This window comes from Euphorbia lathyris, chromosome 3 (assembly GCF_963576675.1).
Source record: "Euphorbia lathyris chromosome 3, ddEupLath1.1, whole genome shotgun sequence".
NCBI classification, from domain to species: domain Eukaryota; kingdom Viridiplantae; phylum Streptophyta; class Magnoliopsida; order Malpighiales; family Euphorbiaceae; genus Euphorbia; species Euphorbia lathyris.
This window is the reverse complement of record NC_088912.1, coordinates 16,447,218-16,519,306: the sequence shown is the minus strand read 5'-3', so window position 1 is coordinate 16,519,306 and position 72,089 is coordinate 16,447,218. Positions and strand designations below refer to the sequence as shown.

Sequence of the window (72,089 nt, the reverse complement as noted above, 5' to 3'; positions counted from 1 at the left end):
TCTAAAAAAAATCGGATAAAAAGAGCAAAAAAACATATATAAGGAAAAAAACTTAAAAGATATTAAATGAACTTACAAAATTTTCATACTCCTTACAATGAACTACCTAATTCATCAATAATCGTAAAAGATAGACATTGTCATTCTTGGAAGAATCTTCGTATTTAGACCCGGGCCAATCCAGAAACCTCTCGAATGGACCATACTCCTTTGTAATTAATGACTTCCAACCTCTATAGTTGCCCATAGCATTTAGTATTTTAGTCAGTGATTCTTCTGTTATATAATCAAAATTTCCTATCATATTTCGCTTGATGCTCAAGAACTGCAAAATGGTGTAGTATTGCACTGTTTCTGTCACTAGACAAACAAACAAAACAATTAAAGAAAATCAAGCATAAAAGAAAACAAAACAACAAAATTCAATAATTTTCAAAATTAAGTAACTGTTTCAACCAATGATTCATTTCATATGGAATAATTTCTTCATGTACAAAAAAACCACGGATCATGATGCTAAGGTCTTCGAAATCACGATAAGCTCTCTCCGATGTCAATATGACGTTTTCAACTTTTTCCCACCGCACTCAAAAAAGTTGAACCACACCATTCTTAATTGCAACGTTAGTAATTCCTATATATCTGGTAAAATAATTATTACTATGAATAAAACCAAGACAATTACACAATGCTAGAAAATAGAACCGGAACAATTCGGGCATATAAGGTGTTCTTATTTCTTCCACATCAGGCCCCAATAAATGACGAATAACGATATCGTTCATAACAAGTCAGAGATCAAATGTTTGTTGTAATATTTCTAAGTGTTCAGTGAAAAATACAGTATACGTTTGGTAAAAAAATTCTAGATCCTTAACAAAAAAGTAGCACCTAAGCATGTTCGGATGGGAAGTCGTCCATAGAAACTTGAAGTTGTCCGGTGTATCATCTTGTTGAAAAGATAAATCATCGATAAAGAAAGAAGCATCATAATTCTCAATGTCTCCTTTATAAAAACCTCTGAAATCACGGGTCACGACATCAGAAGTGAAGTCGAATACTTTGATCCTCTGCATTAAAAAAAAATACATCAATGTTCTAATAAAAGGAGTTCTAACAATAAAAAATGAGAATACTGCTTCTATGTTCTGTTTTACTCTTTCCATAAATTCTACTTCACTGTAAAAAAGAAAGTTAGCAAGAAGTCTGTTCTGAATTTAAAAATGAAGCAAAATAGAAATCAACATGTTCAGAAAAATTTTAATAAAATCCAAAAAGTAATGAAAAAACATAAAAATTTCCAAAAAATACCAACAAGATGAAAATAAGAAAGAAAATAATAATAATAATAATAATAAAATATGAATTATAAAAAAAAATCGGATAAAGAAAGCAAAAAAACATATATAAGGAAAAAAACTTAAAAGATATTAAATGAACTTACAAAATTTTCATACTCCTTACAATGAACTACCTCATTCATCAATAATCGTAAAAGATAGACATTGTCATTCTTGGAAGAATCTTCGTATTTAGACCCGGGCCAATCCAGAAACCTCTCGAATGGACCATACTCCTTTGTAATTAATGACTTCCAACCTCTATAGTTGCCCATAGCATTTAGTATTTTAGTCAGTGATTCTTCTGTTATATAATCAAAATTTCATATCATATTTCGCTTGATGCTCAAGAACTGCAAAATGGTGTAGTATTGCACTGTTTCTGTCACTAGACAAACAAACAAAACAATTAAAGAAAATCAAGCATAAAAGAAAACAAAACAACAAAATTCAATAATTTTCAAAATTAAGTAACTGTTTCAACCAATGATTCATTTCATATGGAATAATTTCTTCATGTACAAAAAAACCACGGATCATGATGCTAAGGTCTTCGAAATCACGATAAGCTCTCTCCGATGTCAATATGACGTTTTCAACTTTTTCCCACCGCACTCAAAAAAGTTGAACCACACCATTCTTAATTGCAACGTTAGTAATTCCTATATATCTGGTAAAATAATTATTACTATGAATAAAACCAAGACAATTACACAATGCTAGAAAATAGAACCGGAACAATTCGGGCATATAAGGTGTTCTTATTTCTTCCACATCAGGCCCCAATAAATGACGAATAACGATATCGTTCATAACAAGTCAGAGATCAAATGTTTGTTGTAATATTTCTAAGTGTTCAGTGAAAAATACAGTATACGTTTGGTAAAAAAATTCTAGATCCTTAACAAAAAAGTAGCACCTAAGCATGTTCGGATGGGAAGTCGTCCATAGAAACTTGAAGTTGTCCGGTGTATCATCTTGTTGAAAAGATAAATCATCGATAAAGAAAGAAGCATCATAATTCTCAATGTCTCCTTTATAAAAACCTCTGAAATCACGGGTCACGACATCAGAAGTGAAGTCGAATACTTTGATCCTCTGCATTAAAAAAAAATACATCAATGTTCTAATAAAAGGAGTTCTAACAATAAAAAATGAGAATACTGCTTCTATGTTCTGTTTTACTCTTTCCATAAATTCTACTTCACTGTAAAAAAGAAAGTTAGCAAGAAGTCTGTTCTGAATTTAAAAATGAAGCAAAATAGAAATCAACATGTTCAGAAAAATTTTAATAAAATCCAAAAAGTAATGAAAAAACATAAAAATTTCCAAAAAATACCAACAAGATGAAAATAAGAAAGAAAATAATAATAATAATAATAATAAAATATGAATTATAAAAAAAAATCGGATAAAGAAAGCAAAAAAACATATATAAGGAAAAAAACTTAAAAGATATTAAATGAACTTACAAAATTTTCATACTCCTTACAATGAACTACCTCATTCATCAATAATCGTAAAAGATAGACATTGTCATTCTTGGAAGAATCTTCGTATTTAGACCCGGGCCAATCCAGAAACCTCTCGAATGGACCATACTCCTTTGTAATTAATGACTTCCAACCTCTATAGTTGCCCATAGCATTTAGTATTTTAGTCAGTGATTCTTCTGTTATATAATCAAAATTTCATATCATATTTCGCTTGATGCTCAAGAACTGCAAAATGGTGTAGTATTGCACTGTTTCTGTCACTAGACAAACAAACAAAACAATTAAAGAAAATCAAGCATAAAAGAAAACAAAACAACAAAATTCAATAATTTTCAAAATTAAGTAACTGTTTCAACCAATGATTCATTTCATATGGAATAATTTCTTCATGTACAAAAAAACCACGGATCATGATGCTAAGGTCTTCGAAATCACGATAAGCTCTCTCCGATGTCAATATGACGTTTTCAACTTTTTCCCACCGCACTCAAAAAAGTTGAACCACACCATTCTTAATTGCAACGTTAGTAATTCCTATATATCTGGTAAAATAATTATTACTATGAATAAAACCAAGACAATTACACAATGCTAGAAAATAGAACCGGAACAATTCGGGCATATAAGGTGTTCTTATTTCTTCCACATCAGGCCCCAATAAATGACGAATAACGATATCGTTCATAACAAGTCAGAGATCAAATGTTTGTTGTAATATTTCTAAGTGTTCAGTGAAAAATACAGTATACGTTTGGTAAAAAAATTCTAGATCCTTAACAAAAAAGTAGCACCTAAGCATGTTCGGATGGGAAGTCGTCCATAGAAACTTGAAGTTGTCCGGTGTATCATCTTGTTGAAAAGATAAATCATCGATAAAGAAAGAAGCATCATAATTCTCAATGTCTCCTTTATAAAAACCTCTGAAATCACGGGTCACGACATCAGAAGTGAAGTCGAATACTTTGATCCTCTGCATTAAAAAAAAATACATCAATGTTCTAATAAAAGGAGTTCTAACAATAAAAAATGAGAATACTGCTTCTATGTTCTGTTTTCCTCTTTCCATAAATTCTACTTCACTGTAAAAAAGAAAGTTAGCAAGAAGTCTGTTCTGAATTTAAAAATGAAGCAAAATAGAAATCAACATGTTCAGAAAAATTTTAATAAAATCCAAAAAGTAATGAAAAAACATAAAAATTTCCAAAAAATACCAACAAGATGAAAATAAGAAAGAAAATAATAATAATAATAATAATAATAATAAAATATGAATTATAAAAAAAAATCGGATAAAGAAAGCAAAAAAACATATATAAGGAAAAAAACTTAAAAAATATTAAATAAACTTATAAAATTTTCATACTTCTTACAATGAACTACCAAATTCCTCAAGAATCGTAAAAGATTGACATTGTCATTCTTGGAAGAATCTTCGTATTTAGACACGGGTCAATATGACGTTTTCAACTTTTTCCCACCGCACACCAAAAGGTTGAACCACACCATTCTTAATTGCAACGTTAGTAATGTCTATATGTCTCGTAAAATAATTATTACTATGAATAAAACCAAGATAATTACACAAAAATAGAAAATAGGACCGGAACCATTCGGGCATATAAGGAGTTCGTCTTTCTTCCACATCAGGCCCCAATAAATGAGGAATAATAATATCGTTCATAACAAGTCAGATATCAAATGTTTGTTGTAATATTTCTAAGTGTACTGTGAACAATACAGTATACCTTTGGAAAAAAAAATTCTAAATCCTCAATAAGAAAGTAGCACCTAAGCATGTTCGGATGGGAAGTCGCCCATAGAAACTTGAAGTTGTCCGGTGTATCATCTTGTTGAAAAGATAAATCATCGACAAAGAAATAAGTATCATAATTCCCAATGTCTCCTTTATAAAAACCTCCGAAATCACGGGTCACGACATCAGAAGTGAAGTCGAATACTTTGATCCTCTGCATTAAAAAGAAATACATCAATGTTCTAATAAAATGAGTTCTAACAATAAAAAATGAGAATACCGCTTCTATGTTATGTTGTCCTCTTTCCATAAATTCTACTTCACTGTAAAAAAGCAAGTTAGCAAAAAGTCTGTTCTGAATTTAAAAAGGAAGCAAAATAGAAATCAACATGTTCAGAAAAATTTTAATAAAATCCAAAAAGTAATGAAAAAACATAAAAATTTCAAGAAAATACCAACAAAATAAAAATAAGAAAGAAAATAATAATAATAATAAAATATGAATTCTAAAAAAAAAATCGGATAAAAAGAGCAAAAAAACATATATAAGGAAAAAAGATTAAAAGATATTAAATTAACTTACAAAATTCTCATACTGCTTACAATGAACTATCAAATTCCTCAAGAATCATAAAAGATTGAAATTGTCATTCTTGAAAGAATCTTCGTATTTAGACCCAGACCAATTCAGAAACCTTTCGAATGGACCATACTCCTTTGTAATTAATGACTCCCAACCTCTATAGTTGCCCCATAGCATTTAGTATTTTAGCCAGTAATTCTTCTGTTATATAATCAAAATTTCCTATCATATTTTCGATAACTGCTATCCTCGCTTGATGCTCAAGAACTTTAAAATGGTGTATTATTGCACTGTTTCTGTCACTAGACAAACAAACAAAACAATTAAAGAAAATCAGGAATAAAACAAAACAAAAAATTTCAATACCTTTCAAAATTAAGCAACTATTTCAACTAATGATCCATTTCATATTGAATAATTTCTTCATTTAGAAAAAACCCACAGATCATAATGCTAAGGTCTTCGAAATCACGATGAGCTCTCTCCGATGTCAATATGACGTTTTCAACTTTTTCCCACAGCACTCCAAAAGGTTGAACCACACAATTCTTAATTGCAACGTTAGTAATGCCTATATGTCTGGTAAAATAATTATTAATATGAATAAAACCCAGACAATTACACAATGCTAGAAAATAGGACCGGAACAATTCGGGCATATAAGGTGTTCTTATTTCTTCCACATCAGGGCCAAATAAATGAGGAATAACGATATCGTTCATAACAAGTCAGAGATCAAATGTTTGTTGTAATATTTCTAATTGTTTAGTGAACAATACAGTATACCTTTGGTAAAAAAAATTCTAGATCCTAAACAAGAAAGTAGCACATAAGCATGTTCGGATAGGAAGTCGCCCATAGAAACTTGAAGTTGTCCAGTGTATCATCTCGTTGAAAAGATACATCGTCGACAAAGAAAGAAGCATCATAATTCTCAATGTCTCCTTTATGAAAACCTCCGAAATCACGGGTCACGGCATCAGAAGTGAAGTCGAATACTTTGATCCTCTGCATTAAAAAGAAATACATTAATGTTCTAATAAAAGGAGTTCTAACAATAAAAAATGAGAATATAGCTTCTATGTTCTGTTGTCCTTTTTCCATAAATTCTACTTTATTGTTAAAAAAGGAAGTTAGCAAGAAGTCTGTTCTAAATTTAAAAAGGAAGCAAAATAGAAATCAGCATGTTAAGAAAAATTTTAATAAAATCCAAAAAGTAATGAAAAAACATAAAAATTTGAAGAAAATACCAATAAAATAAAAATAAGAAAGAAAATAATAATAATAATAAAATATGAATTCTAAAAAAAATCGGATAAAGAGAGCAAAAAAAGATATATAAGGAAAAAAAACTTAAAAGATATTAAATGAACTTACAAAATTTTCATACTCCTTACAATGAACTACCAAATTCCTCAAGAATCATAAAAGATTGACATTGCCATTCTTGGAAGAATCTTCGTATTTAGACCGGGCCAATTCAGAAACCTTTCGAATAGACTATACTCCTTTGTAATTAATGACTTCCAACCTCTATAGTTGCCCCATAGCATTTAGTATTTTAGTCAGTGATTCTTCTGTTATATAATCAAAATTTCTTATCATATTTTCGATAACTGTTATCCTCGCTTGATGCTCAAGAACTGCAAAATGGTGTAGTATTGTACTGTTTCTGTCATCAGACAAACAAACAAAACAATTAAAGAAAATCAACCATAAAAGAAAACAAAACAACAAATTTGAATACCTTTCAAAATTAAGCAACTGTTTCAACCAATGATCCATTTCATATTGAATAATTTCTTCATTTAGAAAAAAACCACGGATCATGATGCTAAGGTCTTCGAAGTCACGATGAGCTCTCTCCGATATCAATATGACGTTTTCAACTTTTTCCCACCGTACTCCAAAAGGTTGAACCACACAATTCTTAATTGCAACATTAGTAATGTCTATATGTCTTGTAAAATAATTATTACTATGAATAAAACCAAAACAATTACACAATGCTAGAAAATAGGACCGGAACAATTCGGCATATAAGGTGTTCTTATTTCTTCCACATTAGGCCCCAATAATTGAGGAATAACGATATCGTTCATAACAAGTCAGGGATCAAATGTTTGTTGTAATATTTCTAAGTTTTCAGTGAACAATACAGTATACCATTGGTAAAAAAAATTCTAGACTCCTCAACAAGAAAGTAGCACCTAAGCATGTTCGGATGGGAAGTCGCCCATAGAAACTTGAAGTTGTCCGGTGTATCATCTTGTTGAAAAGATAAATTGTCGACAAAGAAAGAAGCATCATAATTCTCAATGTCTCCTTTATAAAAACCTCTGAAATCACGGGTTACGACATCAGAGGTGAAGTCGAATACTTTGATCCTCTGCATTAAAAAGAAATACATCAATGTTCTAATAAAAGGAGTTCTAACAATAAAAAATGAGAATACCGCTTCTATGTTCTGTTGTCCTCTTTCTATAAATTCTATTTCACTGTAAAAAAGCAAGTTAGCAAGAAGTCTGTTCTGAATTTAAAAAGGAAGCAAAATAGAAATCAATATGTTTAGAAAATTTTTAATAAAATCCAAAAAGTAATGAAAAAACATAAAAATTTTAAGAAAATACCAACAAAATGAAAATAAGAAAGAAAATAATAATAATAATAATAAAATATGAATTCTAAAAAAAATCGGATAAAGAGAGCAAAAAAACATATATAAGGAAAAAAACTTAAAAGATATTAAATAAATTTACAAAATTTTCATACTCCTTACAATTAACTACCAAATTGCTCAAGAATCGTAAAAGATTGACATTGTCATTCTTGGAAGAATCTTCGTATTTAGACCCGTCCAATTCAGAAACCTTTTGAATGGACCATACTCATTTGTAATTAATGACTTCCAACCTCTATAGTTGCCCCATAGCATTTAGTATTTTAGTCAGTGATTCTTCTGTTATATAATCAAAATTTCCTATCATATTTTCGATAACTGCTATACTCGCTTGATGCTCAAGAACTGCAAAATGGTGTAGTATTACACTGTTTCTGTCACTACAAAAACAAATAAAACAATTAAAGAAAATCAGGAATAAAAGAAAACAAAACAACAAATTTCAATACCTTTCAAAATTAAGAAACCGTTTCAACCAATGATCCATTTCATATTGAATAATTTCTTCATTTAGAAAACAATTAAAGAAAACAATTGTCATTCTTGGAACAATTAAACAAAACAATTGTCATTCTTGAAAGAATCTTCGTATTTAGACCCGTCCAATTCAGAAACCTTTTGAATGGACCATACTCATTTGTAATTAATGACTTCCAACCTCTATAGTTGCCCCATAGCATTTAGTATTTTAGTCAGTGATTCTTCTGTTATATAATCAAAATTTCCTATCATATTTTCGATAACTGCTATCCTCGCTTGATGCTCAAGAACTGCAAAATTGTGTAGTATTGCACTGTTTCTGTCACTAGACAAACAAACAAAACAATTAAAGAAAATCAGGAATAAAAGAAAACAAAACAACAAATTTCAATACCTTTCAAAATTAAGAAACCGTTTCAACCAATGATCCATTTCATATTGAATAATTTCTTCATTTAGAAAAAAAACACAGACCATGATGTTAAGGTCTTCCAAATCACGATGAGCTCTCTCCGATGTCAATATAATGTTTTCAACTTTTTCCCACCGCACTCCAAAAGGTTGAACCACACAATTCTATATTGCAACGTTAGTAATGTCTATATGTCTGGTAAAATAATTATTACCATGAATAAAACCGAGACAATTACACAATACTAGAAAATAGGACCGGAACAATTCGGGCATATAAGATGTTCTTATTTCTTCCATATCAGGGCCCAATAAATGAGGAATAACGATATCGTTCATAACAAGTCAGAGATCAAATGTTTGTTGTAATATTGCTAAGTGTTCAGTGAACAATACAGTATACCTTTGGTAAAAAAAATTCTAGATCCTCAACAAGAAAGTAGCACATAAGCATGTTCGGATAGGAAGTCGCCAATAGAAACTTGAAGTTGTCCGGTGTATCATCTTGTTGAAAAGATACATCGTCGACAAAGAAAGAAGTATCATAATTCTCAATGTCTCCTTTATGAAAACCTCCGAAATCACGGGTCATGGCATCAGAAGTGAAGTCGAATACTTTGATCCTCTGCATTAAAAAGAAATACATCAATGTTCTAATAAAAGGAGTTCTAACAATAAAAAATGAGAATATAGCTTCTATGCTCTGTTGTCCTCTTTCCATAAATTCTACTTCACTGTAAAAAAGCAAATTAGCAAGAAGTTTGTTCTGAATTTAAAAAGGAAGCAAAATAGAAATCAACATGTTAAGAAAATTTTTAATAAAATCTAAAAAGTAATGAAAAAATATAAAAATTTCAAGAAAATACCAACAAAATGAAAATAAGAAAGAAAATAATAATAATAATAAAATATGAATTCTAAAAAAAATCGGATAAAGAGAGCAAAAAAACATATATAAGGAAAAAAACTTAAAAGATATTAAATGAACTTACAAATTTTCATACTCCTTACAATGAACTACAAAATTCCTCAAGAATCATAAAAGATTGACATTGTCATTCTTGGAAGAATCTTCGTATTTAGACCCGGGCCAATTCAGAAACCTTTCGAATAGACCATACTCCTTTGTAATTAATGACTTCCAACCTCTATAGTTGCCCCATAGCATTTAGTATTTTAGTCAGTGATTCTTCTGTTATATAATCAAAATTTCCTATCATATTTTCGATAACTGCTATCCTCGCTTGATGCTCAAGAAATGCAAAATTGTGTAGTATTGCACTGTTTCTGTCACTAGACAAACAAACAAAACAATTAAAAAAAATCAGGAATAAAAGAAAACAAAACAACAAATTTCAATACCTTTCAAAATTAAGAAACCGTTTCAACCAATGATCCATTTCATATTAAATAATTTCTTCATTTAGAAAAAAACCACGGATCATGATGCTAAGGTCTTCGAAATCACGATGAGCTCTCTCCGATATCAATATGACGTTTTCAACTTTTTCCCACCGTACTCCAAAAGGTTGAACCACACAATTCTTAATTGCAACGTTAGTAATGTCTATATGTCTAGTAAAATAATTATTACTATGAATAAAACCAAGACAATTACACAATGCTAGAAAATAGGACCGGAACAATTCGGCATATAAGGTGTTCTTATTTCTTCCACATCAGGCCCCAATAATTGAGGAATAACGATCGTTCATAACAAGTCAGGGATCAAATGTTTGTTGTAATATTTCTAAGTTTTCAGTGAACAATACAGTATACAATTGGTAAAAAAAATTCTAGACTCCTCAACAAGAAAGTAGCACCTAAGCATGTTCGGATGGGAAGTCGCCCATAGAAACTTGAAGTTGTCCGGTGTATCATCTTGTTGAAAAGATAAATTGTCGACAAAGAAATAAGCATCATAATTCTCAATGTCTCCTTTATAAAAACCTCTGAAATCACGGGTTACGACATCAGAGGTGAAGTCGAATACTTTGATCCTCTGCATTAAAAAGAAATACATCAATATTCTAATAAAAGGAGTTCTAACAATAAAAAATGAGAATACCGCTTCTATGTTCTGTTGTCCTCTTTCCATAAATTCTATTTCACTGTAAAAAAGCAAGTTAGCAAGAAGTCTGTTCTGAATTTAAAAAGGAAGCAAAATAGAAATCAACATGTTTAGAAAAATTTTAATAAAATCCAAAAAGTAATGAAAAAACATAAAAATTTCAAGAAAATACCAACAAAATGAAAATAAGAAAGAAAATAATAACAATAATAATAAAATATGAATTCTAAAAAAAAATCGGATAAAGAGAGCAAAAAAACATATATAAGGAAAAAAACTTAAAAGATATTAAATAAATTTACAAAATTTCATACTCCTTACAATGAACTGCCAAATTCCTCAAGAATCGTAAAAGATTGACATTGTTATTCTTGGAAGAATCTTCGTATTTAGACCCGGGCCAATTAAGAAACCTTTTGAATGGACCATACTCCTTTGTAATTAATGACTTCCAACCTCTATAGTTGCCCCATAGCATTTAGTATTTTAGTCAGTGATTCTTCTGTTATATAATCAAAATTTCCTATCATATTTTCGATAACTGCTATCCTCGCTTGATGCTCAAGAAATGCAAAATTGTGTAGTATTGCACTGTTTCTGTCACTAGACAAACAAACAAAACAATTAAAAAAAATCAGGAATAAAAGAAAACAAAACAACAAATTTCAATACCTTTCAAAATTAAGAAACCGTTTCAACCAATGATCCATTTCATATTAAATAATTTCTTCATTTAGAAAAAAACCACAAACCATGATGTTAAGGTCTTCGAAATCACGATGAGCTCTCTCCGATGTCAATATGATGTTTTCAACTTTTTCCCACCGCACTCCAAAAGGTTGAACCACACAATTCTTAATTGCAACGTTAGTAATGTCTATATGTCTGGTAAAATAATTATTACCATGAATAAAACCGAGACAATTACACAATGCTAGAAAATAGGACCGGAACAATTCGGGCATATAAGGTGTTCTTATTTCTTCCACATCAGGGCCCAATAAATGAGGAATAATGATATCGTTCATAACGAGTCAGAGATCAAATGATCCATTTCATATTGAATAATTTCTTCATTTAGAAAAAAACCACAGACCATGTTAAGGTCTTCGAAATCACGATGAGCTCTCTCCGATGTCAATATGATGTTTTCAACTTTTTCCCACCGCACTCCAAAAGGTTGAACCACACAATTCTTAATTGCAACGTTAGTAATGTCTATATGTCTGGTAAAATAATTATTGCCATGAATAAAACCAAGACAATTACACAATGCTAGAAAATAGGACCGGAACAATTCGGGCATATAAGGTGTTCTTATTTCTTCCACATCAGGGCCCAATAAATGAGGAATAATGATATCGTTCATAACGAGTCAGAGATCAAATGTTTGTTGTAATATTTCTAAGTGTTCAGTGAACAATACAATATACCTTTGGTAAAAAAAATTCTAGATCCTCAACAAGAAAGTAGCACATAAGCATGTTCGGATAGGAAGTCGCCCATAGAAACTTGAAGTTGTCCGGTGTATCATCTTGTTGAAAAGATACATCGTCGACAAAGAAAGAAGCATCATAATTCTCAATGTCTCTTTTATGAAAACCTCCGAAATCACGGGTCACGGCATCAGAAGTGAAGTCGAATACTTTGATCATCTGTATTAAAAAAAATACATCAATGTTCTCATAAAATGAGTTGTAATAATAAAAAAATTAGAATACTGCTTCTATCTTCTGTTGTCCTCTTTCCATAAATTCTACTTCACTATAAAAAAAACAAGTTAGCATGAAGTCTGTTCTGAATTTAAAAAGGAAGCAAAATAGAAATCAATATGTTTAGAAAAATTTCAATAAAATCCAAAAAGTAATGAAAAAACATAAAAATTTCAAGAAAATACCAACAAAATGAAAATAAGAAAGAAAAAATAACAATAATAATAAAATATGAATTCTAAAAAAAATCGGATAAAGAGAGCAAAAAAACATATATAAGGAAAAAAACTTAAGAGATATTAAATAAACTTACAAAATTTTAATAGTCATTACAATGAACTACCAAATTCCTCAAGAATCGTAAAAGATTGACATTGTAATTCTTGGAAGAATCTTCGTATTTAGACCCGGGTCAATTTAGAAACCTCTCGAATGGAAATATTCTTTTGTAATTAATAACTTCCAACCTCTATAGTTGTCCATATCATTTAGTATTTTAGTCAGTGATTCTTCTGTTATATAATCAAATTTTCCTATGATATTTTCGATAACCTCTATCCTCGCTTGGTGCTCAAGAACTGCAAAATGGTGTAGTATTGCACTGTTTTTGTCACTACACAAACAAACAAAACAATTAAAGAAAATCAAGTATAAAAGAAAACAAAACAACAAATTTCAATATGTTCTGTTGTCCTCCTTCCATAAATTCTACTTCACTGTAACAAAAACAAGTTAGGAAGAAGTTTGTTCTGAATTTAAAAAGAAAGCAAAATATAAATCAACATATTCAGATTAATTTCAATAAATCCAAAAAGTAATGACAAAAAACAAAAATTTCAAGAAAATCCCACAAAATGAAAACAAGAAAGAAAATAATAATAATAGAAGAGGAATTCTAGAAAAACTCACAGAGAGGGGTATAGATGTTGAGAAGCAGTAAAGTAGAGAACTGTGAAAAAAACATTATGAGTGTACTTTCCTAATAGATCATCATAGCATCTATCTCTTTATCATTGAAGACCGTGTGGAACTACGAAACAAACAAAAAAAATCGAATAAAGAGAACAAAAAAAAACATATATGAGGAAAAAAACTTAAAACATATTGAATCAACTTACAAAATTTTCATGCTCCTTATAACGAACTACCAAATTCCTCAAGAATCTTAAAAGATTGGTAATGCCATTCTTGGAAGAATCTTCATATTTAGTGCCGGGTCAATTCAGACACCTCTCGAATGGACCATACTCCTTTGTAATTAATGTCTTCCAACCACTATTGTTGCTCATAGCATTTAGTATTTTAGTAATGATTCTTTTGTTATGTTATCAAAATTTCGCCTCGTATTTTCGATAAAGGCTATCTTCGCTTGGTGCCCAAGAACTGCAAAATGGTGTAGTATTACACTGTTTCTGTCACTACACAAACAAATAAAACAATTAAAGTAAATAAAGCATGAAAGAAAACTAAACAACAAATTTCAATACCTTTCAAAATTAAGCAACTGTTTCAACCAATGATCCATTTCATATGGAATAATTTCTTCATTTACAAAAAGACCACGGATCATGATGTTAAGGTCTTCGAAATCACGACCAGCTCTCTCCGATGTCAATATGACGTTTTCAACTTTTTCCCACTGCACTCCAAAAAGTTGAACCACACCATTCTTAATTGCAACGTTAGTAATGTCTATATGTCTGGCAAAATAATTATTACTATGAATAAAACCAAGACAGTTACACAATGCTAGAAAATAGGACCGGAACAATTCGGGCACATAAGGTGTTCTTATTTCTTCCACTTCAGGCCCCAATAAATGAGGAATAACGACATCGTTCATAACAAGTCGAAGATCAGATGTTTGTTGTAATATTTCTTTTTTTTTTTGAAGGATTTGTTGTAATATTTCTAAGTGTTCAGTGAACAATACAGTGTACCTTTGGTAAAAAAAAATCTAGACTCCTCAATAAAAAAAGTAGCACCTAAGCATGTTCGGATGGGAAGTCTCCCATAGAAACTTGAATTTGTCTGGTGTATCATCTTGTTGAAAAGATACATCATCGACAAAGAAAGAAGCTTCATAATTCTCAATGTCTCCTTTATGAAAACCTCGGAAATCACGGGTCACGTCATCATAAGTGAAGTCAAATACTTTGATCCTCTGTATTAAAAAGAAATACATCAATGTTATTATGCTTATTTTCAACTCAGAAAAGGAGTTCTAACAATTAAAAAAATGAGAATATCGCTTCTATGTTCTGTTGTCCTCCTTCCATAAATTCTACTTCACTGTAAAAAAGCAAGTTAGCAAAAAGTCTGTTATGAATTTAAAAAGAAAGCAAAATAGAAATCAACATGTTCAGAACAATTTCAATATAATCCAAAAAGTAATGAAAAAAAAACAAAAATTTCAAGAAAATCCCAACATTATGAGTGCACTTTCCCTAACTTGTCTTAAGTTTAGCTTTACACAAACGCGATATTAAATGAAATAAATTCGAATAAAACTCAAAGTTATTTTTACTGCAACTTGATGATTATTGATTCAATTCAAAACAATTCGAAAGTACACAATAAATTTATTAGTTTGACAAATCGTCTCATTTCATTACACTACTTTCCCATGCAAACCAAACCATTCCTAATTCTACAATCAGCATATCCTAATCCACACAATGTAATGAAAAAAAAGCAAAGTTTTTCTAAATCGGTAAATGACACAATTTCGCATTGATTTTAAGAATGAAAAAGAAAACCTAGTTCAAATCAATTGTACTTGAGTGCATGTGTACAACTCCTTTAGCATAATGGGTTTATATAGACAATTAAACATATCAAATTCAATCAATTAGAAACACAATATAAGGAATTCTAAAAGAGTTTGAAGTTCAAAAAAAGCAATGATACACAATTTAGCATCCAACACTCAAATTATAGCACAATCAACATCTCACAATATTGCAAACTTCAATGTAAATCAGAATAACAAAAATTGCATTTGAATTTCAAGGCCCAATCTAAGATACTACATTATCTAATATAGTTTTCAGTTTTAATCCTAATTCCTTTCTCCTAACAAAATAAGGGGAGATGAACTTAGAGAGTAATAGAAGTTGAAATTGAAGAAGGAATGGGGAAAGAGCACACTTGTGAAAAGGAAGGGGAACGAGCCGGTGAGAATATTGGAGTAGAAGATGAGGAAAGTGGAAGTGCTGAGGTATGGCGGATGGGAACTGGTAAAAAAGAAAAAACACATTATGAGTGCACTTTGCCAATGCTATCAGATACATTTGTCTCAGCAAGGTAAAAACATTAACTTATATCCATAAATTGCAAGGTTAAGTGTGCATTCCATATTAGATGGTTCTATATCCATATCCGAGAGTAACCAATTTATAGCCTTCATTCATGCCTCAAAGGTTCAAATTCCTTTCTTCTCATATCACTTTTCCCTAATTTGTCTTAAGTTTAACTTACGCAAACCCGACATTAGATGAAATAAATTCGTATAAAACTCAGTTATTTTTACTACAATTTGATGATTATTGATTGGCTTCAAAACAATTCAAAAGTACGCAATAAATGTATTAGTTCCCCAACTTCTGATCCTGTGAATTTAAGACCTTACATATATTCACATCATCAAAAAGATGAGATTGAGAGACAGGTGGAAGAGATGCTGACTAGTGAAGTGATTAGACCTAGTAACAGTCCTTATTGATTTCAGGGAGTCAAATAAGGGCACAATGAAGGATAAGTTCCCCACACCAGTGATACAAGAGCTTATTGATGAACTACAAGGAGCAACACTGTTCTCCAAAATTGACCTCAGAGCTGGTTACCACTAGATTTGGATGAATCCAGAAGACATACATAAGACTGCATTCAGAACCCATTCTGACCACTATGAATTTGTGGTTGTGCCCTTTGGGTTTACCAATACAAACCAACTACATTTCAAGCTCTCATGAACTCAGTTTCAAACCTTACCTAAGAAAATTTGTCCTAGTTTTATTCGATGATATATTGATTTATAGCCCAGCCTTAGAAGCTCATGTGGATCACTTGCAATTGTTTTTCATCTACTCACCCAACACCAATTGTTTGCTAAAGCATCTAAGTGTGAATTTGGGGTGGACAACATTTCATACTTAGGTCACATCATCTGCAAAGAAGGTGTTGCTAAAAATCCTGAGAAGATTTCTGCAATGCTCCAACGGCCACAACCTACTACTCTTAAGGGATTAAGAGGATTCCTATGGTTGACTGGTTACTACAGGAGATTTGTCAAGGGCTATGACACTATGAGTAAGCCATTGATTGAGTTGTTGAAAAAAAGACCAATTTCATAGGAATCAAGATATAGCAGAGGCATTTGACCACCTCAAGCTCCTCATGACTCAGGCTCCAGTCTTGGCTCTCCCTGATTTCAACATTCCTTTCACTATTGAGAGTGATGCTAGTGGCACAGGAATGGGGGCAGTATTAATGCAGAATCAAAGGCCTATTTGCTACTTATCACATGTTGTCCGCTTAGAATAAGAATTTTTGGCCATCTTACAAGTTGTCACTACTTGGAGGCCATATTTGGAGAGAGCTCCATTTATCATCAAAACTGATCAGAGTATTAAGAATTTGTTAGAGCAAAGACTTCATACCTCCCTTCAACACAAAGGCATATCTAAGTTGTTTGGGTTGGATTATTCAATTCAGTATGTGACAATCGTGTATCTGATGCCTTATCTAGGCAATTTGAAGACTCTGGGGTGAAATCTCAGTACACTGCTATATCAGTGTCTGGCCTTACCTCATGCAATGCAACAATGAAATTATACAAATTATCTTTCCTCATCTCTCTTCTATTCTGATTCTTCTACCTTACGTCCTAAATTATTCCTTTCAACTACTCATCAGATTACAAACCTGACACTAATTCTATAATCAACATATCCTAATCCACACTCTGTAATGAAAAAAAGGTTTTTTAAATCGGTAAATGACACAATTTTACATTGATTTTAAGAATGAAAACGAAAACCTAGTTCAAATCAATTGTACTTGAGTGCATGTGTACAACTCTTTTAGCATAATGAGTTTATATGAAACAATAAAATAGACGATTAAACATATCAAATCCAATCAATTAGAAACACAATATAAGGAATGCTAAAAGAGTTTGAAGACCAGAAAAGCAATGATACACAATTTAGGATCCAACACTCAAATTATAGCCCAATCAACATCTCACAATCTTGCAAACTTCAATGTAAATCAGAATAACAAAAATCACATTTGAATTTCAAGGCCCGATCTAAGATACTTCATTATCTAATATAGTTTTCAATTTTAGTCCTAATTTATTTCTCTTAACAAAATAAGGGGAGATGAACTGGAAAGAGTAATAGAAGTAGAAATTGAAGAAGGTTGGGGGAAGAGCACACCTAAAAAGGAAGGGAAACGAGACATTATGAGTGCACTTTGCTAATGCTATTATATACATATGTCTCAGTAAGGTAAAAACATTAATCTATAACCATAAATTGCAAGGTTAAGTGTGGATTCCATATTAGATGGTTCTATATCCATATCTGAGACTAACCAATTTATAGCCTTCATCCATGCCTCAAAGGTTCAAATTCCTTTCTTCTCCTATCACTTTTCCCTAACTTGTCTTAAGTTTAGCTTACACAAACCTCGACATTAGATGAAATAAATCCAAATAAAACTCAAATTTATTTTTACTACAACTTGATGATTATTGATTTGCTTCAAAACAATTCAAAAGTACAGAATAAATTTATTAGTTTGACAAATCATCTCATTCCGTTACACTATTTTCTAAATGCAAACCAAATGATTCATAATTCTATAATCAACATATCCTAATCCACACTCAGTAATGAAAAAAAAAAGGTTTTTTAAACCGGTAAATAACACAATTTTACATTGATTTTAAGAATGAAAACGAAAACCTAATACAAATCAATTGTACTTGAATGGATGTGTACAACTGTTTTAGCACAATGCGTTTATATGAAATAATAAAATAGAACATATCAAATTCAATCAATTAGAAACACAATATAAGGAATACTAAAAGAGTTTGAAGACCAAAAAAAGCAACGATACACTATTTAGTCTCCAACACTCAAATTATAGCCCAATCAACATCTCACAATCTTGCAAACTTCAATGTAAATCAGAATAATGCGCCTGAACCTTCATCGGCCATACCTTTATTAAAAAAATATGTAAATCAGAATAACAAAAATGGCATTTTAATTTCAAGGCCCAATCTAAGATACTTCATTATCTAATATAGTATTCAGTTTTAATCCTAATTGATTTCTCTTAACAAATAAGGGGAGATGAACTGGAGAGAGTAATAGAAGTAGAAATTGAAGAAGGATTGGGGTTAGAGCACACCTGAAAAGGAAGGGAAACGAGCCAGTGAGAATACTGGAGTAGAAGATGAGGAAACTGAAAATGTTGAGGTAGAGGAAGGTTTAAGAGGAGTGGCGGATGGGAATTGCTGAATCGTCGTCTGTATGATAAATCAAGCATTATTAATTAATAAAAATAAGGGTAAATTCCAAAAACAACCCCTGTGGTTTCATTGATTTAAAAAAAAAACCCATGTGGTTTGTTTTTACAAAAAAAGGACTGTGTTATACGCCGTTACCTGAAAAACGGAAAATGACTTAACACCGTTAGTTTGGATGACGTGGCAAAGGGGTAAAACGGGAAAAACAATTTTTTTTATTTTTCTTTCCCTCTCTCTCCCTTCTCTCTTCTTCTTCTTCTTTTCTTCTTCTTCTTCTTCTTCCATTAATAAAGAGAATAAATTATTTTTCTTTCTCTCTCCTTCTTCCATGGTTTTTCTTCTTCTCTTCTCTTCTTCGTTTTTTTTCTTCTTCTTCTTCCTCTTCTCTTCTTCTTCTTCCTTTTTTCTTCATCTTCTTCTTCCTCCTCTCTTCTCTTCTTCTTCTTCTTCTTCTTCTTCTTCTTCCTCATCCTCCTTTCTTTTCTTCTTCCTCTCTTCTTCTTCTTCTTGTTTTTTTCTTCTATTTTTTTTTAATTTCTAAAATTCTGGAAAATTCTAGAATTCTGGAAAATTTCCAGAATTCTGGAAATTTTCCAGAATTTTAGAGAACGTCTGGATTTTCTAGACGTTCAATGTTTGGAAAATCCAGACGTGATGAACGTCTGGATTTCAGACATTTTGAAATTTCCAGATAGAATTCTGGAAATTTCAGAATTTAAAAAAAAATTAGAAGAAGAAGAAGAAGAAGAAATGAAGAAGAAGAAGAAGAAGAAGAAGAGAGGAGAGGAGAAAGAAGAAGAAGAAGAATAAAAAAAATAAAAAAATTGGTTTTTCCCATTTTACCCTTTGCCACGTCATCCAAACTAACGGTGTTAAGCCATTTTCCGTTTTTCGGGTAACGGCGTATAACACAGTCCTTTTTTTGTAAAAACAAACCACATGGTTTTTTTTTTGAAATCAATGAAACCACATGGGTTGTTTTTGGAATTTACCCTAAAAACAGCTCTTCTAACCCAGATACAGAATCAGAAGGAAAGATAATAACAAGCAAGATAGTGAATCAAAAGAACCGTAGAGTCCTATCTTTCACCACATTATAACAAAAGATAGTGAATCATAAGAACAAAACTGACCTTAAATAGGGAACTGAGAAAAACAAATCATAGCAGCCTAGAGAAATGGAAAGAGAGAGAAGAGTATCAGGACTTCTGCATAAAAAATGTAGTATATAGAAATAGAGATCAGCAGAAAGAAGAAGAAACGTACCTGGACAAGGAAAAACGGCTCAGAAGATGAAGCTTCATAGTGAGAAAAACAAATCGTAGCCTAGAGAAATGAAGAGAGAGAGAAGAGTATCAAGCCCTCTATATAAATATGCGACTAGTGATTAGCAACAAGAAGAAAAACATACCTGGACAAAGAGAAGCCGCGCAGAAGATGAAGCTTCTTAGTGAGAAAAACAAATCGTTGTCGGGAGAAATGAAGAGATAGAAGAGTATCAGGGCTTCTATATAAATATGCGACTAAATAGAAATAGAGATCAGCAGTAAGCAGAAAAACATACCTGGACAAGGAGAAGGGGTGCAGAAGATGAAGATGAAGCTTCCTAGTGAGAAAAACAAATGAGGCTGAGCTGAGCTAAGAAAATCTTAGCCTGGAGAAACGAAGAGTATTATTAGGACTTCCATATAAAAATGCTACTAAATAGAAATAGAGATTAGCAACAACAAGAAGAACATACCTGGACAAGGAGAACGGGCGCAGAAGATGAAGCTTCTTAGTGAGAAAAACAATTCGTAGAAGGGAGAAATGAAGAAGAGTATCAGGAAAAATGCTAGGGACAAACAAGGAGAAGATGAAGCTTCGTACTAGAAAATCGTAGCTTGGAGAAACAAAGAGAAAGAAAAGTATTAGGGCTTCAGTAAATAGAAATCGAGACCAGCAGGAACAAGGAGAAGAAGAAGAAGAAACATACCTGATGAAGCAGCACAAAAGATGAAACTTCCGCAGTAAGAAAAAAATGGGTACGGGGAAGAGCTGTTTAATTATCGGGAAAAGATGAGGGAAATGGCCAGGGGTAATATGATTCTTTCCTTTTTCCATCCTATTAATATTGGAGCGGTATTTATCAACTCACATATTAAAATATCTTATCCATCTTCTTATGGTTGAAGTGTTACGTGGTCCTTGACCTATTCAAAATTTCGTCATTCGTCCCTCGTGTCTAATAAATGGAGGTAGATTTAGTTCAAATTCAAAGCCGCTCTCAAATGCACATTTTGGTTGAGTTCGGGAGATCTTTCCGACGTCGTTCAGCATTATGGTAAGGCGCAAATTCAACATAAGGTTTTGAGGAAAAAAAGTAATGGATAAGTAACTATTGTTTCTAGTTTGGCATAACTCACTATTTAACCTTTGATACATTTAAAATTTTCTTATATGTTCCATGAGCTATTATTTGATCACATTTGGTTCTTAAACTGTCACAATTAGGGGGATATCGGAGTATTGATCGAAATTTGGTGAAATTTTACAAATTGAGATAGTTTAAGCGTCAAATGTTACCGAATAATAGGTCAGGGGTCAAATGGTAAAAAAAATTATATAGGTCGAAGGCTAAATAATGTTTTAAGCCTTTCTAGTTTGTGATGTTTTGTCCAAATGGTAAAAATTAGAAGATTATCTATGCAACATGTTGGTGATTTATGTGCTGGGTTATCAATTGAAGACGGTGATGAAGGAGGTGTTATATTAGAAGTTAATGTTTGGTCATGCAAAATGACATCACGTGGATGACATCATGGTCACCCTCTTTTGAGGTAAACGGCCACATGACATCTAACGAGGCCCAATAACATCTGAACAGGGCCCGAGACCAACACGCAGGGCTTTAGCCCTAATCACAGGAGAAACTTCTGAAATCCTACGAGATAAAGGATTCCTCTCAAGATTCAGACTCCTTAAGGGAATAGAAATCCTAAGCTCATAAGGATTTCTAAAGAGATGACAACTTGAACCTAATCAAATACTATAAATAGACAGGTATGTGCACAAGGTTCGGTACATTAACTACTATCTCTAAACTGGTTCTTACTCTTTAATCTGATCTAATCATAAACTAACTTAGGTATCAGAGCAGGTTTGCTGGACTCCGACCCCATCTGACCTCCGTCCTGTTTTGCAGATTGCGATGTTAGATTGAACCAAAGGTTAAGACATGTAATCAAATTCAGGTAATAATCTATCTTTGGTGCGGTGAGCATGGACAAACAATCTTCCACGATTATTCAAAATATCTAGTAATGCTTTAAATTAATTATTCTTAATAACAAATTTTTATATAAATGGAAAAAGGTTAAATAATTCTAAAAAAAGTGGGCATGTACGATTGTTCAATTCTCTCATCTTTTCTTATTCTTTTTTTTTATCTCTTCCTCTCACTTTGAGGTTCCTCAACAAGGTTCGTCCACATAGGGTAAAAAAATACTTTAAAAAATGTATGTAAGGGAATGAAACGGAGTCATCGGCTCTCCTAGGGCTCCCTCATCTGGGATCCCCGAGAAGAGTCCAACTTTCCTTATTTTTAAAATCCAAACCTAAATTAGTTATGCTCTAAAAATCTTGAAACTATTTTAATATCTCATCAAATTTTCAAAGCTTTAAGTTATGCAAAGTAAATTGCTTTCAAACTGTTAAAATTACAAATTTTAAATACAAATAGAATGAATAACGTTAATTTTATTAGTCAAATAAAGAAAAGACAAATGATTCATGTGGGATATTTAGACCAGTTTGTTCCTTTCGCATGTACTCCATGAAAGATACGTGTTCAAGTCTGTGAAAATGAAGTTGTGTTTATAAGCAAGAGTGACCCATACAATATTTTGGGATTAGGATGACCGAAGGTAAAACAATTTACATGGTGGAACAACGTTCAATATGATCCAAATTTGAAAAACAATTTGATATTTTTAAGTAGTTACACAAAATGAGTATTGTTTTGTTGGTCAAAGTTTTTTTTTTTTTTTTTAAAGGTAATGCTTAAATTTTCTATTATGTTGATAATCGGAAAGACTAATGTTTTGTTTATCTTCTAGGAGCAAACACTCTTTGGATGTTGTTGATATTGTTTTTCTAAACTTTAAAAGTAACTTTTCCGGTTTTTCTAACTAAAAGCAGCGTTAAACGGGAAACTGTTTTCTTAAAAGCTGGATTTTCAGAAAAAAAAATTACAATTTTTAGCTTTTTGGAAAAATGATTTTCACAACTTAAAAAAAAGCTGATTTTGGATAAAATAGCACTATATATATATATTTATTTATTTTATTTCTTAACTGTATAAAAATAAAAATGACAATTGATTGTTTTTTTCTCACTCTATTTTCTTCTTGTACCACAAAAGGGCTTGTTTATGGTCCCACTGACTGACCCATCGATCTGGACCGGCCCATTGAAAAGGAAGATTCCAATGTACTCTACAGATCTTCTTTCCCTTCGACTGGAGATTTCAATGGATTCCAAAGGTTGTATTTCATTCTCTGCTAAAGCCAGCCAGGTATGATCTAAATCCATTTCTTTAATTTCTCTCTATATATTCGAACAGTGCTTTCAAAATTAAAGGAATTGAGTTAGCTGAGCCAAATTGAACAAGTTTCAGATTAAATGAGTTTGTTGGTTAATAATGGAACTGAACTTTTGAATAAGTATGCTATGTGTTTCAATATGTTCTGCAACATCCTTGTACTACATTAAGCTACTTAATTTTCGATTAAGTTCGTTTTACATCTAACTTGTAATTGATATGTAGAACTAATGCTTTGAACAATATTGTCATTTTCTTTGCAAACAAAATTTAGGTTAGTGGTTTCTACTTACTGAAGGATCATTGCAATGGAAGGTCTGGGTGGTTCAATCCTTTCTGCTTGCTTAGATGCGGTTATTGACAGGTTGAAGTTCAATAGAAATGGAGAAGTGTTAAGTTCAATGTGGAGATGGTCTAAGATAGACGAGATTTGTGCAAGATTAGATGAAATTTTGGGAAAAAAGGAGATCCTGAAGCTACACAAGTCCAATAGGAGAAGAGAATGAAAGACCACCCTCAACTTGTTTGGTGAATGAAGAAAAGATTTATGGCAGAGAGAAAGATAAAGAGGCATTTTCAAATTGTTGGAGGCTACAAGCGTATGATGCAAATGTAGCTGTCATTCCCATCATTGGCATGGGAACGATACCAGATTACAGTATGATTTGAAAGCTTGGGTTGGGTTTGTGTTGGTGAAGATTTTGATGTCTTCAGGATAACCAAAACAATCCGATGAGAAGGATCTAGATTCATTACAAGTGAAATTGAAGCAGAAGTTGTCTGGAAAAGGAAATTCTTTTTGTATTGGATAGAACTATGAGTTGTGTGTGGTCCATTTGAAGCAGGGGAGTTGTTTGGAAGCAGAATTATCATCACAACTCGCAGTATGATAGCAGGTAATTAATTAATTAATTTACTAGCTCACATCTCTATTAGCTTTGTGATAATGAACACTAATCTATGAAGTTTCATTTATGACAGGTACTTTTACTAGGACTCATAATCTCAAAGAGTTGTCTTATGATGATCAGCACTTGGATGGGGAGGAGATTGCCTTTGGCAGCTAAAGCACTGGGAGGGAGGCCTTCTAAGAGGTAAATTCAACACTAATGCGTGGGAGGGAATACTGAGATATGGGATTATGAGTTTTTGATAGGAATGAATTGGTTTTATTATGGATGGAAGAAGGTTTTTTGTGTCAGCAAAAGGATGATTTTGATGAGTTATTATCAAGGTCATTTTTTAAAGAGTCTAATGATAATATATCAAGCTATGTGATGCATGACCTTTATCAATGATCTTGCTCACTTTGTTAGTAAAGACACGTGTTTTCACTTGGAAGGTTGTAGATGTATTATTTTAAATAACAACGTCTAGCTAATACATCCACAGCCTCTCCAAGTTGTAAAGTTTTGAAGTCTTTAGGCAACTTGAAAGATTGGAGATGTATTAGGCGAAATAACAAATATTAGCGGAATAAAACTTTATCCTTTCGATGCTAATATTATAAAGATGGAAATAACAGCAAAAAGAAATTGTTGTAGGAAATTTGGCATGGATCAAATAATCCGTGCGGAATGGGTATATAGCGGGTCAAAGTTATGGATTTGGGTTGACCCATCAATTTAAGTATATAAGCATAGTTAAGTCTAAACCCCAACCCAACTCATAACTCACAATACATACATAAAATTGATCCCACTATTTTAAACAAATTAATATTAATTCGAAGAATTCCACAAACCGTTTAGTGAGCTAGGATCTCGTCAGGTTATTAACCACATTAATAACTAACACACATTGTGTATTAATTCCAACCTTTTCCTATCAAACATTATTGGTTGGGTGTATTGCACATATTATATTTTTGGTGTGTAGTTATTTAATTGTTGTTCATGTGTCCTTATCGCTTGTGATGTGTACATAACATGAAAACCAATAATCATGCTAATAACTTGGTAAGTTTCAAAATGTAATAATCAATAACATGTTGTGATCGCCCGACCCTTTAACCCGGAAAGGTTCGTTTTTTGCAATACACCGTCACTTAACGTTTTTAAGGACATCGCTTGGCGGGTCCCTTCCAGTGCATGCATTCTTTATTTATTAGCATTTTTATCATGTTTTTAGGCTAATTCGATATATCAGAGCCGCCACTCGGGATTAATGTCCGGGAACATAAAAAGTAGATGACATATGAGCTTACATTATGTCATCTCTTCATAGTTAGGTTTGTGAATTAAACATTTTAAAGGGTTTGATTAGTAAAATTGTAGACTTGTCTTCCGTTAAAATACAAAATATTTTTAAGTCGTTTTCAGTTTATGAACATTCACCACACAGATTACGGAAAGTGATAAATAAATAAGGAATTATAAATTACATCTCATTTTAATATCAAAATACTATATATTTGATCTAGCACTAAACAAATCTATTAAGCCTGCAAAATAAATAAACGTTAGTCTCGGGACATTAGGATCCGTTTTCGGATTTACACTATGACGCTAGAGTCGATAAAATAGGACTGAAATAATTCCTAAGACACTAACATATCAACATGGCGTTAGAACCGTGATCTACGTCTATTTATCTCTAGTGGGTTAATTTTATTCCTAAACTACCCTTTATCCTGTGATTAATTATATATTACATCTAAGACATTTTTAGAGCCTATTCTAACCTATTGGAATTAGTGTTGGCCGGATCTTGGCAGGAGACTCTTCGTCATTCAAGCCCAGTTCTGATTCTAAAGAAAAAGACAATAACAAGAGAGTAAGGTGTTGTTTGATAAAACTGAAAATTAAGTGCTGAAAAAATAAGTACTGAATTTTAAGTGCTGAATATTTTAAGTGCTGAAAATATTGAGTGATATAATTATTATAAAAATATTAGTTGATAATGTTTAACTTAAAATGTTAAGTCAAATATTTTGACTTACCAAAATAAGTGCGTTTTAACTTAATTTATTAATTTAAGTGGTGGAAAAATAATTGTTATCAAACGCACTTAAAATAAATAAGTGCTTAATATTTTAATTTAAGCCATTAAGTGGCTTATCAAACAAGGCCTAAGTATTGCAAATGAGAAGAGTCACACTATATGTATATTGTGTAAAGTGCATTTTAAAAGAATGACACCCTTCTATAAAGAATTGGGGATTCCTAGTGTGATTAGAAATAAACCAACTCCTATCAAGTTAAAAAAATCATTCTACCTAATTAGGAAGGAATCACGCCTTCTAAGGCGGGTCTAAAATGTCCGATGAACATAAGGAGGATCCAATTGGTATCTACTCAAACGATGTACTTAATTTCGGATTTCAATATGTTACAATATGTATTATTGATCTCTTGAGTGGTGACAACCTTTTTTATTATTATTATTATCCATGGGATAAAATCCAAATTTACCCTTAACTTTTCTTTTTTGTAAACATTTTTGGCAAAGTCCATATGAATTCATATGGGTTGGGTTTATTTTCCGCACTTCAAGATATCAAAGACTAACTCTTAAGGACAAATTTGTATGGAATAAGGTATAAATGTAGTCCTATAATTAGTAGGGGAGAGCGGATTTAATTTCCACCTATAAAACAATATAATTTAAAATCTAATGTTTATAGGACGGTGCAATTTCAAGCACTAACGTACTTCCTCATTGTAATACGCTGAATCAGAAACTGAAGCACCAACGTACTTGGAAAATAATAGTGATAGATGGTTAGCAACTCCTGCCGATTCAAAACCTTGAACACTTCTTGCATGCCTGATAGCCTGATTCAAGATTGAAATCCAACATTAAAGATCATCAATGTCAATTCGATCAGGCAGGCAGACAAAAAAAAAAAGAAGAAAGTGAAATCACTAAAAGATCCACCTACCAAAATGGATATGGAAACATGAATTACTTTAAAACCAAAGTTTCTGTCACCCTACACTAAAATTAAAAAGAGCATATAATCTCATTTTCATATTAAGTCACTAAACAAAAGATTTGGAAGGTGTTTGTTTACCTACTTTTCATCCTCTGTTTGCCTTTTCACTTTATGCCTTTTACAACTGAAAAATAGTTTTTTACAAAAGCAGACAATCTCTGCTTTTTGGAAAAACAACTTTTTCCAAAGATAAACAACAAACCGTAAGTAAAAACAGGAACAGCAAACAGCAAGTAGTCAAACGGACCCTTGATCATTGCTCCTATATTATTCAGTTGACAGCAAGATGGAAATATCTACTACATACAAACCTTTTTTTATCAATTGAGCAGCCATAGAAGAAACATTCACTTGGACATAAATAATAGGAATCAAAGTCTTTCGGCTTGTTCTTGTTCTTGCGAAGCCATGGCAGAGATCCCAACACTGCCAGTAAAATACTTAACACCTGATTTCACATAGAATGGATGGAGAAAGAGAAAAATTCACTTTAATATATAAGATATAAACCAGTTTTTACTTACTAACTTCTAAAGAACAAAATCCCTTCCATAAAGTATTAGGGCAGCCCGGTGCACTACGCGTCCCCGCTAAGCGAGGGTCCCACCATAAGGGTGTACTGGGGGCAAGCCTTCCCCTGCCAATTTTTTGGCAAGAGGCCGCTCCTAAGACTCCAACATGTGACCTCTTAGTCACACGACAACAACGTTTAACAATAAATAAACTAAATTTACAAACAGATACCATGTGCTAATCTCTTCTGCCTTTTAAGGCCTTACCTTTAGGTAATGAATCTTCATGGAAAACATGAAATAACTTGAAAGAAATTGAAAGATACAACTTGAAGAAATAATGAAATGGCTTCGTTTGTTTCAGAAGCTTACATCTTAAAAGTTTATTGCCATTCAAATAACAACTTTGTTAATTTAAACTCACCAAGTCCAGCAGCTTGAAATTTATGATTTTGAGAGATGTTATCACTTAAAGACCTCAAGTTAATTTAAAGTTCATTCCCTGAAGATACTTTCATTTGAAAAAATGAGAACAGAGATGTTATCACTTACAGACCTCAAGTTCCATATAACTTATCAGCATCCTATGTTTGTATAGAAGTACGGAGTTTATACAAAGTTAGATGTGTCGGAGATTAATATAAGAGAGATGATTGGACCTTAACTATCAGTTCGAGCTTTTAGTTAAAGCGGTTCCATGACATGGTATCAGAGCCTCTAGGACCAAACGGTCGAGGGTTCGAGTCCCGGCAACCTCATTAATTTGTGGAATTAAAAACACATGGCGGGATGGGCCTGTGTTGTACACGCTGCAAGCCCAAGGGCATTTGCGTGTGGGGGTGTGTCGGAGATTAATATAAGATATATGATTGAGCCTTAACTATCAGCTCGAGCTTTTAGTTAAAACGGTCATATGTTGTTACCTTTACCTCCCTTAGTATGTGAAGTGGCAAAATATAAACTGTGTGCTCCAGATTCCAATGCAACCTGTACAAAGCAAAAGAGAAAATTCCTGATTAGTAAGATATTAATAGACAAATTATTTGTGACAGTAACTATAAGCAATGTGTCATCAACCTTGTTGGCAATATCTACCCACTGTAGACCAATATGCTTCAGGTCTTTGATCTTTTGCCAAATGCAGTCCTTCGAAGTATCATTTTGCTTCAAAGTATCCATTCCCTGTAATTCAACTCAAGATAAGAGAACAAACTGTAATTAAATCCACACTTTGAGTGTAATGTAGAATTTGATCATAAGATTCGTAAGCGATATACCTTGATTGGAAAACAACCAAGTACTCTCATCCCAACGCATGTATTAGACGTTAATGAAAAAGTAAAAGACTTATGACTCTTAATTTCCTTCCACTCACACAAATCATACCCCGCCTCAGCATCAAACTTAAAAAGGTCAACCAGTAAATTTGGGATGTCCTCGTGTTTGAGATAGTCATAGTATGCTAATCCTCCTCGAACTCTACAAAGATCAATACATCCATAATCGATGTCTCTTACGCATAGAAAGCCAGTTTGGTATTGTCTAATCAACGACTCTCTATCTGTGGAAGAATTTTTAACTGCAATTGGATGTGATTCCAGATCTTCCAGTCGTACAGCCTCAAACGGGTCACACAACTGCTTGTCCACTATTGACCATCTTTCAGGGAAAGGAAACTTTTGAATCCCTTCGCTTCCATCCATTTTCACCCATTTTGGGTTTGGATTATCAAGATTAATACCATAAATCCCCAAAATGGTTTGGATAATGAAGGAGGACCGATGAACACAATGTGAATCAACCGATAAAGTGACCAGTTTGGGGTCCAACTTGTTGTAATCATCAAAGGGTTCCTCAAGTGCAGTCCAACTTCCATTTCTGGTGTCATAAACTTCAAAGTTTGGCATTAAATAATTTTCGACCAAGGGAAATGTATATCCAATTTTTTTTTGAGGCTTGCTATACAATACCGGTGAAAATACACATATCTTAAATTCAGCAACCACAACAGCAACTGGCCAACATTTTCCTACAGCCATTTCAGGTCCAGTTTCTAGATTATCCACTACATTATCTTCCCCTTCCCATTCCTCAATTGATTCCTCAGATATCAAATCAATAGTTGTGCCAAAACGAATAGCTTTTCTCATGTCATAAAAAGACATTTTGTTAGTCCATTTTGCCCCATACCGATCACATGTCATTCCACCAAACATATACAACGTAAACCCTACGATTGCAAAAGCCTCGTGCGGAACTGGATAACCAAAACGAATAATTGGTTCCAATGAGGGTAGGGGATATTTGTGAACATTCTTGGAATCTATTATATGAACGCAAAAATCTGCCGGCCCTTGATTATGAGAAGTAAGCACAAAAAAGCTATCAAATTCAAGCTCAGGCACTTGAGTTCTTACCAGCCTATCGAGATATTGCAGCCACAAAGTAGGCGTGGATGAGGACAGCTTGTCAAGAAACTGCAACCACTGAAACTCAGTAGGTCGCATCCATGCCGCAGCCATAACCAGAAATCTGAGTTAAATGGACACTTAAACATATCAAATCCGATCAATTAGAAACACAATATAAGGAATGCTAAAAGAGTTTGAGGACCAAAAAAGCAATGATGCACAATTTAGCATCCAACACTCAAATTTATAGCCCAATCGACATCTCACAATCTAGCAAACTTCACAATGTAAATCAGAATTAAAAAAAATAGCATTTGAATTTTAAGGCCCAATCTAAGATACTCCATTATCTAATATAGTTTCAGTTTTAATCCTAATTTATTTCTCTTAACAGAATAAGGGGAGATGAACTAGAGAGAGTAATAGAAGTAGAAATTGAAGAAGGATTGGGGGAAGAGCGCACCTGAAAAGGAAGGGAAATGAGACATTATGAGTGCACTTTGCTAATGCTATCACATACATATGCCTCAGCAAGGTAAAAACATTATCCATAAATTGCAAGGTTAAGTGCGCATTCCATATTAGATGGTTCTATATACAAATGTGAGACTAACCAATTTATAGCCTTCATCTTTGCATTTCAAATTCCTTTCTTCTCCTATCACTTTTCCCTAACTTGTCTTAAATGTAGCTTACACAAACTCGGACATTAGAAGAAATAAATTCGAATAAAACTCAAAGTTATTTTTACTGCAACTTGATAATTATTGATTGGCTTCAAAACAATTCAAAAGGACGTAACAATTCCTAATTATATAATCAACATCTCCTAATCCACACTCTGTAATGAAGAAAAGAAAAAGTTTTCTAAACCAATAAAATAACACAATTTTGCATAGCATAATGAGTTTATACTAAACAATAACTAATGCTAAAAGCAATGATACACAATTTGGCATAAACACTCAAATTATAGCCCAATCAACATCTCACAATCTTACTAACTTCAATGTACATCAAAATATAAAAAAATGGCATTTGAATTTCAAGGTCCAATCTAAGATACTTCATTATCTAATATAGTTTTAAGCTTTAATCCTAATTTATTTCTCTTAACAAAATAAGGGGAGATGAAGTAGAGAGTAATAGAAGTAGAAAATGAAGAACGATTGGAGGAAGAGCACACCTAAAAAGGAACCGAAACGAGCCTTTGAGAATATTGGAGTAGAAGATGAGGAAAATTGAAGTGTTGAGGTATGGCGGATGGCGGATGGAAGGTTTAAGAGGAGTGGGGATGAGAACTGCTGAATCGTCGGGAGCCGCTATCAAGCGCCGATTATAGTTGAGTTCTCCGCCTGTGATGTATCCGACGTCGTTGAGCATCATGGTAAGGCGCAGTTTTACGTATCTATTTCTTTATTCTCTCTCCTAATTTCTCTCTTCAGCTCTAACAGAAATCTATACTCGGTCTATTTTGTCAAGACTGATTAATTATAATTGGGTAAATAATTTATTAGTCCCGATATTTTACTTAATATACTATTTAGTCTTTCTATTTTAAAAAACACATTATAAAGTCCTTTGATTTTGCCAATATTAACCATTTGGTCATTTTGTCTAGTTTTTTTAAAATTGTAACCGTTATATTTGACATAAACAGACAGATACAAAATAATAGAATAACATGGTCATTTTGTATTGTGTTGTGGCTGTCATAAAAGCTAAGATATGTTCGGTTAAAAATCTAAAAAAATAGATAAAATGACTAAAGAGTTAATATTAGCAAAAGATATGGACCTTAAAATGTGTTTTTCAAAATAAGAGGACCAACCAGTGCATTAGATAAAAAATAAGTGACTAATAAATTAGTTACCCATTATAATTTTAGGATTGAGAAAACAATTTTAGAAATTTTTAGTTTTTCAGGTTATTAGTTACTACAGTTTATTTTTAAATTTAACATTGTATCGACATTTTAGATTTTCTTTTGTGATCCAAGAAAATGACATTGATGATTCAAAAATATCGCTGTCAAATGCAGATTTTGCTCTTTTTGTCTGCTTGATCGAATTGGCATTGATGATCTTTTTTGTTAGATTCTAATTGTGAGACTGCTTCATATATGATTAAGCAGATGATAGAGTTAGATATTATGGAAGCTTTAATTAGACCCAGCAATTATCGTCCTCGAGTCATATCATTTCGGGTTCGTGTTAAAAAATTAAATCCAAACTTAATCCAAAACTTTTATGTCACAATCGTGTTAACATGTTCGGGTTAGTATCGATTTCATGTCATGTTTTCGGATCACATGTAATTTTGTTATGTATATGTATTAATGATAAACGTTGTTGTTGTTGTGTGACCAAGAGGTCACGGGTTCGAGTCTTAAGAGCGGCCTTTTGTCAAATAAATTGGCAGGGGAAGGCTTGCCCCAGTACACCCTTGTGGTGGGACCCCTCCCCGGACCCTCGCTCAGCGGAGACGTGTAGTGCAACGGGCCACTCCCATATGTATTAACGATAACTTTTAAAAATATAGAAGGATATGTTACTATTTTTTAAATACTTTAATTATTTTTAGATTAATAGGTTAACACTAACAATAGAAAAATGTTAATATCATGTTGGAGTGTCATGTAATGTGTTTATAACAATTTAGGAGGTTCGAATCATATTTGCAAGTAATAATTATAATTTTATTATATTTACTAATAAATTGATATATAAAAACATTAGAGAAATAACAATAATTTTAAATATTCATGTCATTTCGTGTCGTTTTTGGGTTAACATATCAACCATAATCCAATCCAAAAATTTACGTGTCAGTTTCGTGTCAGCTCAAAAATGATATATTACCTACTAAGCTAAATTCAAACACTAAAATTACGTGTCAATTTCGTATCGTGTATACTTTTGACACCTCTAACTTTAATATCAGAAAAGATTGCAGAAGCCTAGTTTACATACATGTATATTTTGGGGCACTCAAAATCATTATGTGGAATGTTTTCCTCACAGTTGAGTTAATGCAAAAGCTTATTTAGAGCATCTCCAATAGAAGTTACTTCAAATAGTGCCAAAAATTAATACATTATATTAAAATATAATATTTTATTAATTTAGTAATCCATATTATTCTTGGTAATTTTATTTAAAAATACTCTTATAGTAAGCAACTTTAAAAGTTGCTATTGACCTTACAAATCATTACTTAATATATAATTTATTTAATTAGAAATATTGTCAATCAATGGTGGAATGAGAGAGAGCGTCATAAAAAAATGTGAACCAATAATATTCAAATAAATCTATTTTTTTATATTAAAAACATCTACCATCATTTCAATCGAGCTCCATCTGTTGGAGATGTTATGAAACTGAAGCATGCTGTTATTACACTTGAAAAACAAGTCTCACTAATTTCATCGTGAGTTCATTTTGGTTCTTCCCTCCGTGACCCAATTGATGGTTGGAATGATTTTGTTTGTTTGCTTAAATGGTTAAATATGTAAATTGATTAAATAATTAAATTGTTTGCTGAAATTGATTAAATGGTTAAATTTATAATAAACGTTAATTAAAATACTCTTTTTTGTGTTATAATTTTTAGTACCCACTGCATTTAATATTTTCTCAGTCATTATTAGATATAAATATTATATATTTTTATTGCAATTGTGTTTTTTTTAATTAGGGTTAAGGTGCAAAAATACCTTAACGTTTTGAGTCAGGAGCAATTATATCCATAACATCTAAAATGGTGTAATTTTACTCCCAACATTGAAAGCCAAAAGCAATTTTACCCTTAACGTTGATAAATTGAGTCAATTTGAGAAATAATTCATCAAACTGTCTTATCAGTCATCAATTTTGTCATCTACAGTTTACACGTGCATCATTTTATCTGTAACAAATCGCAAACATATATTGGGATGCAAAAATAATAAAAAAATATTGTCTTTTTGTACAATTTAGACAAAAAAAAATTCAAAAAATTCACTGAATTTATAAATATTAATCTCCATTTCTATTATTAAATTATAAAAAAAATGATTTTAAGAACGAATTGTTATGTAATTGATGAAGAATAAGGAACAAAAATATCTGTGTTTTATAATAGTGCCTCAAATTGATCCAATTTATCAACATTAGGGGTAAAATTGCTCTTGACTTCCAACGTTAGGGGTAAAATTGCACAATTTTAAACGTTGGGATTAAAATTGGTCATGATCCAAAACGTTGGGACTATTTACATCTTAACCCTTTTAATTATAAATGATTGTAATATATATATATATATATATATATATATATATATATATATATATATATATATATATATATATACACTTGAAACAACTTACAAATTACTAAATGCTGATATATCTATAAACAAATTTTTCTAATTTTTCCTTATTATTTTTAGGGAAAAGTACAAAAATAAACCTTGTGGTTTGGTCCATTTTCGAAGTGCACCCCTGTGGTTTAAAAGTTTGCAAGTCGATGCCTTGAACTTCATTCCGTTAGCAAAGAGGGGTAAAATTGACTAACGGTGTTAAAAGTCAAAGAGAAAATAGTTAATTTGGTCCTTATATTTAATAATTTTATAAATTAAGTATCCTTATTATCTAACTATCACAAACAAACCCCAAAATAAAAAATAAAAATTCAATTATACCATCTTCTCCATTACTCTTTAATTTTTTTCTTTCTCTCTCATCTTTTTTAATTTTTCTCTCTCTAAAATTAAGTTTCTCTCTCTAGAATCACAGTTCAATAATTTCTTCCCATTAAACAATGATAATAATTTCTAGAACATATTCTTCAAAACGTAACCAGGAAATGAAACTGAAATGGAAACATACATGAAAAGCAGAAACACTGCTAAGGAGGTGTTTTCGTGCAACATAGCACACAGACATAATGGAAGGATCGAATTAATTGGGCTATCATTTCAATTTAACAAACGCTCACCTTCTTGCTTGTTTCTTGTAACTCCCCAGTAAGAATGAATTCATCAAGTATCAGATAAACCTGTTAGGAGACAAGATTTTGAGAACAAATGGCAACAACAATACTTCTTTTAACGGTTCATGGCATACAGGAACTAATTGATCTGTGATTAAAGTTCCGACATGAGTACAGATCAGTGTACACATACACAGGGAATAAATGACGGAATGAAACGTGCATCTATTATAGGTAGCATATTGAAAGATGAAATTTTAAGTATGAACAATCCTTAAAAAGGAGAAAATACCAGTTATGTGAAAGCTTTTATGAGTACTTGATATCAGTGATGCTGAGAAGGGGATGTTTGTTTTATTTTTCGGCCATGGAATATATATAGAGAGAAATTATTATCATTGTTTAACGGGAAGAAATTATTGAACTGTGATTCTAGAGAGAGAAACTTAATTTTAGAGAGAGAAAAATTAAAAAAGATGAGAGACAAAGAAAAAAATTAAAGAGTAATGGAGAAGATGGTATAATTGAATTTTTATTTTTTTATTTTGGGGTTTGTTTGTGATAGTTAGATAATAAGGATGCTTAATTTATAAAATTATTAAATATAAGGACCAAATTAACTATTTTCCCTTTGACTTTTAACACCGTTAGTCAATTTTACCCCTCTTTGCTAACGGAATGAAGTTCAAGGCACCGACTTGCAAACTTTTAAACCACAGGAGTGCACTTCGAAAATGGGCCAAACCACAAGGTTTATTTTTGTACTTTTCCCTTATTTTTATTTCACTGAAACAAAGAATCATATGCCCTTTGGTATATTTCTATATCTAATTTCTTATCTGTTGTATTAGTTTAGTTTGCTTCACACAAGAATGACTTATTTTTTCTTACTACGTTATATAAAGCCAAAGCTTCGGTCCTACTGTCAGAGATTAATATATGATCTATGATTGGTCTTTAACTATTCGTTCGAACTTTTAGTTCAATCGGTTCCATAACACCTACTATTTTTCTCATAAAATGTCCAAAAACCATTATATATGTAGCCATTAATTGAAGTTTTAAGTTATCGACAAGCAATTCAAGCCAATTATGATAATCAATTTCTTACCTTTTCTTGCTTAGTGATGACATCCTTAATATTCCTTTATTTTGTTTCCATTCATTTCTCTCTCGGAAATCTCAATTGAGTTCATTTTCAGGTTTTACGACAATAAAGAAACCTGACGTGCAACATTATAACAAGGAACTTCGTGAAAGAGAACCAGCAACTGAAGGTCAGAATTGGTAGAACAAAAGATCCATAGGTCCTTTTCAAATGTAAAAGAACATTTTATTGAATTGAATCAATAAGCATTAGGATAAGGTACCAAAATAGGCCTATGGATTTTTTTCTCGATAACGGAACGTGGCACACCATTCATATTAGTCGATGCTTAACGGAGTAATATGAATGACGTGTCACGTTCCGTTATCAAAGCTTAAAACCTTTTTTTAAACATATAGCATATATTAGTGTTATTTTGTACGTGAAACCTAAATTGATACTTCTTAAAAACCATAAGCCTATTTTAATACCGTATCTCAATGCTTATTGATTCAATTCAATAAAACGTTCTTTTACATTTGATTTTTTAGAATATGAACAAACAAAACAGATATCGACAATATTCATCATAAATTTGGAAAGGTTTTAATAGACGATAGGCTATCAAGGTTATGATTTGATGTTAGAAAAGTGAAACACTTAAATAATATATATCTTATTGATACATAAGAATATAATATTACAAAAAAAAAACTGCGAGCATTTATTTTTTATACTATTTCACTCAATTGATCACGGTCACATATTCACTCCTCTTTAATTTCCTCACCTTATTTTCTACTTCTCTTTTTTCTCTCTGTCTTACACATTTGAGGTTTGCTATTTATACTAATCTAAAACTCAAAAAGACCACTTGTTTATATCGGTTCCATACAATAATACAATTCTTTTATGGAAGAAATCTCTCACTTCTTCTAGATAATTCTTTATTAAATGTTTTGAATAATTTTGTCGGTGCTGATATTGTATACTCCCTCTCAGTGCCGACTTAATATTTTGTGCTTTCTTATCATTCCAAGTTGCTTTTCTGTTCGAATTTTGCATCATTTAGTCCTTTGTAAATATATCGGCAACTTGATCTTCAGTCTTTACGTACTGAATCTTGATGTCTCCGTGTAAGACTTTCTCTCGTATGAAATGATAATGCACCTCCACGTGTTTAATTCTTGCATGGAACATTGGATTCTTAGTCAAGTGAATAGCTGACTGATTGTCACAATATAACTGTACTAAGTAGCCGACTGGATAATGAAGATTCTTCATAAGTTGTATTAGCTAGGTACATTCTTGAGCTGTTGCCCTATACTCTAGTACTCGATAAGGACAATGTAGGTTGTCTTTTGCTACACCAAGATATAGGTCTTGATCCGAGACTAAACACATAACCTATAGTCGAACGTCTTGTATTATGATCTCTATTGTAATCAGCATCACAGTATCCACGTACCTCACTCTTTCCTCCTTTCGTGTATAAAATGCCATAATCCATCGTACCTTGAACATATTGAAGAATTCGTCGAATAGCTTCTAAATGAGGCTTCTTCGAATTCTGCATGAATCGACTTACTATGCTTACTGCATACGCTATGTCTGATCTCATCAAAGTGAGATAGATCAGGCTACCAACTAGTTGTCTGTACATGGTAGCATCTTCCAAGTCCTTTCCTTCAGCGGGAACATAGCTTTGTGTGTACCTCTACTTGAGTTGTAATCGGCTTGCACTCTGACATCCCAAACTTCTCCAAAAGATCCTTAGCATACTTGTGCTGACATAAGAAAAGTCCTTCCTTCGTGCGTTCAACTTGAAGACCAAGGAAATGATTTAACTCTCCTAAAGATTTCATTTGGAAACTTACTGATAAGTTGTCTCTCAGTTGATTTATCTCAGCAACATCATCACCTATAATGATCAGATCATCAATATAAACTAATACTATAGCCAACTTCTCAACTTGGACTTTCACGAACAAACTGGAATCAGCTGGTGCCATCATGTAGCCACTTTGAATCAGGAACTCCGTTATTTTCCCGTACCATGCTTTTGGTATTTGCTTCAATCCATATAATTCTTTCTTCAGCTTGCATACATAGTTTGGTTGAGCCTTATTTTCGAACCCTTGAGGTTGGTCCATGTATATCTCTCGGTTCCATTCGCTATGTAAAAAATTATTCTTCACATCCATCTGCCACAACTTCCAATCTTTACTAGCTGTAAGTGCTAGTAGAACACGTACTGTGGTGATCTTCACAACTGGACTAAATGTCTCATCATAGTTCAGACCATACTTCTGTGAGAATCCTCGAGCCACCAATCGAGCTTTGCGCCTTTCAATTGATCCATCAAGGCGATGCTTTACTTTATAAACCCATTTGCAAGAAATAGACTTTACATCTTTGGGTTTGGGAACTTAATCCCAAGTCTCGTTCTGCTTCAAGGCATCTATTTCTTCCTGTATAGCCTTTCTCCACTCCTTACTTAAGGATGCTTCTTTGTATGTCGCAGGCTCCTTTACTACTTCTTCGATCACTGTCACATTTGCGTACTTAGGATTTGGTCTCCATTTTCGTGTTGACCTCTGTACCAATGATTGTTGTTCTTTTGTTGTTTTATCATCATCAACGATCTCCTCAAGTTGACTTGGTCATTCTTCTTCGGGTGTTTGATATACTCTTGTATGCCATGGAGATTGAGTTTTTTCAAGTGACTTGCTCCCGAGGTTTTCTTCTACCGGTTCCACTTTTTGAGTGATTTCTTCAGTCGTCTTGTCCCTTTCAATTTTTTCTTGTAATTTCTCCTCGATTTCTTTTGAATCGGGTAGTATAACTTTATAAGGGGACCACTAGGATGAAGCTTCGTCAAACACCACATTTCTTAACGTATAACACCTTTTTTTTGTTGGGTCACAACACTTCCACCCCTTTCTTTGATTGTCATAACCCACAAAGATCCTTTTTCTAGCTTTCTTATCAAATTTGTTGCGTAAATGATCAGGAATGAAAACATAACACACGCAACCAAATACTTGAAAGTGACTTATAGTGGGTTTGATCTTCCATAATTTCTCGAAAGGTGAAATAAATCCAGGTGGTGCTTGTGGTAGTTTACTGGTAACATCTATAGCTGTCTTCATACATTCTGCCCAAAACTGAGGTGGAACATTCTTCGCATGTAACATACTTCTGCATATCTCCGCAAGGTGTCAGTTCTTCCTTTTTGCTACCCCATTTTGTTATAGAGTATTAGGACAAGTTAGTTGTCGTCGAATCTTGCATTCTTGCAAGTATCTTGAGAACTCATGCGAAGTATACTCTCCTCCATTGTCAGTGCAAAGGCATTGGATCTTTCGATCAAGTTCCTTCTCGACCTTCTCCTTGAACTCTTGGAACTTGCTAAATGCTTCTAATTTGTTTTTCATAAAGTACACCCATACGTACCTTGAGAAATCATCAATAAAAGTTATCATATATGATGACCACTGACTGATGGCTGCTTCACATGACCAAATACCTTAGAATGCACCAACTCGAGTGGCTCCTTTGCTCGATACCGAGAATCTTTATACGGCAACTGGTGTGCTTTCCCGAACTGGCATCCGGCATATACTATATCATCACGAACATCAAATTGTGGAAGTCTATTGAGCATCGACTTCTTCATCATCCCTTCAACTTATGATAGCTCACGTGTCCCAAGCGTGCATGACACAAATCGGATGTCTCATTCTTTCTGGCTTTGTTTACATAGGTTGTTTGTACCCACATTACGTAGATAGGCTTTAGTTTTCTTTCCTCCATAAGCGGTATGCTTGTCGGCCTCAGACTTTGATACACCTTCACGTCATTTGGACCAAATACCACGTAGTTGCCTAAGGATGTCAACTACGACACTGATATCAAGTTCTTTATCATCCTAGGTACATGGAATACATTCTCTAGTTGCACTTCTTTAGAATTTTATTGGGGCACGACCATCGTCTTGCCAATATATGTGATTGGTAGTTTTGAGTTGTTTGCAGTGACAACAACTCGTTCCCCTTTATATTATATCATGCTTGATAATTTTTCCGTATCTCCAGTCATATGGTTAGAGCATCCAAAGTCTACTATCCAATCATTATTGTAATTGATAAAATTTATTACTTATAGTAGTAAATGATAACTCATCTTGTGCATCTTCTTTGGAGGGCATGGCTGTGTCATATGTCATTGGTTGTATAATTGCACATGAAGCCTCAAAGTCCCAATATTCCTCTCTTTCATCTTGAGCGTTTATGGATGTTGCATCATTTCCTTCTACTTTATTATATCAACAGTCTCGAGCATAGTGACTGTTGGTCCCTTATAACGTGACAAGTTTAGTTCCAAGGGGGGGATAGGAACTATTTAAAATTTTGCCCGTATAGGCTGACTTCTTTTTAAGAAAAGGTTTACACAGCGGCGCTAAGTAATTCCAAGACACAAGCTTAGTCAACTTGTGACTAAGTCTGTTTCTTTATTAGAGTCAGGAGATAACACTTAGAGTCTATTCCTGAACTCAGCTTCTTAGTGCACTCAACTCAGTGTGAGTGCGTTACTTAGTCAGTTTTATAGCAAGCAATATATAAAGGAGTTTAAGGGTTAGAAATATGTTACTCAGCAGACATATCCTGGTTCGGCCTCTCCGCCTATGTCCAGTCCCGGGAACTCGTCCGAGCTTTTTGAATTCTCTACTGAGCTCTTTAAAGGTAGAGCAAGATACCTTTTACAATAGAAGCTGAGTATACAAGAGTACCTTCCTCTATACCTCTACTCACTCCTATATCTACCGCTGAGTACTATAATAGAGTACTCAGCCTCTCTTTTCTATTCTTCTAGAAATGATGAAGTGTTTGTCCTAAACAACAATTGCTAAGACACTTTATATGATTGAAAATCACTCTAGACTTTTACACAATAATTGGAAATTGGTGTAAGGTTTTTGCTTTTCTTTTCTCACAGAACTTCAAGTATGAATTTGGACAGCGTTTCGGCTAATTGAAGATCTACATCGATTGAAGCAAATGAGAGGCCTATTTATAGTGACACTTGAGGCACCGGTAATTTCGAATTTCAAAATAACCGTTGGAGGAAAACGGCTTCCTGTCGTTGTCACTCAGTACGCGCTCAGTGTTGTTGGCCAATGAGATTCTTGCATCTTTTGTCCTCGGCAGCTTTTCGTCCGGTAAACAGAATGTTTCGACATATTTGGCAAAGTCTTCCAGACAGCTTTCTGCGCCTTCTAAACTTTACCCAAAGTAGAAATACTTTGTCTAAAAGTTGGTTCTTGTCTGCCGCTGTCTTGTACTTCTTGTCGTTCCACTCAGCAGCTTCATCTTGAAGCAATTGAGAGAAGGCTTCTCGATCCTTCCTCGAGCTGAGCTTGTGCTTTTTACAAAACGACCGCGCTTTGAAATCTTAGGCCGTGAGGTCTTGATGTGTTGACTTGGGCTTGACTTCCACTTATGGGCTTTTGGACTTTTAATCTTAATGTCTTATATATCAATAAACTCAACATTGAACAAACACATTAGTATGAACAAATCAAGGCATTTAAATTTAATGTGTTAGAATATTTTTTTATCAATTACTTAAATAATTTTGTCAAATCAAAATCACGTGGAAATGTGTTTCAACAAACTCCCTCATTTTGATGTTGGCAAAAATATTCAGTTAAAGAACTCAGTGTTGAGCTCCCCCATGATAGTTGACCTTATATTACTCAGGATACTCTCCCGTAAGGGTTGAGCCACTGACTTAGTTTTACTTTAAACATTTCAAGGTTTAATCAAGTAAGTCTAAGGTCAGTTTTCAGAAATAGGTTAGCTTATAAATCATATTCTTTTTAACTCAGTTTATGCGGAAGATTTAGGTATCAGAGAGCGCTGAGTATATCTTTGTTCAATGTGTTTTAAAAAGACATGTAAAAGAGGTCAACTTATAGATCAACACAACATACAATCATAAAGCAATGTAGACAAATAGCACAGTTGATTTAATAAAGATGCATTAACTATTTAGCACAAAACATAAGTAAGCATCACATAAGATTGGTCAGTGTTGAAAAGATAGATGCATGCATAGTTTTGTATTCAGGTCAGCATAACAAAAAAAAAACAATGCATAAGGGAAAGACTACAAGTTTAACAAAATTGAATCTAGTCAATCCTAGTCAAGATATGTTTTCTTATAGTTGAGTTGGGCTTCATGCTCTTTAGCTTTTCCCTTTCCTTGTGTTTTTACTGACTTCCTGAAGCTTCCTCTGATTGCTGAGTTCTTTGAGCTTGTTCTTTGTCCCCTATTTTGCCACCATCGGCAGGAGGAGGAATGAAGGTGTCTTCAATGGCAGCTTGAGTTAGGCGTTTAGAGAATGCCTTCAGCTTTCGTGTGCTTTCATTTATGCCATCAAAAATTGGAACACCATCATCCAAAATAGCACGTGGAATCCTGATAGCTGCGGCACTTAGCATACTCAGAATATATACTTGAGACTTTCCAACCCAGTGTATACTGTCAGTAAGCATGGAAAATGCTTGATGAAACATCTTCAGCAAGGATGTGTCAAAGTACTGACGTTGAGCATTTAAGTGGCGCACGTGGTTGAAAGTAACTCTAGAGTACTTCAGGATTTCGTTCGTTTTGAGCTAGTCAGTTTCCATCTCGTCCTTGCTTAAGTTCAGCAGACGTACAGCCTCACTAATTTGCTCAATGGAGCATTGGGAGGAGGAAGAAAGTTGGTGATTGGTTTTCTCTTGCTCAGTGTGAAGCTGGTTGAAGAGTTCATGAACTTCGGCAGAAGTTGCATACATTGTGTTCGCAGCTGACAATTGATGAAGTTGACCCTGTAGAGAGTTCATGTGATTAACCATGGTCAGCTGGAGTTCGGCCAGCTTCGTTATTGATTCCTGCCTGGGCTGTTGAGATTGGAATGAAGTCATGACGCTCAGAAGATCCTTAAGACCTTTAATCTCAGTAAGAAGCTGCGTGACAGATGAGAGCTGAGTGGGCTCAACATTAATAGACCCAGCGGCATCGGCGTTTGTTTGATGAAGGTCCTGGAGAAGGGCTTGAGCTGAGTCAATGATTCTTCGACCAGACTCAGAGGCAGTAAGATAATTGAATGATTCATCATTTGTTGGCCCAGATGCCGGAAGAGGAGTAGAACCGAATGGAGGCGGTGTTTGGTTCTGCTCAACATTAGAAGTGCCAACATGATTAGCGGCTGGTCTTAAGGTAAGATTTCCAGTGGAAGCTGACTGGATTAGATTCTGCACTTGGATTTGTGGAAGAGGAGGATCGGCAGAATGTGTTACTTGCTCAGAGTCAGGCTGAAGCTGAATGGATTTGGGAAGCTGAGAGGGTTCAGTACTGACCTGAGCAGGCATTTCCTTAGTTTGCTCAACATGTGAAGGAGAAGGATCTTCGAGCACTTGCTCGGCATCATTTTGGCTTGGGGAAGCAGTTAAGTCGGCATGTTCCTTAGGCTGAGAAACAGAGGCTTGCTTTTCTTATTGCTCTGGTGGAGACTCAATAGGGTTAGAGAAGAACTTAAGGTGTATATCTATTAGGTCAGTGATCTCATCCCTCAGAGGTGAGTCACCCATGAGGTCAATGACGGGGGATCGATATGCCTTCTTCTTAAGTCTTCCTAGTCTCTTTATCTTTGGAGGAGTAGGGTCAGCAGGAATGGACTCAATAGAGTCAGTAGGTGAAGTTTCCCTTTGAACAGCGGGATGATTTGCCGTTGGCTCATCATCTTCTTCGTCAACCAGCTCAGTGTTGGTTGGTTCATATTGCTCATCATCAGCTGTCTCCTCAGTGTCAACCTGACCACCCAGTTCTTCTTCTTCTTCAAACTGACCCCCCAATTGGTCTTGTTCTTCCTCTTCATCTGACTATTGTTCAATGTCAATGTCTTGAATTCGTACATAATGTGAGTTAGGAAGAATGACGACGTCAGTTGGAAGGGCATCGATAGGACTTAATTTAGGAGAGATCTTCTTCTTCTTTCTTAATGGTTGCTCATCAATATCCTCTCTTTCTTCTACCTCAGGCTCAGCTTGCCTTGGTCTTTTCTCAGGTGACCTAGGTCCATCCTGACCTTGTTGAATTTGAGGCTTAGTTCCTCTGGATACAAATTTAAGCTTCTTTGGTGGAGAAACAACTTCTTCAGAGGTGCTTTGAACAACTTTCCTCTTTCTTTCCGTCCTTCCCTTTCGAGTCACCATCCCCTCAGTTTCCTGGACAGCGGCCCCTTTCCCTTTCTTGGGCACAATAGGTTGATCGTAGAACAGACCAAACAGTGCAACTGCAGTTATTTCTGTTCCTATTGTGTGGATTTCCTCAACTAAGCTCACCTTGTGGTCTTTGAGGATTCTGGTAATGATGGAGCCCAACCTAAGGGTTCCAGTGCTTCTTTGAAACCCACCGATTATGAAGACATGCATGTTTATCGGCGTGTAGGTCAGCATGTGCCAAATGAAGCACTGCTCAAAGTTTGTCGCTGAGTTGGTGCAGTTGATCTTGGGAAAGATGAAATTGGTTAGTATGTAGTGGGCCATCTTCTGATGCTAACCCATGGAGGTACTCGAAATCTCCCCTACATGACCAGGAGGCTTACAGAACTCAACGGAGTAGTTGGTTTTATCTTGGTCACCAGATTTACGAAGTATTGCTCCTTCGTTTTTCAGCTTGAGTAGTGAGGCAAGGTAGGCAGGATTGATGAAGATATCCTTTCCTAGAACCTTAGTTACCATATAGTCTTGGTCATCATCAGCGACTCGTAAGTTAGCGTAGAATTCCTTTACTAACTCAGGATAGGTATGTTCGCGCACTGAGAACAGCTCGGTCCAGCCGTTCTTTTTGATCCACTCACAAAAAGGTTGCTCAGCTTCCACAAAGCCCTTTAAAAACCATCTAGAGTGGTCAACCTTATATCCCCTTACACTCTCGTAAACAAGAGAGTAGGTGCGTTCCACGGGCTTCTTCGCCTTATCTTGCTTTTGCTTCCCTTTCGAGGAGGTGGCTTGGTCAGCCTTGGTTTGCTTCCTCGGTGTAGTGACCTTTGAGCGGTCACGCTGAGTTTCTTGAGACTTGGTGGGAGTCTCATGGTGTTCCTGCTGGGCAGGGGATTGAGGGTTTTCATCGGAGCGATTAACGGTGTAACCGGCATCGGAGACATTCTGAGAATCTTTTGCCATGATTCTTAGAGAAGTTTTGAGAAGTTTGGGAGTTTTTAGAGAAGAGTATTTGAATACCAGATTCTAAGCGTAAAGAGGTAAGAGTGGGAAATCGTCCACTATTTATAGAGGTTTCGAATTGATCCTAAGCGTTGAGGTGTCCGTTTGACCTCGAGATACTCAATCGACAAGGATTCTGGCATTTATGACACATTCGGCGCGTGTGTTTTCTAATTATTGCGCTTACGTCATCCTAGGTGGCTATTCAATTCGCGTGTTTTTCATTAAGTTTTACAACGGATTTTTACTAAGTGTTAAGGATCTCAAGCGTTTAAAGTTCTGAGAAGTCAGTGTTACGTAAAGAAGTAATTCGTATGCTTAATGGCCCAGCTCTAAGATAAACACTCAGCATGTATATCTACTCAGCATGTGACAGCACAAAATATTCAGCATGGTAATTCACTCAGCATGCACATATCACATATTGTACTTAGAATTTATTGAAGAGGATTAAACATACCAATGGCTTCTCTAAGTATGTTGAATTGCTCACGAGCCAGTGGTTTTGTGAAGATATCAGCAAGCTGCTCATCCATTGGGACATAGGTCAGCTTGATCTCTCCCTTGAGTATATGATCTCTGATGAAGTGATGTCTTATGCTGACATGCTTCATCCTGTTGTGCTGGATTGGGTTCTTTGATAGGTCAATGGCACTCTTGTTGTCACAATTCACTTCAATTATTTTAGTCTGAACCCCATAATCTTCAAGTTGTTGCTTAATCCATAGGACTTGAGCAACACAGCTTCCAGCAGCAATGTACTCAGCTTCAGTGGTTGACAGGGCTACTGACGCCTGTTTCTTGCTGAACCAGGACACAAGACAGCTTCCAAGGAAGTGGCAACCTCCTGAGGTGCTTTTTCGTTCAAGCTTGTCTCGTCCGTAGTCGGCGTCAGTGTATCCAATGAGTGTGAAATCATGAGTATTGGGATACCACAAACCTACATTCACCGAGCCTTGCAAATATCTAAGGATTCTTTTTATAGCTATGTAATGAGATTCCTTAGGGTTAGATTGATATCTAGCACAATAACATACTGAGAACTGAATGTCCGGCCTACTGGCAGTCAAGTAAAGTAGAGAACCAATCATACCTCGGTACAATCTGCTGTCTACTGACTTACCACTTTCGTCAGCGCAGAGGACAGTGTCAGTGCCCATAGGGGTAGATATTGACTTGCAATTCTCAAGTTCATACTTCTTCAATATCTCCTTAGCATACTTAGTTTGACTGATGAAGATGCCATTTTCCCCTTGTTTGATTTGAAGTCCAAGGAAGAAGGTGAGTTCTCCCATCATTGACATTTCAAACTCAGTCTGCATCTGCTTACTAAATTCCTTGCACATTGACTCGTTAGTGGCACTAAAAATAATGTCATCAACATATATCTAAGCCAATAGGGTATCTTTACCCTTTCTCTTAATGAATAAGGTTGTATCAGATTTACCTTTGACTTACTTTCTAGTCAGCGGGAAACTGGTCAGCCTCTCATACAGAGCATTTTTGAGCTTATAAACGTGGTTTGGGAACTTGGGATCCTCAAACCCTGGAGGCTGATTAACATAGACTTCCTCGTTTATAACTCCATTAAGGAATGCACTCTTAACATCTATTTGAAACAATTTGAAGTTCATATAACTTGCATAAGCACATAAAATTCTTATAGCCTCTAGCCTTTCCACTGGGGCGAAGGTCTCACCGTAGTCAATACCTTCTTGCTGACTGTAGCCCTGAGCTACAAGTCTTGCTTTGTTTCTGACCATGTTCCCTTGTTCATCCATCTTGTTGCGAAAGACCCATCTTGTTCCTATGGTCTTCTAGCTTTTTGGTTTTGGCACTAAGTCCCATACTTCATTTCTTCATACTCAGCCTCAGCCAAGTTCTTTGGTTCCTGAATTGAGACGAATGCTACGTTGCTGAGGTATCTCCTGAGTTGATTTCTTGTCATCAGGGTGTTCTCAGCGGCATCAAGAATGGCACTCTCTGAGTGTCCTCTTGGTATTCTGATCTCTTTTGGTAGATTTATGTCCTGTGCTGGTTGTGTTTCAATAATCTCTGCAGGTGTAGATTGGTGAGTGAAAACAATTTGAGTTTCGCTTTTACCTTTGGTCAGCCCTTGAGGCAATGACTCAGCAGATGTTTCTTGGTCAGCGGGAGCTGAGTGGGGGATCATCCTCAGTCAGCTGCATGTCTCTTCCTGCAGGGTTAGTTTCATCGAACTCAACGTGTACTGACTCTTCTAAGACCTAAGTTCGTTTATTGAAAACTATGTATGCTTTGCTGTTTGTTGAGTAGCCTAAAAAGATAGCTTCATCAGCTTTTGAGTCAAACTTAGCTAGGCTGTCTTTGGTATTTAAGATAAAACATTTACAACCGAAGGCACGAAAGTATCCAATGTTGGGCTTTCGTCCTTTCCAAAGTTCGTAGGGGGTCTTCTTTAATATAGGTCTAACTAGAGCCCTATTAAGTATGTAGCACGCTGTGTTGACAGCTTCTCCCCAAAAGTACTTTGGAAGCCTATGCTCACTCAGCATTGTCCTGGCTATTTCAACCAAGGTTCTGTTTTTCCTTTCAACAACCCCATTTTGTTGAAGGCGTTCTAGGAGCAGAAAAATTATGGTCAATGTCGTTGGCTTCACAGAATTCAACAAACTGTTGGTTCTTGAATTCTCCACCATTATCACTTCGGATGTGAGCTAACTTAAGGTCTTTATCATTTTCAAGTTTTCTTACTAAAGCTGAAAACATCTCAAAGGTTTCATCCTTGCTACTCAGCAAGATGATCCAAGTGTACCGAGAAAAGTCATCTACAATGACCAAGGAAAATCTTCTACCACCCAAGCTCAGCGGCTGGACTGGACCGAAGAGATCCGAGTGTAGTAACTCTAATGGACGCTTAGTTGAGACAATGTTTTTACTATGAAAAGATTATTTGGTTTGTTTTCCAGCTTGACAAGCGTGGCATAGTTGATCTTTTTCAAACTTAAGTTCTGGCAGTCCCTCAACTAATTGCTTTCTTGCTAATTTGGCTAGGAGGTCCATGCTTACATGACCAAGTCTCATGTGCCATAGCTAGAAATTTTCTTCCTTTGACACTAAGCATACAGTTTTTGAAAACTTCTTTTCTAAGTTCAGCATCAAGACGTTATCAATACGAGGGGCAGTTAAAATCAACTCATTTGTTTTACCCTCGAATATTTTACATCCAGTGTCATCAAATATAACTTTTCTCCCATTGTCACATAGCTGAGCTATGCTGAGTAAGTTATATTTGAGTCCGCTGACTAGGGAGACTGACTCAATAGTAGGATTACCACCAATGGTTCCTGACCCTACTATCTTACCCTTTTTGTTGTCTCCAAAACTTACACTTCCTCCTCGTTTACGCACAAATGTGATGAACTGAGTTTCATCACCAGTCATATGCCTCGAGCATGCGCTGTCAATGTACCACATCTTTAACTTCTCAGCACACCTCAGGCTTACCTGCATTATAGCTAGTTGCTTTTAGGTACCCAATTCTTTTTGGGTCCTTGTTTGTTAGGTTCAACAGGTAAAGCATCATATTTCATTTTATGACGATATACTTGGACAGTGTGTCCATTCTTCCCACAGAAGTCGCAGCTGACCTTCCGTTTAGGATATCTCACTGACTGGTCAGCACCCCAGTGCTGAGCATGCCAGCACACCTTAGTGGTGTGTCCTTTCTTCCCACAAAAGTCACACTGGACATTCCGCTGAGGATTCCATCTCTGTTGACTAGTACTTCGGTATTGAGTGTTCAGAGGAATATTTCTTTTATTCGGAACCTTAAGTTGGTTCTGAATAGATGTGACATCCTTCTTCAGTTTCTTAGAATCTGATTGGACCTCAGAGATAAACTTTTGCATAATTTCTACGTTACTATGCAAAGTTGAGTTGTCTTGGAGAAGATACCGAAGGTCACTCAGCTTGACCTCCTCAATCTCGTCACATCACCTGCTAAGTGCTCTAACCTTTTTGTTACACTTTTTGACAAGTGTGTAGAGGTCACTCAGGGTATTAACCATTTCATTTCTGAGCAAGGGTAGTGATATTACCTCAGTTGAGTGCTCCTCATCATCAGATGCAATGGAGGGGTCAGCATGCTCAGAAACACAAGGCTCAGCAAGCTCATCTGCCATGAAGCAGGTCTTTGCTGGCTTAGTGGCATCGTCTCCTGATGATGATGACTCATCACTATCACTCCAGGTTGCCACCATTGCCTTCTTGCCGTTCTTCCTTTCCTTCCTCAAGGTAGGACAGCTTGATTTGATATGGCCAGTTTGATGACATTCAAAGCATGTAATGGGCTTTGAGTTGTCCTTCTTGTACTTATTGTCACTTGACTCAGCTTTGTACTTATCAAACTTCTTGTAAGGCTTCTTCGAATATTTATCATTCTTTCTGAACAGCCTTTTCATCTTTCTAGTGAACATTGTCATTTCTTCATCATATGTTGAGCTCCCATCGGTGGAGTCAGCTTTCATGACAAGAGACTTTTGCTGCTTATCTTCAGACTTCTCCTTCACCTCGAAGTTCTTTATTGAGATCTCATGGGTCAGCAGGGAGCCAATGAGTTCAGCATACTTGTAGGTGGTTAAGTCTTGAGCTTCCTCAACAGCAGTTTTCTTGGCTTGCCAGATTTTAGGAAGACTCCTCAGTATCTTCTTGACTTGCTCTTCCTCAGTAAAGATCTTGCCAAGTCTCTTTAGCTCATTGATTATGTTTGTGAATCTTGAGTTCATGTCAGAGATTCCTTCATCATCATTCATTTCAAAGAGCTCGTACAACTTCATATGTTGGTTCACCTTGGACACCTTCACTTTGTTGGTTCCTTCGTAGGTGACCTCCAGCTTCTTCCAGATCTCCTGTGCTGACTCACAACCTGAAATTTTGTTGTACTCTGCAGCATCTAACGCACAGTGAAGCATGTTTATAGCCGAAGCATGATTTTGTAGCTTCTTGAGATCATCCTCTGTCCATTTAGTTTCAGCTTTAACAACCGTTTGGCCGTCAGTAGTTTCAACAGGAACAAATGGGCCTTGGAATATAGAAAGCCATGCACTCATATTTGTTGCCTGGATGAAATTTTTCATTCTGTTCTTCCAAAAGGTATAGTTAGACCCAAAGAACAGAGGAGGCCGAGTAATGGACAGTCCCTCAGGTAAAATCTGAGCTGTCTGATTTCCTGAGAGGAAACGAGTGTTGTTCTCAGCCATTGTGGGGATCAGCTCAAGATAGTTATATCTTGCTCAGTGAGCTATTAAGCTCTGATACCACTTGTTGTTCCCTTATAACATGACACGTTTAGTTCCAAAGGGGGGGGGGGGATAGGAACTATTTAAAATTTTATCCGTATAGGCTGACTTCTTTTTAAGAAAAGGTTTACACACAACGCTAAGTAATTCCAAGACACAAGCTTAGTCAACTTGTGACTAAGTCTGTTTCTTTACTAGAGTCAGGAGATAACACTTAGAGTCTATTCCTGAACTCAGCTTCTTAGTGCACTCAACTCAGCGTGAGTTCGTTACTTAGTCAGTTTTATAGCAAGCAATATATAAAGGAGTTTAAGGGTTAGAAATATGTTACTCAACAGACATATCCTCGTTCGGCCTCTCCGTCTATGTCCAGTCCCCGGCACTCGTCCGAGCTTTTTGAATTCTCTACTGAGCTTTTTAAAGGTAGAGCACGAAACCTTTTACAATAGAAGCTGAGTATACAAGAGTACCTTCCTTTATACCTCTACTCACTCCTATATCTACCGCTGAGTACTATAACCGAGTACTCAGCCTCTCCTTTCTATTCTTCTAGAAATGATGAAGTGTTTGTCCTAAACAACAATTGCTAAGACACTTTAGATGATTGAAAATCACTCTAGACTTTTACACAATAATTGGAAATTGGTGTAAGGTTTTTGCTTTGCTTTTCTCACAGAACTTCAAGTATGAATTTGGACAGCGTTTCCGCTAATTGAAGATCTACATCGATTGAAGCAAATAAGAGGCCTATTTATAGTGACACTTGAGGCACCGGTAATTTTGAATTTCGAAATAACCGTTGGAGGGAAACGGCTTCCTGTCGTTGTCACTCAGTACGCGCTCAGTGTCGTTGACTAATGAGATTCTTGCATCTTCTGTCCTTGGCAGCTTTTCATCCGGTAAACAGAATGTTTCGACATATTTGGCAAAGTCTTCCAGACAGCTTTCTGCGCCTTCTGAACTTTACCCAAAGTAGAAATACTTTGTCTAGAAGTTGGTTCTTGTCTGCCGCTGTCTTGTACTTCTTGTCGTTCCACTCAGCAGCTTCATCTTGAAGCAATTGAGAGAAGGCTTCTCGATCCTTCCTCAAGCTGAGCTTGTGCTCTGTACAAAACGACCGCCCTTTGAAATCTTGGGCCGTGAGGTCTTGATGTGTTGACTTGGGCTTGACTTCCACTTATGGGCTTTTGGACTTTTAATCTTAATGTCTTATATATCAATAAACTCAACATTGAACAAACACATTAGTATGAACAAATCAAGGCATTTAAATTTAAAGTGTTAGAATATTTTTTTATCAATTACTTAAATAATTTTGTCAAATCAAAATCATATGGAAAGGTGTCTCAACAGTGACCTCTTTTGCCATAATTATAGCATTGGTCGTTCTTGTGCCGAGTGTCTTCTCGTACGCTTGCTTATGGTTGTGTTGAGCTCCCCCTTGTTGCCAACTCCCTCTTTGTTGCTTTGTATGCCATCATTGTCTGAATCTTTCGCCATTTCTCGATCTCGTGATTTTTGGATCCTTGCTCTTTTTATTGCTAAAAAGAGCTTTATCTTCATCCTTGATTGAGACTTTAGACATTTGCTTATCTAGAGCTTATTGATTAGCCAATGTGTTTTCTAATCCATTCAAACTTGGCTCTTTAGCCCATCCACAGGTTGCCGTGACAAGCACGTTAAATTCGGGACGCAACCTATGGACTATTATTCTTCTCATTCTTGTTTCAATAATTTTATTTTTAAGATCCAATTTTGAAATGTCTTTACATAAAGTTTTGACTTTAGTAAAGTATTGAATCACTGACATGTCGTTTTGCAAGACCGATAGTAACTCATTCTCGAGTTGTTGGAGCTTGGCATTGTTCATTCTTGCAAATAATTCAACAAGAGTGTCACATGCTTCTTTGGGGGGTTTTTGGCATCCTTAATGTGTTATAGCAAATCTTCCTCCACCAAAATTGATAAAGCATACATAGCTTTACCACACTTGACCTTTCATGTCTTAAGATTATTTTGTTCCATCGAAGGCATTGTTTCATTACCTCCAACAGTCTCCCATAAATCTTGGCCAAGCAGATAAAATTGTATACGAGTACTCCAAGTACTATAATTATTATTATTGAGTTTTTCCAGAGTGCTTACTGAGGCTGACATATCTTCCATGACTTGGTTATCTCCTTTAATTAACCAAGTAAGTTTGGTCACTGACCAATAATTTCCATAGTCCTGGAATGCGCACTAAAAATCCCTTATACCACCACGATCCCAGATCGCGAACACCTAGCACTCAGTAAATAGTCCATGGCCGTCTGCTCATACTCGACCACATACCGAATCCTGACCGCCCGCTCTGATACCACTTGTTAGGAAAGTGGAGCACTTAAATAATATATATCTTATTGATATAGAAGAATGTAATATTACAAAAAAAAACTGTAAGCATTTATTATGAATCAAGCATTTGTTTTTTACACTATTTCACTCAATTGCTCACGTCACACATTCACTCTTCTTTAATTTCCTCACCTTTTTTTCTGCTTCTCCTTTTTCTGTATGTCTTACACATTTGAGGTTTGCTATTTGTACTAATCTAAAACTCATAAAGATCACTTGTTTATGTCAGTTCCATACAACAATATTAACCACAATTCTTTGATTTTTTTTTATGGAAGAAATCTCTTACGTCTTCTAAATAAGTCTTTATTAAATGTTTTGAATAATTTTTCGGTGCTGATATTTTATATTTGAATCTTACCGCATAGTTGCAAGTAAAAATGAAATCATAGATTTATTTTTTTGTGCAAAATCTGATCTGATTCGTATTTTACTAGTGTTTGCAATTTCAGTAAGTACCTTACTTGCTTATATCATTTCACGAATCTTATTATTCAGACTGTTATATTTTTTAACAATTTTTAACAGACTGGTTTACTTATACTAAGGGTAGAGAATTTCTTCCTTCTAATATTGCTTCTCTATCTTCCTCCGCCACCTTGAAAAGGCATAGATTTATAGTTAAAGTGGGTGCATGCGTTGGCTTTACAACTTCAATTCAATTGAAAGTCAAGAAGACAACATCAAAATTCTGATGTTTCATTCGAAATGCTTTTATCTTTAAGACATCCCATAACTAATTTCCATGCACGAAAAAGCATTCCAAATTTCGTTTCAACGCTTTTTTGAGATACATGAAATAGAAATCTCCGGAAACTGAAATTAAAAATTTTCGAGCACGTATCGGTAATTAAGAAAAATATGAAATGTGTTTCGAACTTTGGAAACTGTTTTCGCTCCAATTTCTGCAAAACTTCTGCAAATTGAAAATTGATCTTTCTGCGATTCTGTATCACACTAGGACTAGTGTATGAAAATTATAAATTTATAAATCACAATTCTTATATGTAAGTTTTTTATATAAATTTAAAATTGATTGATTACAATAATTTTATGTCATTGCTTGAATTCTTTTTCACCAGAATATTATAAGGCATCACGTGCATTGTACAGGGTTATGGACTAGGTAATTCCTACATTTGAGTATATTATTTTAATTTCAATTTTAAACTATTCATATACTTAAATGTATTACTTAATTTTACTATATAAATATCAGTTAGATATAATAAATCTTTAATACATATAATGTTATAATAAAAGAAAAATATACCATGCTCATTGAAAATATACAAAACCGGTGCTTTTGTTTTTGCTAAAAATATATATAAAAACAAAATTGTGCATTGCACGGATCTAAAACTAGTCTGCTTAAAAGCAAGAAAAAGAAATAAATTTACACATCAGCTTTTGATATACTAAAAATATGATACGTGACAAATCTATCTAGAAATTTAGTAGATAACATACTGAGTTCTTATATTAAGCACCCCATATTTCATATCACTTAGAGGACCCCCAATTCCATTTCGCTCGTGTATTGTGGCCCTGCTTAATAATTAAAATAATGGGGCTTCTTATAATATGTGTGGTCTATGTTACGCATTATTGCAAAATATGTATGGAGTGTGCTTTTAATAATTCTTCGAATGTCTACAGACTTAGAATACAGTAGTAAATGAGAAGCTTGACAAGAACGGACAATTTGCGCGAATAGATCTCCTGAACTCAACCAAAATACGCGTTTGACAGCAGCTCTGAGCTAAATTTTATTGAAATACCACTTCAACCTTAATTTTGATTTGACAAACATATATAAATTGGTGTTAATATCCCTAAGCATAATTGTTAACACATTAAATTTAAAGCGTTGATTTATGTTATACTAATGTGTTTGTTGAGTATTTTTGGATGATTTAAAATATATAAGTATAAAAAAAATTGAATTAAAGCCAAAGCCCAAGAGCTAAAGTCAAAAGCCCAAGTAAATGAAGAAAGAAGTCAAAATGGATCCCTGGCTTATAAATTGATCCAGCCCAGCAAGAAGAAGGATCCAGAAGAGAAAACCATTACCTTCACCACGAAGCTACTGACTTTGAAGACCAAAAAAGGAAGCAGACAAAGCATAAGTTGACTTATTAACTTGTAGACAAAGCCTAACCATTTGGGGAAAGATTTAGAAGCAACAGACAAACTGTCGCTGCGTTGGCCTGAAGTCTTTGCAAAAAATGGAGAGACAATCTGAAGCTTCTGTGTAAAGCACTGAAGCGCTGCTGATCGAGAATCAGATCGACAAAGGAGACATCATTGTGATTGGTCGTGGCACTGGCTACTAAGGATGAAATGGAAAGGAGAGCCATTTCCCTCCAACGGTTATTTCGAAATTTGAAATGACTGATGCCCTGAAGTGTCACTATAAAAGGCCTATCATTTGCTTCATTGGAACTTGATCTTCACATATATACAAAAGCTCTGAGCAAACTCATTCTCGAAGTTCCAGCAAAAAGCAAAGAAAAGTCATTTTACACAGACTCTTATTTTCTGTGTAAACAATAGAATAGTTCAATCAAAGTGTTCTTAGTTTAGCACAAAACATTATCAATCGCTATAGTTAGTTACAAGACTCTGAGTTGCTCGGTATTCAGCAATCAGAGTTAGATAGTTCTGAGTGTAGGCATATAGAGGACGGTACTTTGTAACTACTCATTAACTATTGTAAGGGTTTTTGCTCTACCAGAAAGAGCTCAGTAGTGGATTAAAGCTCGAAAGACGAATTTCGGGTACTAGATGCTGGTAGGAGGCTGAACTAGGATAAAACTGCTGAGTAGTATCTTCTATCCATTATCTCCTATATTTGTTTGCTTTTATCTTTGATGTGTGATTATCCAACTAAGCATGTGTTATCTTCTGGCTCAATATCAGAAAAAACGTTGGTTGCTAATCAACTAAAGTTGCATCTGACCGCACACAATATCTTTGTGCTATTGAACTTTGTGAAAAATTAATTTTCATAAGTTAAAATAAACCTAAAATTTTAAATAGTTCATGTAACACCCCCCCCCCCCTTTAGGAACTTATTCTCACAACATAAGGGACCAAAAAATCTATCTCCATTTAACATACAGACGACGATTCAGCAGTTCCCATCTGCCACTCCTCTTAAACCTTCCATCCGCCATACCTCAACACTTCCATTTTCCTCATCTTAGCATTCTCACCGGCTCATTGTTTCAAGTCGTTCCCTTCCTTTTCAGGTGTGCACTTCTCCCAATCCTTCTTCCATTTCTACTTCTGCTACTCTTTCTTGTTCATCTCCTCTTATTTTGTTAAGAGAACTAAATTAGGATTAAACTGAAAATTATATTAGATAATGAAGTATCTAAGATTGGGCCTTGAAATTCAAATGCCATTTTTGTTATTCTGATTTACATTGAAGTTTGCAAGATTGTGAGATGTTGATTGGGCTATAATTTGAGTGTTGGATGCTAAATTGTGTATCATTCCTTTTATCATTCCTTATATTGCGTTTCTAATTGATTGGATTTGATATGTATAATTGTATATTTTATTGTTTCATATAAACCCACTATGCTAAAACAGTTGTACATATGCACTCAAATACAATTGATTTGAGCTATGTTTTCGTTTTCATTCTTAAAATCAACGCAAAATTGTGTTATTTACAGGTTTAGAAAACCTTTTCTTTTTTCATTACAGAGTGTGGATTAGGATATGTTAATTATAGAATTAGGAATCATTTGGTTTGCATTGGGAAAATAGTATAATGGAATGAGACGATTTGTCAAACTAATAAATTTTTTATGTACTTTTGAACTATTTTGAAGCGAATCAATAATCATTAAACCTCTTGTTGCTAAGTGAAGTTTATTATATATTCTAGCAACATACTCCTCTCTCTTCAAAAAGCGGACCAAAATACTCTCAAAAGATAATATCAATGCACATAAGCACTTTAATAGCTGCTTTTGGTGCGTGCACCAAAAACAGCTAGTGAGATGCTTCTTTTGCATTTAATGTTATTAATTGTGCTAGAGGTTAATATTTTATTGTAACTTATTTCTACGTATTTTAGTGTTTGGTTTATATATTAAATTGATTGAATTTTTTTCTCATTTTCGGTGATGCTCTATTTTATTTTATTTTTTATAAATTGATGGGTTTTAAATATTATTGGTAGAAAGTAGTTAAGTTGTTAAATATAATAAATGTAATAAATTGTGCAATAATTGTGGAAAATTTTACTTTTACTTTATAAATCAATATATGTTTCACTCTTCCCTACCAACATAAGCTTTCCACATGCAATTGAACCTATCCTTTAGAAGTATATGAACCAGTCGGTATTGAAAACCTTCGTCATGGACTTGCTCCTAATTTTACGGCTTACCTCACATGGGATTTATAGTTCCGTAATAGAGTCACCCATAAGAATGTCAAACTCGATCTAGTTGAACATATATGACAACATTTCAGAGTCACAGACTTTAATGCATGATTCTCTTAAAATATTATGTAGTATGTAACCCGTGTTTTAATCAATTAATAATAATTATTCCAATAGTGTTTTTTTAATTTTTTTTTCAATCAATAAATAATTAATCACATAATAATTTTTTATTTATGTAATTTTATTGAAATAATAATACGCATTGAATTAATTATTATATTGGATAAATATTTTTGTAGTATTAATAATTAGTATTGAATTTATTAGGTTGTTGGGTAAAAATTATTAATTGTATGTTATTTGAATAATAGAGTATTTTATGACAAGTGAGGCCTATCAAAATTTGAAATAACAAAGTACTCTAGTAGTGTGTGATTATAGAGTCTTATTTTGGATGATGTGGACGTGACCGGATGTTCTTATCCATTACTTTTTTCCCTTAAATCTTTTTTTTTTTGAATCTGCGCTAAGATGCTCAATGACATCAAATAAATCTCCTAAACTCAACCAAAATGCACGTTTGGCAACGGCTCTGAGTCTGAATTAAATTTAGCTCAATTTACCTCTAAATCATACACGGAAGACAAATTTGTGAATAACTCAAGGTCTATGTAACATTTTAAGCATAAGAAGATGGATAAGATTTTTTTTTTCCAAAACAAGATGGATAAGAAACTTTAATATTAATAGGATGGAAAAAGGAAAGGGCCATTTCCCTCCTCTTTTCCCATTAACAATATCGATAATCAAACAGCTCTTCATCTGCTTCACTGGGTATCTTTCTTCCTTCTTCTTCCTATTGATCTCGATTTCTATTTACTGAAGCCTTGATACTCTTCTTTCTCTTTGTTTATCCAGGCTACGATTTTCCAGTACGAAGCTTCATCTTCTCCTTGTCCCTAGCATTTTTCCTGATACTCTTCTCTCTCTTCATTTCTCCTGGTTACGATTTGTTTTTCTCACTAAGAAGCTTCATCTTCTGCGTGGCTTCTCCTTGTCCAATAAGAGAAAATGAAAAATTAATTGCATTATCATTTTAAGACAAGATATAAGCAATGTCCATTATCAAACTAAATAGGTAGGATGTCCATGGTCAATCATGAATATGGCTGGGCATGGATCCAAAAGATACTAAACAGACTAAATTGCTAAAGAAAAAGATTCAGAATTGGAATGAACTTTTGACTCTTTTTGACCAAATTCGACCAGTTCGGTCAAAATAAGCCAACGATTTGGTCCAATTTTGGATTATTTTCCTCGTATATTCGATCTAATATAATACAGATTTAAAAAATAGTTGATCAATTGCTTAATGTATCCATTTAAAAAGGACTTGATATGCTAAAAAATCATTTATCTAAGACTTAATGTATATATTTGAAAGACTTATAGCTTAATCATTCAAATATACATTCTTCCTAAATTCTTTACTATAAGATCAAATATTATACATATTTTAAAAATTTATTGGCTTAATTTTATTATCATATTAGTAAAATTGAAATAATTCAAATATTATTGATGAAATATTTTAAGCAGTTAATGACAAAACATATAATATGTATTATACTAAAAGTGTGAAACAATACACAACATGTTGAGATGGCCGAGTTGGTCTAAGGCGCCAGATTAAGGTTCTGGTCCGAAAGGGCGTGGGTTCAAATCCCACTCTCAACATTGAAAATGTTTTTTTCCTAATCCAATTTCACATTTTGTTTTTTTATTATTCATAACATCATTGTTTTAATATATTTTGTTAAAATCAAAGTTCTACGTTTCTACGGTAGGTGGTCGATCGGCCACCACCAGTAGCCAATCGGCTACTAGCTGTAGAAAGGCAGAAATCTGCATTTGGCCCATTTCGTCGGGTTGAGTTTGTAGTTTCCCATTTTCGGTAAATTTATGTTTTAGTAGGCGTAAATAGACGTATAGATGAACTAACGCATAAAATGCGATTAATTACGGATTAGGGGTGTTTCTAGAATAAATATTAAATTTGTTAAGATATATAGATTTAGTTCACAGATCAAACTACATGTTGATTGGATAGGACAATATGATCTGAATGACGAGTCTGGCGTCGTAGTTAAATCCGAAAGACGAGTCCCAACGTCCCACGGCTAATGTTTATCTATTTAGCAGTTTATAAGTTTGTTTAGGGTTAGATTGGTTGTACAGGGCTATTTGTACCGTTTTGAAATGTAATTTATTATTTAGTATTTATTTATCGCTTTTAGTGTGATGAACGAATTTATAAACTGAAAATGAATTAGATTATAAATGATATTTCAACAAAAGTCAAGTCTATGCATTTATTAATCCAACTCTTAGGTGTCATTTGGTTCACGGAATGGAATAGAATAGAATAGTTATTCCATAGAATAGTTATTCCATAGGCGTGGGTTCAAATCCCACTCTCAACATTGAAAATGTTTTTTTCCTATTCCAATTTTACATTTTGTTTTTTTTATTATTCATAACATCATTGTTTTAATATATTTTGTTAAAATCAAAGTTCTACGTTTCTACAGTAGGTGGTCGATCGACCACCACCAGTAGCCAATCGGCTACTAGCTGTAGAAAGGCAGAAATCTTCCTTTGGCCCATTTCGTCGGGTTGAGTTTGTAGTTTCCCATTTTCGGTAAATTTATGTTTTAGTAGGCGTAAATAGACGTATAGATGAACTAACGCATAAAATGCGATTAATTACGGATTAGGGGTGTTTCTAGAATAAATATTAAATTTGTTAAGATATATAGATTTAGTTCACGGATCAAACTACATGTTGATTGGATAGGACAATATGATTTGAATGACGAGTCTGGCGTCGTAGTTAAATCCGAAAGACGAGTCCCAACGTCCCACGGCTAACGTTTATCTATTTAGCAGTTTATAAGTTTGTTTAGGGTTAGATTGGTTGTATAGGGCTATTTGTGTCGTTTTGAAATGTAATTTATTATTTAGTATTTATTTATCACTTTTAGTGTGATGAACGAATTTATAAACTGAAAATGAATTAGATTATAAATGATATTTCAACAAAACTCAAGTCTATGCATTTATTAATCCAACTCTTAGGTGTCGTTTGGTTCACGGAGTGGAATAGAATATAATAGTTATTCTATAGGAATAGAATATGAGAGAATGAAAGAATAACTATTCAAATGTTTGGTTAAAAAAATAAAATAAGTTGGAATAACTAGTGATATCGAACTATCCTTGAAGTATCTGAATATTACTTCTAAAGACCTACAAAATAGAAAACTGTCAGATAGGGGGCCGGAGACCAGCAAACCCTCTTCGATGCTTAAGTCAGTATTGGGAATACAGAACTTAGAGAGAATCTAACAGTATTCAGTTATTTAGAAGTGTGCACCTTCCTTCTTGATCTTGGTGCTTATTTATAGACATTTGAGTTTGTGACTGGACACACGTGTCACTATCAGATTAGTTCGGAGCCTAAATTCCTGTAATAAGTGACTTTAGCATGTAACTTAGAGTTTGAGGTATTTTCCCTTTGGTTATTTTCGGAAAAGCCCTTCGTACTTGGGTGGGCTGACCAAATATATGAAATAATGGGCCTGAGCTTATTTCCTTAAGACCATTTCCTTCTTTCATTCCATATCAACTAGTTTTGTAAGTCAAAAGACATCATTCACTAGGTATCTTTCTTTTTCTTCTTCCTTCTTCTTCCTATTGATCTTGATTTCTATTTACTGAAGCTTTGATACTCTTCTTTCTCTTTGTTTATCCAGGCTACGATTTTCCAGTACGAAGCTCCATCTTCTACTTGTCCCTAGCATTTTTCCTGATACTATTCTCTCTCTTCATTTCTCCTGACTACGATTTGTTTTTCTCACTAAGAAGCTTCATCTTCTGCGCGGCTTCTCCTTGTCCAATAAGAGAAAATGAAAAATTAATTGCATTATCATTTTAAGACAAGATATAAGCAATGTCCATTATCAAACTAAATAGGTAGGATGTCCATGGTCAATCATGAATATGGCTGAGCATGGATCCAAAAGATACTAAACAGACTAAATTGCTAAAGAAAAAGATTCAGAATTGGAATAAACTTTGACTCTTTTTGACCAAATTCGACCAGTTCGGTCAAAATAAGCCAACGATTTAGTCCAATTTTGGATTATTTTCCTCGTATATTTGATCTAATATAATACAGATCTAAAAAATAGTTGATCAATTGTTTAATGTATCCATTTAAAAAGGACTTGATATGCTAAAAAATCACTTATCTAAGATTTAATGTATATATTTGAAAGACTTATAGCTTAATCACTCAAATATACATTTTCCCTAAATTCTTTACTATAAGATCAAATATTATGCATATTTTAAAAATTTATTGGCTTAATTTTATTATCATATTAGTAAAATTGAAATAATTCAAATATTATTGATGAAATATTTTAAGCAGTTAATGACAAAAACATATAATATTTATTGTATTAGAAGTGTGAAACAAAATATAAAATGTTGAGATGGCCGAGTTGGTCTAAGGCGTTAGATTAAGGTTCTGGTCCGAAAGGGCATGGGTTCAAATCCCACTCTCAACGTTCAAAAAGTTTTTTTCTCGTTCCAATTTCACATTTTGTTTTTTATTATTATTCATAACATCATTGTTTTAATATATTTTGTTAAATCAAAGTTCTACGTTTGAATGTTGAGATGACCGAGTTGGTCTAGGACACCAAATTAAGTTTCTTATCCGAAAGGGCGTGGGTTCAAATCCCACTCTCAACATTCAAAATGTTTTTTTCCTATTCCAATTTCACATTTTGTTTTTTTATTATTCATAACATCATTGTTTTAATATATTTTGTTAAAATCAAAGTTCTTCGTTTCTACAGTAGGTGGTCGATCGGCCACCACCAGTAGCCAATCGGCTACTACCTATAGAAAGGCAGAAATCTGCCTTTGGCCCATTTCATCGGGTTGAGTTTGTAATTTCTCATTTTCGTAAATTTATGTTTTAGTAGGAGTAAATAGACGAATAGATAAACTAACGCATAAAATGCGATTAATTACGGATTAGGGGTGTTTCTAGAATAAATATAAATTTGTTAAGATAGATAGATTTAGTTCACGGATCAAACTACATGTTGATTGAATAGGACAATAGGATCTGAATGACGAGTCTGGCGTCGTAGTTAAATCCGAAAGACGAGTCTCAACGTCCCACGGCTAACGTTTATCTATTTAGCAGTTTATAAGTTTGTTTAGGGTTAGATTGGTTGTATATGGCTATTTTTGCCGTTTTGAACTGTAATTTATTATTTAGTATTTATTTATCGCTTTTAGTGTGATGAACGAATTTATAAACTGAAAATGAATTAGATTAAAAATGATATTTCAACAGAAATCAAGTCTACGTATTTATTAATCCAACCTTTAGGTGTCATTTGGTTCACGGAATGGAATAGAATAGAATAGTTATTCCATAGGAATAGAATAGGAGAGAATGCAAGAATAACTATTCACATGTTTGGTTAAAAAAATGAAATAAGTTGGAATAACTAGTGATATCGGACTTGAAGTATCTAAATGTTACTTCTAAAGACCTACAAAATAGAAAATTGTAAGATAGGGGGGCCGTAAACCAGCAAACCCTCTTTGATGCTTAAGTCAGTATTGGGAATACAGAACTTAGAGAGAATCTAACAGTATTCAGTTATTTATAGACATTTGAGTTTGTGCCTAGCCACACGTGTCACTATCAGATTGGTTCGGAACCTAAATTCCTGCAATAAATGACTTTAGCATGTAACTTGGAGTTTGAGGTCTTTTCCCTTTGGTTATTTTCGGAAAAGCCCTTCGTACTTGGGTGGGCTGACCAGATATATGAAATAATGGGTCTGGGCTTATTTCCTTAAGCCCATTTCCTTATTTCATTCCATATCAACTAGTTTTGTAAGTTAAAAGACATCCTTACACTCAAGTGTAATTTCTTAGTTATTTTAAAATTTTAATTATAAAAATAAATTTTTCAAATATATATTAGCTCAAACGAAATATAAAAATGGTAAAACATACCCAAAAAAAATGAAACAAAACTGGAAAATGGTGAAAACGCGAAAAACATATAAGACAAAAAACATGCAAAAAAACAAAAAAAAAAATATGCAAAACGGTAAAACACAAAAATATGTAAAAACTTGATAAACATGAAAAACAATAAAAATGCAAAAATAGAAAAAATGTAGAAAAACCTATGAAAACACGAAAATGCGAAAAATACAAATAATGTGAAAACACGAAAAACACAAATAAACGTGAAAACATACGGAAAACAAGAAAACGTTAAAAACTTGAAAACTTGAAAAATCTGGAAAACAAGAAAATGTGAAAAACACGCAAAAAATGTGAAAACTGTTAAAAACACGATAACGTGTAAATACGCGAAAGCCACAAGAACATTCAACATGTGAAAACACAAAAAACACATAAGTGAAAAAATGCGAAAAACACGAAAACGTAAAAAAAAATGTTAAAAATAAGCACACCTTATGTGCCTGAACTATACCATATTTTCTAGCAATTTGTACTTGTCTAGATTTTATTAGAGGTGACAATTTCTGACACGAAAACACGATTACAGAGCCAACCCGACTGACACGACACGATTGATACGAAAATCATTTTTCTAGCATTTATAACATATAAAACCATATGAAACATAAATATGAAATAACACGATTTTGACACGAAACACGATAATTGTCAGGCCTAGATTTTATTCACTGTAAAAAAAAACATTAGTAATATTGCGATTAAGAATAGTGTGCTTCAACTTTTTGGAGTTTGTTTGGAAAGAGTTGATGACGACATGTTGGGATTGTTTACGAGTGGTCGTGATTCCATTGACTTTAACATCATGATTCATGGCTTTTTTGTAAATGAAGAAATTCCATGTGAACTGGATCATCGGTTGACTGATTTTGGAAGGTATTAAAATATATTATTCTGTTTTTTATACTTAATTTTCTTATCTCTTAATTGTTTTGTTTGTTTATGTAGTTTCAAAAACAATTTAATGCGACACCATTTTGCAGTTCTTAGGCACCATGACATGATAGCCTTGATTAAAAAAAAAAGTATAAGCATAAATTTTAATTCAATACCAACAGTGGCAATGACTAAGGTACGAAAATCTATGGGCTCCATTAGTGGTTGGAAGACAAAAAAAACTATCAAAATCAGACTCAGACAGTTTAGTACTTACCAATTTCCTAAAAAATCATAACTAGTGAACCATTATACGTGGGATCGACAAGATCGTCTTATCAAGATATTGTGACCACAAAGTAAGTGTCGAGGAGTAACGTTGAAAAACAATAGGTGGCATGGATGCATCAACCATAATAAAAAAAACCGGAGAATAAAGTGTAGAGAAAACAAATGTGGAGATGAGAAGAATTGATTCTGAGTTAGAGACAATTACTAAAATTTCTCAGAATAAAATGAATTGTTGTGACAAAACTGATAGTTTTTCTCATATTCAGGACATTGTGACCACTAAGTAGGCGTCAGCGAGTAAATCTTATCAAAAAATTGCAACCATTGAAACTCTATAGGTGGCATGATGCGTCAGCCATAAAAAATCGGAGAAGATGGTAGATAGAAAACAGATGTGGGAATGTGATGAATTGATTCTGAATTAGAGGCAATTAAGAAACTGAAGGGGGTGAAGTGACCATAAAAGATTTCAAAACAAAAGCAAGAAATAAAGACGAGATCGAGAAGACTTTTCTAAGTGGTCTCACGCACCACTTCATTAACCGGCTGATTGGATATGCAGCTATTAAGGACCGTTGGTCCTAGTTATAGAATTTCAACCAACATGTTTGGCTGATGTACACACTGCAAAAATGTCAATTGTGAAATAATATACTATGGATGAGATTAAGTAGCTCAATAACAATTTCCAAGAGTGTATATATATTAGCAATGGGAAGTACTCTCACGTTTACAAAGGAAAGACTAAAGAGGGTGAAGTGGCCACAAAAGATTTCAAAGCAAAATAAAGAAATCAATGCGAGGTCGAGAAGCCTTTTCTGAGTAGTCTCAAGCAATACTTCATTAACCGACTGATTGGGTATGTAGCTACCAAGGATCGTTGGTCCTAGTTACAAAATTTCAACCAACATGTTTGATTGATGTACACACTGCAAAAATGTAAATTCTCAAGGAATGTACCATGGATGAGATTAATGAGCTCACTAATAATTTAGAAGAGTATAGACATATTAGTAATGGGAAGTACTCTCATATTTACCAAACAGAAACTGAAGAGGGTGAAGTGGCCATAAAAGATTTAAAGCAAAAGCAAGAAATCAATACGAGGTCGAGAAGACTTTTCTAAGTGGTCTTAGGCACCGCTTCATTAACCGACTCATTGGGTACGCAGCTACTAAGGACTGTTGGTCCTAGTTATAGAATCTCAACCAACATGTTTGGCAGATGTACACGCTGCAAAATTATCAATTGTGAAAGAATATACAATGGATAAGATTAAGAAGCTCACTAACAATTTCCAATAGTACAAACATACACTATGCCAAAACCCTCTTCAGATGACGGTTAAAAACCGTCGTCCTGCACGATATAAATCTGTCACAGGGCTCGCTGCCGTCTGTTAAGGCATCATACGACGATCATGTTCTGTCATCCGTAATAGCCTCACATGACATCGACCAAATAGTGACCTGTCATCTGACCACTAATTATATGACGGTTTATCTAATAACAATTGTCACCGAATATATGTTCTCGTGACACCATTTTTAAATAATCTGTCAAAATATTAAGTTAAAATGGAGGTGTTATATTAATGTTATGACAGTTTTTGTTTTCTCGACTGTCATCATAACGTAATTCACATGATATAATTTGTATTAAATTCTGTCATTGGAACGTAATTAGTATGGCAGTTTGTTATCAGTTCTGTATCGTTAGATAGAAAGTAAGATGACATTTTCTTATAAGAATTTTGTCATTGTTTTTTTTTGGTTTTTACCTCTTCCATGAACCCGTATATGTAACCAAAGTAGATTGCAAATAATGTGCAAATAACCTTTATATATAACAATAAACTTGTACATATGTGAATATCACAATATTAACCAAAGGGTTTGTTATTACAAAACTAACATTTAACTATATAAGAAGCCTAAAAACCTAAACCTTGAATCTCATGACTTGTTATGCCCATTCTTTGCACGTTTTCTTCCATCCCTTTGCTCCCTACAACATAAAATACACAAGTTAATTAAGTGATGATCTTCAAAGTATAAAGATAAATGCTTGAATTTAAATATGGCCATCAGACTTTAGCTGTTGAAGCATTCAATGAATTAACCAGCAAAGCAGTTGTCCTATTTCAGGTAATATTATAGAAACAATAAAGGAAACCAACAGGTTCATGTAGTGAACAATTTGACAATAAAGCTTGATCACTCAACCTATTACCAGAATTTCATTTACATAAGGCCTGTTTGGTTGACCAATTTGCGGTTACAAGTCAGTTGAATTTCTTCCGAAATAGCTACAAGAAGATGTTTCTTAATACTAACTAAACACTTTTATTCTGCGGTTTTGACTCAAAAAGTAAAAAGGAGCTACAAAAAGAAGAACCGAACAGACACATAGATCAATCATACAAACCCAAAACAACTGAATCAAGCTCTCACAGTTCAATTTTCACACCATCAAACAACACGAAACTAACCGAAACATTAAGATTAGAGAATTAAATGCCAGCAGTTGAATGCTAATAACACGATAGAGAATCTTGGGTTGCAATTTAAATAAGAGATAAGGTATCAAAATAGGTGTATGGTTTTTGGAGAAGTATCAATTTAGGCTTCATACAAAATAGCACCAATATAGGCTTAACGTTTAAAAAAGGTACCAATTTAGGCCTCGATAATGGAACGAGACATGTGGATGGAGAAATAAGAACTTAACGGAGTAATAGGAATGACGTGTCCAATCCGTTATTGAGACCTAAATTGGTACCTTTTTTAAACGTTAAGCCTATATTAGTGCTATTTTGTACGTTGAGCCTAAATTGATCCTTCCCTAAAAACCATAGGCCTATTTTGGCACCTTATCCCTTTAAACAAAGGAGCTCTTTGATTCAGCCCCTGATTCGTTGATGTCTCCAAATACAATACACCATCCAAAAATTTCAAAATCTCACCCAAATTCATAGCAAATCCATTAATAGAAACCAGACCCAAATTCGTTTGGGGAACAAGAACAAAGGTAGAATTTATTTGGGGAACATGATTGTTGGTCCCGTGTGATTAGTTCCAAGGGGGGGGGGGGGTAGGAACTAATATAACTTTTTTCGTTTTAATTAAGCTGATTTAATTATTTTCTTGAGTTTGTTAACTCAGTTTTGGTCAGCACGGCCGATTGTAGCGTAAGACATCTTTAGTTAGATGTCGACTAGAACTATTTTACATATGAGTTGGGAATTGACACTTTTGTGGTCAGCTTCCAACTCAACACTCTTATTTACTCAGTGTCAATTTAAACAATTTATATGCCGAGTAAATATAACAAGCAACACATACAGATATACATACATACATATATATATATATATATATATATATATATATATATATATATATATATATATATATATATATATATATATATATATATTGAGAGAGAGTTAGAGATTACTCAGCACGACTTATCCTGGTTCGGCCTCTACACCTACGTCCAGTCCCCAGAATCCCTCCGGGCTTTTTAAATCCAATACTGAGCTCTTTAAAGGTAGAGCACAAACCATTTACAAGGCAGTTGAATATGCAAGAGTACCGTCCTTTATTCGTCTACTCAACTCTTACTAAGTGTTATAACCAAACACCTAGATTTCTCTATCACTAAGCACTCAACACCAAGTACTCAACACAACACTCTCAATTTTACAATTGATACAAATTGTTCTTTTCGGATGAAGAACACTTTATATGATTATAGAAAATCAATCTAGCTTTTACACAAGAATAGAAATTTGGTGTAAGATCTCTTTTGTTTTTTTTTGTGTGCTTTGTATGTATACTCTTTTTGTTATTGTTATAATCGGCTAATGACCCAAGAATGATCATGTCCTTTTATAGTTGAGGTCTGAAGCATAAATGATTTGAATCTTGGATTTGTCTATTGATCCAAACGACTCCTTTTTGAGACAAGGCCCTGGTCAGCTTCAGATTTGCAGGCCAATCCTGTCATCTGAATTTCCACAGTAGTCAGGCTTGTCTTCTTCTTGCAGGTTTCGTCTTCTTATGCCAGTTCATCTTTTAGCTAACGAACAGGTGACCCATGCATCTCGAAATTGGATTTTACGTAATTCCAAGGTTCTGGATTGGTGCAGACAGTTGTCAGATCTTGTCTTTTAGCAAACAGATCATTCATGTTGTCCTGAAGATCACTCAGCTTGACTTTGATAGGCGTTGTCTTTGATTGTTGTCAATTCATATACTGAGTTCTCTTTTACTCAGCTTCCATGGTCAGCTTCGTTCTGCAAGACATAGTTCTCAAGAAGACTTTTCTACTTTTGATACTGAGTTTCGTTCCACTCAGCTTCGTTGATTAGCTTGATCTTTAAGCTTCTATTCTGAAGATAACTTATCTTCTTTCACGCTGAGTTCCACTCTACTCAGCTTGTGCTGTGATCTTATGCTGACTTCGTCATGTCTTACTTTTTATTTCTTTTTGTATTTATATTTATACTCAATCATTGAACAAACATATTAGTACAATTAAATCAAAGCACTTAAATTTAATTGTCCCTTAATCATGGATTATTTTAAATAATTTTGTCAAATCAAAATCATGTGGAAAGGTGTTTCAACAATGATATCTACCAATAAGAAATAAACTCATATGGACAAAAACATGACAAACATAATTTAGGATAAAATGGATCTTATGTTATTTTAAGTTTAAAAAATTATTCTGATCATTGTGCATATAAATATAAAGAAGCAAAAGGGTTGCTTCTCTTACACCATTTTTCATTTATTGTAAAGAAACATTTCATATAATCAAACCCTCTATTAACATAGCCAAATGTGAAAGAATATTGACACAAACTGAAATCACATATCAAAATGAAACTGAAGCAATCAGCAAGCACAAATATTATGATGAACATACCTGCAGCCTGTACTAGGAAACTTCAATATATGTTATGCATCTTGCTGCATCAAGTTCAATGACTGATCAAACAGAGATCGGAAAATATGGTTCGAGATCAAACAAGGATTGAAAAATAAAATTATCTCGACTAACAAACAACAAAGCCACATAATTAGTGCATTAAATACCTGGCCAGGTCTTAATTACTCTCCATAATAGTATACCTTGACAATCCTATCACCATAATCCGCAAAAAGCTTTCCTTCCCAATACACCAAACAGCTCACAGCAGAACTACTTGTTATTGATCTGATCGGTCTGGTATATACTTCAAAATCTTATTACATATATAGTGAGAACAAACTCTAATTTCACAACTTTAATTGTAAAAGTGGGAAATAATTAGATTGGTGTGATTAAGGGGCAAAAAAGCAAAGAAGGGTATTTATACATGTTACCCATATGATTATCATCTCCACTTTTTTCTATATATAAGACAAATATCTTCTTACAAACAAAAAAACAAACTTCTTTTGAATTTGAACTTACAGCAAAATATATATAATTCCAAACTATTCTAATTAAAGAGAGGATAATCATTTTGTCTTTGTATAGATTAGAAATGGGTGGAGTGAATTATTAAAGTTACAGAGGAAACATATTGATATATAGGTAGTCTTTGCTAGTTGTGTCTCCTTTCGACTGCATGCTTCTCTAAATAACATAACATGCTTTCATCAAAACATGTATATTTGCTTAATTACATAGCCAAAATCTGAATTTACTGATCTTCATCAGCATTTGATAGTAACCACATAAAGCAAACATCTTTGAGCCATGGCAACACATGCCATTAGTTATGCAAATTAGAAGGATTCACCAAAAGCACATGCTAGCAAGGTCAAATTAGCAAATCCTAGAAATAGGGGAATATATCATAACGGAACATCAAAAGGGATCGTTTATAAGAGTTGAAGATGAAGGTCACAATAACCAATTATACACAAACATACACGCATACATACACATGTTTTGTTGGCCTGTCTGTTGTAGAAAAGTTCAGTTAGTCATAAAAACAAACACTTGGTGTGCATTTCAGAGTGCGAAAAGTTACCTGAAGCAATTATCTAAAGTCATCTCTGTGAAACAATTTGAAGGAATTGACAAATCACAAGACCCAAACTGTCTAGTTCAACAATAATCCAAAAACTCCTTCACAAGATCAATCACCAATTTATGCACAAAAACGCATAATAGATGACATAAATTTATTATAGCCCAAAAATTCAGATCGAACTTACCAGAACTTGAATTCAAGAAGGCCATGAACAAATGGACAGAACTTGTTAGATCCACAAGTAAGGAGACTAATGCCATCTTGGATCTGCAGATCAGCTTGGAGAGAGAGAGAAAAAGACAACAAAAAGATTAAACATGTAGATATTGTAGATTATGTATAAGCCCTATAGGAAATATACATAAATTAGGGCCACAACAGGTAAACCATCGATTCAAAATATAGGGAACCTTACCTCCAACTTTAAAATCGATCCTCTAAGAGCTGAAGAAAATGGAGGAACAAAGACAACATATAAAGCAAAGTAGGAAAAGGGAGACCATGGCTGCTCTAAGGTGTTGCCATCAACGCTTTGTTGAGAGGAGGAAAGAGAGAGAAACTATTTGGAGATCTTTAGTTTGAGGAAGAAAGATGTGGAGATAGAAAAAGAGGATATGAAATTAGAAACGAGAAGAGGGGAAATCGATTTTAGGTTTTGAGTTTTGAGCGCGTGTTAAAATTTTTGCTCTTTTTATGGGCCATTACTTAACTGTGTAACCATGGAGTCCATCCTTTAATATAAAGGAAGGCAATATCTCTTCTATAGCTGCATGGCTCCGATTTCTGGGGTTACCAATCCAATAC

At 34.0% G+C, this 72,089-nt stretch overlaps 1 protein-coding gene, 1 long non-coding RNA gene and 2 other non-coding genes across 8 annotated transcripts; 3 read left to right on the top strand and 1 right to left on the bottom strand.

Annotated features, from left to right (window-relative positions):
• Positions 1-23,531: 23,531 nt before the first annotated feature.
• On the top strand, positions 23,532-37,257 carry LOC136221565 (uncharacterized). Of its 4 annotated transcripts, XR_010685174.1 has the most exons (6): positions 23,532-23,628; positions 23,930-24,551; positions 24,637-24,749; positions 30,910-31,050; positions 31,641-31,902; positions 36,691-37,250. It is a non-coding gene; the product is annotated as an uncharacterized lncRNA (long non-coding RNA). The 4 variants fall into 4 exon arrangements; XR_010685173.1 differs by having other exon boundaries at positions 30,910-31,902; positions 36,691-37,257; XR_010685175.1 differs by lacking the exons at positions 30,910-31,050; positions 31,641-31,902 and having other exon boundaries at positions 36,691-37,247.
• Positions 26,739-32,151, bottom strand: LOC136221564 (uncharacterized). 2 transcript variants are annotated; one of them, XR_010685171.1, is made up of 6 exons: positions 31,702-32,151; positions 29,382-30,636; positions 29,182-29,286; positions 29,028-29,091; positions 27,904-28,040; positions 26,739-27,431 (listed from the first exon to the last, which is right to left on the bottom strand). XR_010685171.1 is itself a non-coding variant. In XM_066008938.1 (5 exons), exons 1-5 carry the CDS (start codon positions 31,899-31,901, stop codon positions 27,964-27,966), a joined length of 1,701 nt encoding a protein of 566 aa, XP_065865010.1. In that variant the 5' UTR covers positions 31,902-32,151; the 3' UTR covers positions 27,598-27,963. The 2 variants fall into 2 exon arrangements, 1 of the variants encoding a protein (XP_065865010.1); XM_066008938.1 differs by lacking the exon at positions 26,739-27,431 and having other exon boundaries at positions 27,598-28,040.
• A 22,333-nt stretch (positions 37,258-59,590) lies between the features above and the next one.
• Positions 59,591-59,671, top strand: TRNAL-AAG (transfer RNA leucine (anticodon AAG)). Its single transcript has one exon. It is a non-coding gene; the product is annotated as a tRNA-Leu (tRNA).
• A 2,816-nt stretch (positions 59,672-62,487) lies between these two features.
• On the top strand, positions 62,488-62,568 carry TRNAL-AAG (transfer RNA leucine (anticodon AAG)). The gene has a single exon. It is a non-coding gene; the product is annotated as a tRNA-Leu (tRNA).
• The last annotated feature ends 9,521 nt before the right edge of the window (positions 62,569-72,089 follow it).

What these genes read in the sequence shown, in the direction of transcription:
- LOC136221564 (XM_066008938.1), bottom strand. Translation starts at nt 31,901, where the DNA reads ATGATGCTCAACGACGTCGGATACATCACAGGCGGAGAACTCAACTAT. An exon ending in GGGTAGATATTGCCAACAAG is followed by an intron (nt 29,092 to 29,181) that starts GTTGATGACACA and finishes TGCTTTGTACAG; the next exon opens with GTTGCATTGGAATCTGGAGC. An exon ending in ACATACTAAGGGAGGTAAAG is followed by an intron (nt 28,041 to 29,027) that starts GTAACAACATAT and finishes ATGTGAAATCAG; the next exon opens with GTGTTAAGTATTTTACTGGC.